General features: G+C 43.0%; 5 protein-coding genes across 12 annotated transcripts in view; 2 read left to right on the top strand and 3 right to left on the bottom strand.

Moving 5' to 3' along the window:
• ZNF174 (zinc finger protein 174) overlaps nt 1-5,001 on the bottom strand; it is a 10,852-nt gene extending 5,851 nt beyond the window's left edge. Inside the window, exons 1-2 of one of the 2 annotated variants that reach the window (XM_006204311.4) lie at nt 3,770-5,001; nt 2,571-2,793 (exon numbers count right to left, since the gene is read on the bottom strand). In XM_006204311.4, the coding sequence (XP_006204373.1) occupies nt 2,571-2,793; nt 3,770-4,177 (631 nt within the window). In that variant the 5' untranslated portion in view covers nt 4,178-5,001. The remainder of the gene's footprint in view (nt 1-2,570; nt 2,794-3,769) is intronic. The other variant, XM_015239297.3, reaches the window with a different exon arrangement.
• Nucleotides 5,002-7,178: 2,177 nt separating this feature from the next.
• Nucleotides 7,179-14,257, top strand: LOC140685395 (zinc finger and SCAN domain-containing protein 32-like). Its single transcript, XM_072942549.1, is given in 7 exon segments — nt 7,179-7,593; nt 8,248-8,413; nt 10,147-10,241; nt 10,712-10,841; nt 12,690-13,094; nt 13,097-13,168; nt 13,894-14,257. Coding segments are annotated over 7 exon segments (1,026 nt in total). The 5' UTR covers nt 7,179-7,572; the 3' UTR covers nt 14,031-14,257.
• Nucleotides 14,250-14,752, top strand: LOC102542066 (uncharacterized; the record flags this gene model as incomplete). The annotated part of the gene is given in 2 exon segments (XM_006220481.2): nt 14,250-14,589; nt 14,592-14,752. Coding segments are annotated over 2 exon segments (501 nt in total), but the record flags the coding sequence as incomplete, so codon positions are not given.
• Nucleotides 14,753-23,983: 9,231 nt separating this feature from the next.
• On the bottom strand, nt 23,984-25,003 carry OR2C1 (olfactory receptor family 2 subfamily C member 1). The gene has a single exon (XM_072942552.1). The coding sequence runs from the start codon at nt 24,983-24,985 to the stop codon at nt 24,104-24,106; it is 882 nt and encodes a 293-aa protein (XP_072798653.1). The 5' UTR covers nt 24,986-25,003; the 3' UTR covers nt 23,984-24,103.
• An 8,674-nt stretch (nt 25,004-33,677) lies between these two features.
• Nucleotides 33,678-67,862, bottom strand: LOC102541811 (zinc finger protein 75D-like). 7 transcript variants are annotated; one of them, XR_012061105.1, is made up of 10 exons: nt 67,243-67,801; nt 62,903-63,324; nt 62,257-62,402; nt 57,230-57,358; nt 55,501-55,696; nt 54,727-54,818; nt 54,324-54,450; nt 52,579-52,689; nt 51,372-52,387; nt 33,678-35,146 (listed from the first exon to the last, which is right to left on the bottom strand). XR_012061105.1 is itself a non-coding variant. In XM_072942545.1 (9 exons), the coding sequence occupies exons 4-9, from the start codon at nt 57,248-57,250 to the stop codon at nt 51,789-51,791; spliced, it is 1,146 nt and encodes a 381-aa protein (XP_072798646.1). In that variant the 5' UTR covers nt 57,251-57,358; nt 62,257-62,402; nt 62,903-63,209; nt 67,808-67,862; the 3' UTR covers nt 46,142-51,788. The 7 variants fall into 7 exon arrangements, 6 of the variants coding, with proteins under 6 accessions (XP_072798646.1, XP_072798645.1, XP_072798643.1 ...); XM_072942545.1 differs by lacking the exons at nt 33,678-35,146; nt 67,243-67,801 and adding an exon at nt 67,808-67,862 and having other exon boundaries at nt 46,142-52,387; nt 62,903-63,209; XM_072942544.1 differs by lacking the exons at nt 33,678-35,146; nt 67,243-67,801 and adding an exon at nt 67,808-67,842 and having other exon boundaries at nt 46,142-52,387.
• Between the last annotated feature and the right edge of the window lie 2,967 nt (nt 67,863-70,829).

Raw genomic sequence — 70,829 nt, 5'->3', positions numbered from 1 at the left:
ATATGAGCAAGACCAAGAAGCAGAGGAACCACTCCCAATTAAAAGAGCAAGAGAAATCCCCTGAAAGAACAATCAATGAAATAGACATTGATGGCCTACTAGATCAAGATTTCAAAAAAGGAGTGATCAAAGTACTGAAGGAACTAAAAGAGATAGTGTTTAGAGACATAAAATACGTCAAAAATGAAATTGAAGCTATAAAGAAGAGCCAAGTAGAATTGGTAAACTGATTGGCTGAGATGAGAGCTGACCTAAAGGTTGTACAAAGCAGACTAGATAATGCAGAGAAACAAATAAGTGACCTAGAAGACAGGACAACAGAAAGCACCCAATCAGAACAGCTGAGGGAAAAACAAATAAAATCTAATGAAAACAACATAAAGGATCTATGGGATAATATAAAGTGTGCCAATCTACGCATAGTAGGGGTTCTAGAAGGGGAAGATCAAAGGGGATTGAAAAGGTATTGGAAGAAATCATGACTGAAAGCTTCCCAAACCTAAAGAAGGAATCAGATATCCAAGTACAGGAAGCTCAGAGGGTCCCAAACAGGAAGAACCCAAATAGACCCACACCAAGACATATCCTAATCAAGATGGCCAGAGTCAGGGATAAAGAAATGATCCTAAAGGAAGCAAGAGAGAAAACAAAGAGTGAGTTACAAGGGAACCCCCATAAGGCTCTCAGCTGATTTCTCTACACAAACACTACAGCCCAGAAGAGAGTGGCAAGATATATTCAAAGTACTGAATGAAACCCAATTTAAAAATGAGCAAAGGATCTGAATATTTATCCAAAGAAAATATACAACTGGCCAACAGGCACATGAAAAGATGCTCAGCATCACTAGTCATTAGGGAAATAACTGAAAACCTCCATGAGATACCACCTCATGCCTAACAGGATGGCTGTAATCAAAAAGACCGACAATAACAGGTGTCAACAGTGATGTAGAGAAACTGGAATCCTCCTAGACTGCTGGGTGTAATATGGCACAGACACTTTGGAAAAGTCTAATTTTAAAAGGTTAAATGTAGCATTACCATATGATCCAGCAATTCCACTCCTCAGTATATACCCAAGAGAAATGAAAACAAACGTCTACACAAAAATTTGTACAGAAATATTCATTGCAGTATATTCATCATAGCCCCAAAGTGTAAAACAACCCAAGTGTTCATCAACTGATACACAAACAAAATGGCCATATAATGGAATATCATTCAGCCATAAAAAGGAATGAAGTACTGACACACATTATGACATGGATGAACCTTAAAATATTATGCTAAATGAAAGAAACTGGTCACAAAAGAGCACATGTTGTATGATTCTGGACAACAAAATGTCCAGAACAGACAAATCCAGAAGCTGAAAGTAGACAGCGGTTGCCAGGAGCCGGAGAGTTGGGAATGGACAGTGACTGCTAATGGGTATAGGTTTCTTTTTGAGGTCATGAAAATATACCGGAATTAGAGAGTGGTGATGGCTGCACAAGTGTGTGAATCTATGACAAACCACGGAACTGTGCATACTTTAAAAGGGTGAATTTTATAGTATATGAACTATATCAATAAATAAAATGTCAATAGCCGTATGTGGTGAGTGGAACTGCATTTGATGATGCAGCTGTAAAGGGAGGCACTTTTGGGTCTTAGGGACGAGGGGCATGAGAATTCAGCCTCCTGTTATCAAATAACAGGAGCCAGAGACAGCACACACACCCAGCTGCCTCTGCTGAGGCAGGAGAAGGAAGGATGCGTGGTCCACTTTCTTCAGGACCATGAAGGCCATGGGCTATGCGGCAGGGTCTTGGCCAGGTTCACAAGGCCTTCCTGCTGGGTGCCCTAGGTAAGTCTTCTCTGTTCCTCAGTTTTGAGAATAATCAAATCAAAGCATTTGACTGAATGTAGCAACTCTTAAGGCATCAAGGCTCTAGCCTTCTTGCAACCCTCTTCTCTAACCTGTTGACTATACCCTTATTCACATCACAAGACCAGCTGAAGTGTCACTGTCATTCAGTCTTAGAAATCATAGGACTGTGTAGAGCAGGGCCAGCAATTATACTGGGATTGTACCAGGGACAGATAAGGAAAGGGACACAGGGGTTTAAAGTCCAGACAATGTCACAAGAGGAGAGAGAGAAAGAAAATAGCATGGAGAGGGGTTTTTCCTCTAATGAGCAGAAACTCGTCCAGGCCCCTTCTAAACAAGGGATCATTTTAAGTGATGAAACTCAGCTGCAGCTTGAATGGAAGTTCATCAGTGAACATATTTGGATTTGTCTTCACTACAAGAAGCTCTGAAAGGGACAGAAAAGTTGGCACCAGAATAATCCTGTTGTGCACTGTACTGTCAGATAGTCATCAACAGAAAATGATAAAAGCACACTTCTTATGCACAGTATCACCACCATTCTAATGAATGAAAATTGTTAGGTAATAAAAATCTACTATTACATACAAATTAAAAAAAAAACCAACACCTGGTCTATGGTTTTTCAGAACCATGAGATGCTTTGAGGGAGATAAAGGGCTAATGAGAGGCCAGAAGAGGCACAAAGTGCTTACCTGTCCCATCCAACATAGGGGTAGGTTCCTGGAGGAGTGGGGATTTTTCCCAATGAGGAGGGCTCTGCTGGTCCTGAGATCCTGCCCGGGAAGTCTCCTCCAGAGAGCTCTCCCGGGGATATCTGTTAGGAGTTTGCGGTTGGAAGTCTGGCAGTTCCTGTTCTCCAAGCTGGGATCCGGTTTTCTCCAAGAGCACCTTCTGGCCCTGCATACAAACAGCCACCTAGGAACAAGCCCCATGCATTAGAGCACAGACTAAGGACTGACGCAGGGCCGCGTGACCTCTCACTTGCCTGTAATGACTGCTTTACCCTGGGAATTTCTGATAATGGCCTGTTGGTCAACTTTGATGGAGATTGCTGAAACTCTCAAAGGAGAGGACATGCAGAATGGAGGCTACTTCAAATCAGCCGATACTTCCTGAGTGGCTGTCCCCAAAGCTTGGGCCTTTCTCAAGGGTTGGAGTCAAAGTCATCAGAGAGTGGGGCCAGCCATAACACTGACCCAGCAGATTCCTACCCTATGCCCACCTGCCTCCCTGCTTCTGCTGGAAACAGGCCCTGTAGGATCAGGAAGCAGTAGGGTGGGGGCCATTAAAAACTATCCTTATCTAATGAATTGTTCTGCCCAAGGCTCTCCTGGTAAGATCTCAGCAGTAGTGGGGCTGTAAGAAAATGGCCCTACCCTTGTTCCCTAACTGCTTCCATTTCACAAAGCACAAAGTATTTCATGATTGTTTGCTTCCTCCCGAGGCTCCTACTGGAGTGGGGGTTGGAAGGAATACCGGCCAGCTGAGCTGTAACTTCCTGATTCAAAGTCAATGTTCAAGATACTTCACTGGGACAAGGTCTAATAAAGTTCCCCCAAATCAGATCTGACCCAGCAGGATGACCCTGTCTGCTAAGAATCTTGATTGCGGGGAAAATTCAAGAGAAATGGGTGGGAGGAGATCTGTGGGCAAAGATTCGAGAACCCTAGTTGATCCTCTGCTTTCTCACTGGAATGCAAGTGGCTCGGTTTCCTGAAAACCTGTTACATTTCCCTGGGGAGTGGGAGGGTAGCGTGGTAGCGGGTAGGTTCCAAATAGAGGCCAGAAGCAACATTTTAAGTCTGGACTTGGTCTATCTAGGGAACCAGAGATCAAATACTCTCCAGATGAAAAAGAAATCCTCTGGGTATTAAGAGAGGACCCTCCTTACCCACTGCTTTGGTCCCTTGGCTGCTCTGTGAAAATCTTCCACCAGGGTCACAATCTCCTTGCTGCTCATTGGACATCGATGTCTGACCCGAGCCTGGATCTCTGGGGGCAAGATGTTTAGAAACTGCTCCAGAACCAGCAGCTCCAAAATCTGCTCTTTGGTGTGCACCTCGGGCTGTAGCCACTGACGGCAGAGCTGTCGGAGCCGAGAGAGTGCCTCTTGGGGTCCAGACACCTCTTGATAACAAAACTGTCTAAAATTCTGGCGGGAGAGCTCTGGATCGGGCCACTCTTTTTGCAAGGCGGGCTCCCTTTTATCTTCTAGCCTTGCTATTATATGTCTCTCTTGCTTCGAGGAAGCCTGAATGTGGGTCTGCGAGCTCAAAGTTATCTCCATTTTAGCTGCCATTTTGGGGCTCAGGAGGCAGCTTCTCTCTCCTTGTAAACAGCTCAAGCCTTCGGGATCATGGCTCTGAACGCTATAAAGATGGTAGAAACGAAGCTCCTCTGAGGATGCTGAGGAGGAAAGGATGCACACAGAGCCTCCTCATTCGTCAGCCTTGACCCCAAACTCCTGAAGACGACACAGTTCCTGGGAGTGGGAAGGGTCTGTTCTTCTGCCAATTTCCTGAACTGTTTTGCAAACGGGTAAAGTCATAATGTCCTAAAAGGAAACTAGGAAAAATACCGCTTTTATTTCAGCGACAAGCATACGAGGTCTCAGAGCAAATGCGCAACCAGATCTAACAGGCTGGTAGGAATCCCTGGGAAAAGTTGATGTTGTCTTCCAGGTAGTCTGCACAACTCCCCCGCATCCTCCTTAGGCCGACCGTCAGCACTTCGCCGGGCGCTACAGGGTGAGCCCAGGAAGGCCACGGCGCGCGCCGGGGGTTAGCAGCTGGCGGCAGCCTCCTGCTGGTGAGCAAGGTACACGGGGGCGCGGCAGCTGGTCGCCCCCAAGGCTCCGAGGCCCAGCCGGTCCGGCCTCTGAGGGCTCACCGATCCGACTCCGCGCCCCAGCTGGTCCCGGGGTTTGGCGAAGCTGCAGCACTCTGGAGCGCGGCTCAGCTACGTGGCCGGGTGAGAGCTCGGGAAGGCACCTGCGACGGCAGCGGCGCTGACAGAACTGCACCCCGCGCCCACCTGCAGCGGACTCACCTCTCTGGGGACCTGGGACCAGGAACCCGGAGCCAGGGCCGGGGGCGGGGCAGAAGCCGCTTGTCACGGACACTCCCACTGGCGGCTGAGGAACTACGTACGCTACGGGAGGGCCCGCCTCCTCCCAAGAGGGATTGGCTCTTCGAGGCGTTCTCTCTGGCCTATTGGCTGCTGGGTCTGTCGATGCTGGCGAGAACGGCGCAGTGCACTCCGGGAGTTGTAGTCGGCTGGTACGACTTGCGAGCAAGCGCAGTGGGTTCGCTGCAGCCAGGTTCCCGGCTCAGACTTCTAGCCCCGCTGCTGAGCCAGCTTGGGGAGTCGGGAATCCGCGCGTCCGGTGAGTGCTCCGCTTCCTGGCGGCCAGGGGCTCGCGGCTGGGCCTCACGCCGGCCGGGGAGCCGCTTGCAGCTGGCAGTCGTCTCAGAGGCAGCTGGGCCAAGGCCGGGCGCCCATCACACTCTCCGCGGTCACCTTCTTGGGCCCCGGCCTTTCGCCCCGGTGCGCGACCCATCCGAGCCAGCCGGAGCCGTCCTGATTTCTGTGCCCGAAGCCAGGCCCCCTTCGGCAAGTGACCCCCGGCTCGCTGCAGCAGAAGCCGGAGGACTTGTTCTCCTATTCCTCTTCAGCCACTGTATCTACCCCTCGCACCGAGTGCACCAAGAGTACTCAGTGCATCCTTGCCTAGTGAAAAGTGAATCAACCCGACTCCCCATCCTCATCCTGTTTTCCGCTGAGTGGATTGTCACCAGAAAGAAACACATTTTTGAGAGAGGAGTATTTTTAAATTAAGTATGAATGAAATGTTAGGGGTCAGGACGAAGGCAGGCTCCGCCTTCTGCATGAAACTAGGACAGTATTTCTTAAATTGTTCTTCATCCAGAGAAGGTGTGGGTTGTATGAAAATGTGTAAGGCTAGGAGTACAGGTTCTAGCCCTGGCCTTGCTGCTGAGGAACGATGCTCTGTGACGCTCGTTTTTCGTTAAAAAGGACCATTAACAACAATGCCTTTGCTTTCTCTAGCCCCTCCTGCTGCATTGAAATGTAAAGAGAATATAAGTGAAGGCCATTCAACCTGAACCCATGATTTTAAAAGTTTTTTTTTTTAAACTCCTGTAAACAAGCTCACCCCTTTGGTGGAGGAGGAATGGACTGGAGAGTGGGACAGAACCGCAGAAAGCTCCCATCTTACATCGTCCCAGTTTAGCAATTTCCGGGAAATTCGGAACTTTTCTCACCCTGTGTGGAAAATCGCAGAGAAGAATTTTGACAGGCCCAGCCTGTGTCAGTCACCCACTCCTGTGGTTGGAGGAAGGGTACTATAATGAGTAGCCTGACCGGACACGACTAATAGGGAGAGGCTCTTTCACAAAGGGAGATGCTGCTGTGAGCAAAGGGAATGCTGGAAAACAAGAGCAAACCAGAACAATCATTTATCATCCACATCGTGTGTGTGTGTGTGTGTGTGTGTGTGTGTGTGTGGTGGTGGTGGTGGTGTGTGTGTGTGTGGTGGGAGGAGGGCCTGATAGTGAAGAAAAGGGTAATACTTTTCCCTCTTTAAGAAGAGGTGGCCTTTGGGAGGGTGGGTCCAGGCTTCTGAGGGTAAGGAGAGCAGGGACAAGACCCAGGCATGTGGGGATCGTGAGAAAGAACAGCTGGACTACAATGAGCAGCAGTTTAAGGAATTCATCCACAGAATATTGGCTAGGGAGAAAACTTTTTTTGTTGTTGTTGATATTTTTAGTGCTTTGGTTCCTTAGCTTGGATTGAAGAGGGAGTAAAGGGAAAGGATAGGAAGGAACCGTAAGAACCAGAGTGAAGGCCTGTGGGACGGTTTTATGCTGTCTTTTTCCACTCTCTTCAGCCTCACTTTAGAGGTGAGCCTTTTTCAACTGAATCTGCACACCTAGGATGTGCTCATGTCTCTGAATCCAGAAAGACGCACTTTTCACTGGTACCCAGGAGAACCACTTCCCAGTGATAAGAAAAGGGATAGAATCTGATCTGCAGGGGGCAAGTGGCAACCAGTGAGCCAGTCAGTTGAAGCAAAGCATGGCTGCAGTCAGGAGTCCTCAGGCACACCTGTCCCCAAGCAAGGAGTCCCCACAGGGATAGAAGTCATCCCTGCACTGCAGCAGCCCTGACTCCGAGGCTTCCCGCCAGTGCTTCAGGCAGTTCTGCTACCAGGAGGTCGCTGGCCCCATGAAGCTTTCAGCAACGTCTGGGAACTCTGCTTCTCAGTATCTCTCCTCTGTCACTTTAAGGATGAGTTACGAGGTTGGGAATTAAAGGATGAAGATGGCAGTGAAAGAAAAAAGTTGATTTTAAGTACCTACAATATGCCAGGCTTTGGGGATTTTACAGTGAACAAGACAGGTGTGACCCCGGGTTGCTGGAGCCTACACTCCACAGGGGAAACAGTAAGAAAATGAATAAAGGTACCTTCAGGTGAGTGCTCTGAAGGAATGAGCGGGGTGATCTGATACAGAATGACCGTAGGGAGGTGCTAGGGGGCCAGGCCTGTCTGAGAGGCCATCTGAGCTGAAATGTGAGGGAGAAGGAGGAGCTGGTGTGCTAGGAGCTGGGAGGAGGCTCTCCAGGCACAGAGCACAGTGCACTCCAAGAGCCTGAGGCTGCCGGGGACTTGTCATGTTTGAGAAAGAAGGCAAGGTTTGTGGCTAGAGCTTCAGGATCAGGAGAGTGGTGTGGGATGTGAGAGGGGAAGGCTGTGCTTTTTAGGCTGTAGAGAGGAGTTTGGCTTTTATCGTGCATGCCGTGGGAAGCCACAGACAAGTGCTAACAGGAACGGACGAAATCATACGTGCTACCTACTCTATTCCATGTAGAGAATGGATTAGAGGGTTCAGCAGCAGAGAGGATGCAGGGCAGCCAGTTAACAGGCGATGCCAGCAGTCCAGACAGAGGACAGTGTCCTGAACCAGGCTTCGGGGTGCAGGGATGGAAAGGGGATCTTCTGAAGGTAGAACTTGGTGATGACTGGATTTGGGGGAGAGGAAAGGGCAGCAGTGCGGGGACCACAGGGGCTTTCTAAAGTGAAGGCTGACGTTCCCACTTAGCAAAGGCACACCGCTCTTAGAGCTTGTGTGTGTCAGGCTCCATGCTGGGCACTTCCATGTAAATGATCTAAATCACTTGACACCACGTGATTGTGGCCAAATTCCATTCATTTTTGTTTTATTAACAGTGGCCCTGAGAATATTCCTCTTTGACTGTCTCACTTTGTTCCTTAATCCCACTCTCAGGGGCTGTCAAGTCCAACTTAGGTAGGAATTTGTAGTGACAGATGATGGGTTCTGTTCTCAGGGCCCAGATTCTGGGAAGGACTTGAAAGTGCCTAATAAGGAGACAGCCCCTTTGGGAGCAGCCAGAGAATCACCGAGATCCCACCTGGAAAAGGGGCTTCATCCGGAGGTATGGACCGCAGCGGGGTCCCGGAGCTCACACCAGAGACCATGGGAACAGGCAGAAGGTGAGCAGGGGCCTCTGCCCTCACCCAAGGTGGGGAGGAACAGTCACCTACTGGAGATGCAGGTCTGAGCTCCAGTCGCCCCTGGGTACCAGATTAAATGTCTTTGAAATACACCCAAAAATCAAGATTTCAGATTTTAGTTGATGATACTAGCACTTACAATAAGGGGCGGAGATCCTTTGTGTGTTCACTTCTCTTTAATTACTGTTTAACTCAATTGCTCCTGGGTCAGCTGTTATTCAAGGTGAGCATGTTCACCTTGCCTGGGCAGAGGAGTTCTTCATAATCTTGAAGACATAACCCCCTTCCCCATCCAGCTTAATCTCTTCCAAAATACATTTTCCCTATTAGTTTTGCCTTTCTTCCCTAGCTCTTTTTTTGCCCTGTCTTAAGTTTTTAGAAAATTTTTTTTTAATTAAAATTAATTGAGGTGTAAAATTAGCCATTTCAAGTGAGCAATTCAGTTGGATTTAGTACATTCACAATGCTGGACTATCACCACCTCTATCTTTTTCCAAAACAGTTTCATGCCCCCAAAAGGAAACCCCATATCATTAAGTAGTTGCTCCTCATTCTCTCTTTTTTGATCTGCCTGTTCTGGACATTTCATAGAAACGGAATCCTACAGTATATTACCTTTTGTTTCTAGCCTCTCTCATTTATCACATTTCCAGCCTATATCATGACTTTGTTTTTATGGCTGAGTATATTCCCCTCCACAGACAGAGCAAGGCTCTATCTTTCTAAGTTATTTTCAGGGAAGCACTTTGGCTGCATACATTTCTAGATCGTCCTGAAGGCCACTGCTACCTTTTCTGCTTAATTCAAAGCTGCCATTACAAGTTGCTAAGTAGTTTTTGTAGCCAGCTCATCTTTATGTAACTCAAATTCCTAGAGGAAAACATTGTGTCTTCATGCTGTTTTAAAAGGCAAGCTTCTGCTGTTGAAATGAAAACCTAAGAGCTTATTTGCTTTTGTATCTTTTTAAGCAAAGTAAATACACTAGCTTGGCCATTTAGCATTTTTGTTAACACTTGGGAACATCTGTTCTCTTTGGTGTGTGATTTATGAGGCTTTGCGGTCTGAGTAGACGGGGGGCAGGACTCACTCTGTTCCATGTTGTGCTCCCTCAGCTCACCGTGCCTGCAGGCTGCTTGGATCCCAAAGGGTCACAGACCTCTGAGTGTCCTCTGAAGTTCTGTTAAGAAGTCATCAAAATGCACCATTTGCTTTGTACTATTCCTGAGGGTGGGAATCTGGGACAGAATATGTTATCTTGCTCTGAAGAAAAATAAAAGGATTGAGTTCGTGCAGTATTTTTAAGAGCACTGTGGTTACCCCTGGGTGGCTGGGCAATGGGACATTTCCTCCCTGCTTCCCAGTATTCTATTAAAATTTTTAAAAATACAACATATACATATTTCTTTAGAATGAAAAAAAATTTAAAGCCATTATGTCAGGAGGAATCTGGAAAAAGGAACTTCTTAACACAGAGACAGGTCATTGGCTAGGGCAGTGGTCCCAAAACTTGACTGCATCAGACCCCTCTGAGGATGCCCAGGCCTCACCCCTAGAGTTGCTGATGCATCAGGTCTGAGGTGGGGTCCAGGAATGTGCGCCTCTGATGAGTCCCAGGTGCTGCTGCTGCTGCTGGCCTGGGACCCCACTTGCAACCCCTGCTCTGTGGCTGCGATGTGGAGGCGCCCTCTAGCCTTGGCTGTTTTCTCGCCTAGCCTGGTTCACCCCGCAGGTTCCCAGGAACCTTCCTCAGAAGAGGGGCCTTGGACGCCAGGAGACAGGTGCTGTACTCTGCCCAGCCGGGGCTCAGGTGAGCTGTGGTTGACACCTTTTGTTTCTTTGGGTTCCCATCTCACCTTGCACTCACTCTCACCCTAAGTTCCTTCTTTCCCGGAGATGCTGGAAAGATTTTTCTGTGGTCCATTAAGTTTCTCTCGGGTTGTTTTCTTGTCCTGTCACTGACATCATCACATGAGTCTTTATCCACGCTGATCTTTCTCCTGGGGGCCTCACCTCCCCCTTTCTTGTTTCTTTTTCTGGGGGTGGGGGTGGGGGCGGTAATTAGGTTTGTTTATGTATCTTAATGGAGGTAATGGGAATTGAAGCTAGGACCTTGTGCATGCTAAACACACGCTCTACCACTGAGCTATATCCTGCCCCCTCCCCCTGCCCTGTTTTGCCCCACTGTGATAACTGTGGTCCTGCCTCTGCCCCTACTCCCCACCGCAAGCTAGAGTGGTGCTATTTTATTGGCAGCAGCAGACCCCGGTGTCATTACAGGGACCAGTCGCGTGTGAGGACAGAGCCGTATCCGTCCATCAGGAAGGACAGGTGCACCTTGGCCCTACGCAGAGGGCCCTGTGCAGGGATGCTACACAGAAGAATGACAGAAATGCCTCACTGGGTAAGGGTCCACATTCCCTCTGGGTCCACAGTGGATGTGTTCAGTTGTTCGGAGAGAAAGAGAGAGACCGAAAGAACCCAAGAGGAAAGGAGACAGAGGGGCAGTGGGGAGCCTGTGAGGTAAAGAAAGAAGGAAATAAACAGGAAAACACAGAGTAGGCAAAGACACAGAGAAAAGAAGACAAGGAAAGAAAGACAGAGACTGAAGGAGGGAAAGCACCACCTTGGGACAGGGATGGACTGCATGCGTGACAGTGAGCAAGATCGGGAGAAGGGACAGTGGGGATACAGAGTGTGGGGAGGTGGAGATAAGCAGGGGATGGAGACAGAGAGGCAGCAAGAGCAACACAGAGCTGGAGACAGACAGTAGCCAGTGAGGCCCAGACTCTGAGGGCAACAGGGGAGAGAGGAGTGAACCTGTGCGCACACCCAGCTGTGATGTGGCCTGGGTAGCAGAGAAGATTGAAAAACAAAACAATCCAACTGTGGCAGTTGGCTTCTATGCCCAGGCCCTTCAGGAGGCAACAAGAGCCCTTTCTCAGAGTCTCAGGACTGATCTCTTGCCTTTTTTCAAATCAGTTCTGCCCCATCTGGGCTGTGCCTCCTCTGAGCAGCCTCCCTGACCATCAGATGCAGAGACAGGCTCTCCATGGGCTGCGGCCTTGACGTCTCCTTCCTGCATCTTCACATGCAGAAGGAACCTGGATCATGGTCTGAAGGTCATCCTGGGTGGATCAGAGTATGAACAGGGACCCCAGATATTCAGGGCTTCAGCATGAGGAAAAGGTGCCAGACTCCCAGCAGTGAGAGGAGTGGAAGCGTATGAACCATCAAATGGAGAAGAAAAAATTCGAGGGGGAAGCACAACAGCCAGACTCAGCCGATGGGACACACAGCCTCCCCCACCCCGGGGCTGAGGAGGAAACCAGGACTCTCTGGCCTGTTCTCAGTGGCCTTGGCTGCATGAGAAACTCCAGGTGCACCCGCAAAGCAGCCAGCCCTGCCGGGAAGTCGCGAGCTTCTGTGTGAACGAAGCTTCCACCAGACTCTGGAGCAGCGTGGAACCAGTTTGGGAGCTCTGGGCCAGTTACTGTCGAAGGACGGGAGGCCGCAGCCAGGAGCCCTGTGCCTTTGCGGAGGAGAAGGAAGCTCTGCCGGCCTCACAGGGCTCCTCCAGTTCTCCCAGTGTCTTGGCAGACAGGGTTGTGGAGGCCAAAGGGCTAAGCCAATGCCCAAAGGGAAGTACAAAGAGGTGGGCAAGAGGACACAGTGAAGGGCTCAGACACCTCAAATCCGACAGAAAGCAGCCAGGCCAGGAAACTCCAGAGCCACTCGGTGAGGGCCTTTCTGCACACGTCCTGGAGCTGATCACCTAGAAGCAAACTGCTCCCCGACATTGTGCTGTGTCTTCCAGCTATAAGTTGAGGACAGTTCCTGTTCCCTCACTGATGGTGATATGTGGGTTGAAGGCTAGAGTGGACACTCAACAGACAGCCATTCACTTGGCCACATGCAGGTTACACAAAGGGAAAAGTAGTACCTAAACATGTGTTGTTGTGAAATTGGAAAGCCAAAGTCAGGTGCTTTCCAGTGATAAAAATGGTGAATTGTGTGAGCAGATGTTATACATGGATTTTGTTAACAGAACATAAAAGAATGGAGATGATGTTAGCCAGGGGATCGAGCACTGTATTCTCCCTGGAAAGTGGGTGATGTCCTAGCAGGAGCTGCTGTGTGACTTCGAAGGGCTGTCATCTTGTGGCATAGTTTGAGAGACTAGGATGTGACATTGTGGGCTGCTAAAACCCTGCACTGCTGTATCTGTCTGCTCTGGTCTGATCACTCCTGGCAGGAGGCGTACACTGGGTCTATGGAGAGAACAAGACACTCCTGGCCATTCCAAGTTACTCTCAGTTTTATGAAAAACCCCAGACCAATCAGCAGAACAGCCAGATCTACAGGGTCATGGTGGAACGACTCCAGGAGTAGGGGTTTCTGTGGACCCCAGGGCAGAGTTGCACCAAGTTTAAAAGCCTGCAGTTGAGTTACTGCAATATGAGGACAGGCTACGTGCCTGAACCTTGTATCCTTTACAAGGAAACGGGTGCCCTTTCAAGCTCCTGGGCCTCTGAACCTACTATGGCAAGTGACGCTGTTCCTGGCCAAGAGGGAAGTGATGTCGAGGCTGGAAAGCTAAGCCAGCAGAATGGGGAGCCCACAGAGGTTAGAGAAGGTACCACTATGGATGGTGCAGGCGGGGATGAAAAGACTTCAGGGATCCCGGCCAGGAAGTTAAGAGGGCTGGCCTGCCAGACCTGTTCCCAAACAGATGTGGTAAGAGTCTTGGCTCTGATCTTCAAAGGATGGTACAGTCCACTCAGCCATTATTTAGCATTCAGAGGGAGCCGTTCTGCTCCTGGCCTTGTCATCATCTCGATGTATGACTTTATATAGGCCGGGTTTTCATAGTGTTTGAGGATCATTCCCCTTGCACGTTAGAGCCCCAGTGTTGCTTTGCCAGCCTCTTTCATGGAGTCCATGTCATTTTTTTTTCCTCCCTGGAGTTCCACTTAACTTGCTTCCTTAGATTGCCAGTCAGGTCTCCAGCCCAGACTCTTCTGTCCTCCAGTGCTGACCTTCCTTGTAAAACTAAGCCCGGGTTACCCAATGCCCAGGAACTTGCTTTCTTCCTGTTTGAGCTGGCCAAACCCAGGGTGGTCTTTTGTAACTCCTCCCAGAAACTGGGTCACTCAAGAACTGAGACAGAGTCACTGATGACACAGAGCGTGACTCCTAGCCTCAGCATTGTCATTGGGTCACAACATCCAAAATGAGATGTGATAGGAGAAAAGTGGGTGGAACTTAGGGTATATTTACCTGTGATCACAGAATTTAGAGCTTAAAAATATTACAAGTAGAAGAAGTTAGGCTTTTAATTAGCAGAAGTCTGAATCACATGAGAACTCTAATTAGTATTTATTCTTAAAGGTAGTTGTTAACTCCTTCCTCATTCCATTGTTTTCCTTCTCCACAGTTCAATGTTATTTCTGTTCTTTCAGGTTTTGAGATCAAGAAAGAGAATCTGAAATGGGACGATACAGAAGAAGCAGAAATGAACAAGCCTCTTCAGAGAAAGTCTAGTGACATTTTCTGGCACTCTGAGCTAAGACGGGCTGGGTGGATGAGCCAATGCTAACAAGGCAACGTAGAGTTTCTCCAGCGGGGAGTGAGGAGAATCCCACCCCAGGAGCCAGTAAGTCACTGCAGAATTCGTACTGGGGAGAAGGCTGGAGCACACCTCCTGTGTGGGACAAGCTGCCCTCAGAGTTCTCCCTCTCACCAGCAGCCAGCCCCCAAACGGAAAAAGCTTCTAAACGTCACAAATGTGGGAAAAGCTTTAGCTGAGGTTCTTGTTTGACATCAAAGAATCCACACAGGAGAGAAGCCGCACAAGCGCACTGAGCGTGGGAAAGCCTTCAGGGATCATGCCAGCCTCACTGCCCGCCTGGTGACTCACACAGGGGAGAGATCCTGCCGCTGTGGGGCAGGTGGGAAAAGCTTCACCCAGAGCTCCGGCCTCACTGGCCACCAGAGGACCCGCACTGCGGAGAAGCCTCATCAGCGCACTGGCTGTGGGGAGAGATTCAACAACAGTTCCCAGTTTAGCACTCACTGGGGAGTCCACACTGGGGAGAGCCCGTACAGGTGTGGGCAGTGTGGGAAAAGCTCCAACAGCTGCTCCTACTTCAGTGCCCACGACCAGAAAACCCACACCAGTGCTCTCAGCGTAAGAAAAGCTTCAGTAAGAACTCTGCCCTCATTCGCCATCAGTGGGTACACATAAAAGTGGTACACACATCACGGGAAGGAAGAGACACACTAGGAGTGTGCAGGAAACCTGACAGATCGATTCCTTAGGTCAACATGTGTTCCTCAGTGCTTCCTTGTGCTTGTGGAGCATTTGACTAGGCAACCCCTGGCTTAGCAGTAGACTTGTTGACAAGTGGATCTTAACAGCCATGTCTAGGAATAGAATTCAGCATAAGAATGCTGAACTCTTTCTAGCTCTGCCTGGGATTCCTGAGTCCTGTCTCACTGGGGACTTCAGTTTTGCTCTGAAGGGGAGAAGGCTATAGGATCCCTAAGTCCTGCCAGAAAACCTGTGTATCCTTGCTCCCAACAGAGAATGCCCCTGCTAGTGGCCTGAGCAGTCTTTTTGGGCCACGTCAGGGAAGAAATTCTCCCCCTCATGGAAAGCACATCTAGAAGTTAACAGCCTGGATCCAGTCTAAACCAGTAACTGACCTCTAGGCACTTACTGTTAGGTACTACTGCTAACTTCAGAGCAGACCACTAATTGTAACTCAGCTACCACCAAAGAGGAGGGAAAAGGAAAGGAAGAAAAGGTAAATCCACTGGGCAACACTCAATCTGTTTCCCTAAGTAACTTAATCTCAGAGCAAGTGTAACATCTAGGTCAGCCTTTGTAAGATTTCTTATCTTACCATTGCCTCCACCCATTTCTGGTTTCTTATCTCTTAGAGTAAACAGTTTTGACATGTTTATAAGCCTTACTATTTCTGTTGACAATAAAGATGTCTCTCCTTCCACTTCCTTGGCCCTTGGTTATAACCTCCATTAGAAATTTTTTACTCATGAAAGCCTCCAGGGTCCTAAGAGGATCCAAGTATAGAACCTGCTTCAAGGCAGCAGGACATGCAGAAAGGAATAAGGGGCAGGAAATGGGGAAAGAAGGACCAGAATTGGGTTGGGGAGGTCTGAGCTATCACTGAGAAGGGAGGTGATCACAGGAGCAAGGGAAATACAGGGGCTGCAGGAGGCTCTGAGTGCAGGTGAAAAGAAGGGTGGGTATAAGGAGCACTAACAACTTATATTAAAACTTACTGAACCAGAAAAAGTCATAGATATTTAAAGCTTTCCTGGATTCTCCATGATGAAAAAGTGGTGAAAGAGGGGAAGGTTGTACTCGGTTCTCAGCCTATGCACACAAGGCGTCAGTACCTTGCCTAAGCTTTGGCAAAAAGGAAGTGTCATGTTCGCTGCCTTGAGCCTTCTTGAGGAATTAGATATGACCAAAAGAGAATGCATACTCTACTTCAAAGCCAACCCTCCCCCCCCATTTTAGGGAAGGAGAAACAAAGGCAGGACAGAAGAATATACTTTAGCGTTTCCTCAGGGTTAGCCTTGCCTGGACCACGCTACAGTTCTCTGCATATACAGTCCTTGCGCTTGGCCCTTAGGCTATGCGGGTCAGTTCCCACAGCCACATACTTACCTCTGCTCCACAAAGGGAAGAAACGGGACCTTAGAAAAGCCTGGGCAAAGGCAAAGAAGTGGGCTTGAATGTGACCTGTTGCGGACAGCCTGACTTCACTGGAGATTCACGGTGGGGAAGAGGGATACAGCCCAGGGGTGGGTCAACTACTGAAGGGCTGTGGGTACCAGCTCAAAGAAGCTGGCCTGGATAAGTGAGCAGAGCCAGTGAAAGTCAATGGGCGTGCGAAGGAAGTGGAGGTACCGACACCTCACCAGCAGGCTCCCCTGACTCTTGCCTGGGCCTACGTTGGCCAGGGAGACTGGGATGCAGCTGTTGAACCCCTTGCATACTTAGGTAGCCTCCACCCTCCAAATTGCTTTATCCTCTACAGTGCTGGGCAGAAAAGGAAGACAGAGTACAGAGCTCCCAAGCCTTGCCTGTCAGTCTCTCGGGATGGTCTGGAGTAGACAGGTAAGAAAATATGTTCAGTTATTCATTCATTCAGGAAATACGTGATTGCCTATAAAGTACCAGTCATTACACAGGAGCTGAGAACAAAACCATGAACGAAGTAGACACAGTATCTTCCAGAACCACTCTCACTGGACCCCTCAGAAATACCACTACCACCCAGCCCAGCCCCCAGAGCTCTGAGTCCCCGCTCTGTGGGACCACTCTTCCAAGCTTCCAGGTTCTGATAAACCCAGCCTTCCCCTATGATCCCCCCATTCCCTGTGTGGTCACTGCTTCCTACAGTTACCGTCTCTTGCACCTTAGTGTCTACATCCCATTGCCAGATGAGCCTGATCACTGCACTAACCACTTGAGAATAAACGTGAAGTAGGTTGTACAAAAGGCAGCACCCGAAGTCTGTAGATTTATTCTGATGTGTAAACTTACACTGCTGGTTTGGTTCAGCCCTTCAGACATCCATTAAAACTCCAGTTTTCCACTGTACCTTAAATGCTGGGGCTCTCCTTACAGCTGCTATACCTCCATTCCTCACTGAAACATTTTAACGAATGGATGCAATTCTTCAGTTGACTATTTCTTTTTCCCAAGGATTCCTAAGCACTTCCCATAGAAGTATTCTCACAACCCAGAGAAGTAGGGCAAAGCGTGCAGGATGTTAATAACCCTTTTCCACATCTATTGCGATTCCTCAGCCTGAGGTGGCAGATAGGTGGTCACAGCCAAAACCACAGCTGGGCCCCTCATGCCTCCTACTCCACTTCCTTTCCTCTTGCCACCTCCTGTCTGCCTCACCTGTGAGGGACTGCCTTACCAGTCAGTTTGGGAACAGCCTGGAACTTTTGGGACCCTGGGCTAGACTGTGCTTGTTCATCACTAACTGCATCACAGGCAAATCCTCACTTTCACCATTACCAGCTCCAGTCTCTTCTAAGTCCTGCTGCTCATCCTCAGTGTGGCTTCTGGGTAGAGACAAAGAGAAGGACTGAGTGGTTTCACATGTGCAGGTCAGAGGACTCTAGCAAATACTCTGGCCACTCCCTGGGGTATAGTAGTTAGCCTGAAGGATTTTGAACTTGGCGCCGTCCTGCTCTGGCATCTAGATGAAGCTGTGCTCCTGAGGTTGCTCTGACAGTCCCCATACACATGGTCATTCTCGTGGCACCTCTGGAGTTTTTGATGAATCTAGGATTCATTCAGAATTGCAAGTAAAGTATGGGTTTCCTGGTAGCCCCATTGCGTACCTGCTATCGGAGGTCAAATGATTTGCATGGTGACTGAAGTGAAGGAGCTGGATTTTGAATATGGGTCAAATCAATTTCAAGAATTTTTAATTTTTCACTCTCTCACTCTCAGCACTCTTCTGCTTAACAATTTCTGTGAGATCTCAAAACACAGACCTTATTCTATATGTTTACACCAACAAGGCAGCCTTACTGTGGCAGGGGCTGTAGGCGAAATGCTATTTGTAAGCATCTGGCCCAGTAATTGGCACACAAAAGGTGCAGAGTAAATGGTCTGGGGTGATATAAGAGAAACTCCATCTTACATGAACTTCAGGTGTATCTCACTACTTGACATATATTTATTCATTTAAAGTCTGTCATTCCTACAAGAATGTAAGCTTCTTGGGGAGCAAGAAACTTGTTTTGTTCATTGCTGAATCACAGCACCCTGAATAATGTCTCATGCAAGATAAGTATCTGCCAAATGAATGAATGGGTGAAAAAAACACAAGGAAGTCTGGGGCGTTCAAACCTGATTAACTGACTCCATGTCCAGTACTTAAGCACTAGAAAGAATATGAAAGGAGATGAAGACTGGTCTCTGAGATGTCTCTAGGATCTGTCTCTCCTTCATTTCCACTCCTATAGCTCCAGGAACTTCAGCACTACTGACATTTTGGGCTGGACAGGTCCTTGTTGTCTGTGGGTGGGCAGGTGTCCTGTGCGTTGTAGGATATTTAGCCTCACTCCCGGCCTCTACCCACTAGATGTCAGGAGCACCTGCCAGCCTTGACAACAAAATTGACTCCAGAAATTGTCAAATTATCTCTGAAGGGGTCAAAACCACCCCTGTTGAGAACCTCTGGTCTACGTACATATCATTAGGCCAGGATGGTACAAGAGTCTCCCATCTCTCCACCTGGTCTTCCTGTAGAGCAGATCTGGATTCTAATCCAACTGTATAAACTACCCTGCTCAAAAGCCTTCAAGACTTCCTACTGCCACTGAAATAAGCCAAGATTTCCTAACTTTAAAGGCTCTCCCTAGCATTCATGACCTAACCTACTCCTCCAGCCTCAATGCCCACTACCCAACACACATTCTACAATCCAGCACAGGTGAACTGGTCCCACGTCCTGGAACAGGCTTTGTGCTCGCCAGCCTTAATGCCTTTGCCACTAAACTTCTCCCAAGGCCTGATTCATTCTTTCCATAGAAACTGAACACGAGGGGCTGCCAAGCTCTATTCCTCCCAACCCTCAGGGAGCAAGGGCACCCGAGCCTAGAAATTAAAATAAGGTAAAATTTATGTTTCCAAGGTGTGGACTTCATCAAAAAAGACATGAGGCCCAGAGGGTAAGGACTGGTTACCACCACCATCACCATCACACTAACATTACTATCACTACCTTCTGGAAGCTTCCTAAAACTTTGAACTCCTCGGCCCTTTCTGTAACTCTCTCTCAGGACGCCTTCTCTTCCTCCACCTCCAACCAGAATTTACTTCCCCGGGTCTGTCTACTCCACTAGTTTGGGAGCTCTCTGGAAGTAAGGAGTTGTCTTCGGGTCCCCACCGTCCAGCACAAGGGCCCATAAGGACCCGGAAGGACCTCAAGGAACGAGTGTTTTATTAGCAAAAGCCACAAGGAAAAAAGGCTTGGAGCCCATAAAAGCCGTCTTCACTAGGAAAGTGAGCGGACTGGAGCCCTGAAGGGCAACGGGGCCGACACACCAGGCTACCTCGGCCCCACGCCTCCCAAGAGGGTGGAGGTCCCGGCTCAAGGCCACTGCGAGTCTTTCCGTTCCAGGACGCAAGACACAAGGCGAGAGTTTCAGGGTAGAGGCCAGAACCGCAGCGCCCAGACCCGCCCGCAGAGCAAAGGCGGTCTCAGACGCGCAACTCGCCCACCCAGCAGTCGCGCCCAGCAGTCGTTTCCAGCGCGCCAGGCCGGAAGCTGCCGCGGGGCAAGCCGGGACCGCCACGAGGCCTGACGCATGCGCAAGAGCCAAGCCGGAAAAGAGCGCCGCGGGCACGCAGGCGGTGCCCTGAAGAACAATGACCCCCCACCTGGTTCCGCCCTCCGCCAATGGACAGCAGTCTGCCCCAATGAAGAGACGGACTCTTATGGCGTCATAACCTGTTTCTCCATACCATTGACAACACTTGGTATTGTCAGACTTTTACATTTCTGCCAATCAGGGGGAATAAAAGAGTATTTCATTGTGGCTTTAATTTGAATTTCCCTGATTTCTAGTGAAATTTGCTTACATGATCAACTAATTAGGTTTTCTCCTTAGAAATTCAGGCCTCAAGTATTTCTGAGATTCCATGAGGAATATTTTCACTTTCCTGATTGTCACTCATCATCTTGTTCTTTGTACTGCACTCTGTTTCCCATTGTCACCTTTGTCCCTTTGTTAACTGTTTCTCCAACAGCTTCCACGCTTTCTTACCTACAAACAAAGCTTGGGCACAATACTTTTCCTTTATTCTTTCTTTTTTAAAAAAATTAAAAAATATTTTTTCTTAGGGGGGAAGTAATTAGGTTTATTTATTTAACGGAGGTACCAGGAATTGAACCCAGGACCTTGGGCATGCTAAGCAAGCAGTCTATCACTGAGCTATACCCCCCAACCTATTTTTTAAAAACAAGGTTCATATAAGTCTTCACTGGTGCCTAAGAATAATAGGACAATGTCACAGGAAAAAAAAAAAAAGTAAGAGCCAAATATCAGAGATTCTGTCCCGTCTGTCTATTGGCCATGACTTTTACAGGGGTGCCCCCAGTGATCCTCTCTCCTTTTGCTTTTGCCTAACATCATGCTTATGGGATCTGAGCATCTCCTTTTAACTTAATGTCTTCTGATTTCTTGTCTCATGTTTTCTTCTCAAGAAAAGAAGTCAGTGTTATAATATCTTAGGGATGCAGCTTAAGTGTGCTCAGCACAAGTATCAATTGAATATGTGTGTATATATATATTTATTTCTATGACTGTATATATATCTACAATTATGACAATTTATTTTCTAAGTAAAGTGTAATCATTTTATTTACATAGTTCCTGCATATTTCTGAAATTAATTTCCATATATGTACTTCTGTTATTTTTGCAAATAGTCTTCATTCTAACTGGTTGTTTCCAGATGGTAGCAAAACTGTTTCTAAAAAAATGTGTATTGATTGCATTCCTAATAGAATATAACTCATGGACAAAAATAACTGTTAAAACTGTTTTGTGTGTGTGTTGTGGAATGCCTGAAATACGTATTTTACGTGCACACACTCAAAATTGGTATTGTTAGACTTTTCCATTTCTAGATAGATATATAGATATAAATAAAGGAAGAGGGATATATGTGTCTGTGCCTGTGTCTCTCTCTCTCTCCCTACCTATCATCTATCTATCTCTATCCTGCATCTGTCCAGAGAGACAGAATCTGGGAGCAGTTCACCCCAGTAGTAATAAGGTCACTTTGTGCACAGAAATTAAATTCTAAATACCATTTTACATTGAAAGTAACCACAGCTTCCTGAAGAAATGGCTGGGCAGACTCAGGGTTAATAAGACATAAGCATGGGACATCTTGAGAAAGCAGAAAGCCAGGAAATGCTCGAAGAATATGGGGACAAGTCAAAAACAAACCAGTTTGAATGGACTCCCAGTGATTAAACAGAGAAGAGCAATATAATGATATTAACAAGTAATAAAACATAGAATAAAATAGAAAGCATTGATTCTGTAAGATGTGAATAAATAATTAATAACAGGATATTTAAGTAATTTCAAAGTATTTCCCTATAAAATATTTATTAATTACAAAGTAGGAAATAATAGAAAAGCCTGGCAGACACCACCTTCATTTAGTGACACAAGTAATACCACTAATAACAGGAGAAATGGACATTTACACCACCTGTCTTAGTCTGTTCAGGCTGCCATAACTAAATACCATTGACTGCATGATTTGCACAATAGGAATTAACTTTCTCACACTTATGGAGACTGGACCCAAGATTAAGATTTTGGCAGGATTCAGATTCTGGTGAGGGCCCATTCCTGGCCTGTAGAAGGCTGCTTTGTCCACAGATGGCCCTTCCTCAGAGCGTGTGTGGAGAGAGAAAGATCTCACTCTCTTCATCCTCTTGTAAGGTCAACAATCCCATCAGTGTCCGGGTGCACCCTTCTGATACCACTTAACCCTAACCACCTCCTAAAGGCCCTACATCCAAATACAATTACATTGGGGACTGGGGCTTCAGTGTACAAATCTGTGGGTGGGGGATACAGTTCTGTCCACAGCACCATCTGATAGCATACAATGAGAAGAATGCAACATCATATTTGTGGAATTCCTGCCAAAGATAACCTGAATCTAATTATGAGGAAACATGAAACCCAAAATGAGAGATGTTCCACAAAATCACTGCCTAATGATATTTTGAAGTGTCACGGTCAAGAAAAGACTGAGAAATCATTTCATACTGACAGAGATTAAAGAGACAACTACATGCATTGTGTGATTCTGAACAGAATCCTCTTGTTATGAAAGACTTTATTGGGACAATTGGCAAAAGCTAAATGGGGTCTAAGAATTAAATAAGATAATGTATTAACGTTCATTTAGCCATTTTGATGTCTATTTTGTGGTCCTATAGAGAATATTCTTTTTTTAAACATTTTTTATTGATTTATAATTATTTTACAATGTTGTATCAAATTTTGGTGTAGAGCACAATTTTTCAGGTATACATGAACATACATACAACTCATTGAGAATATTCTTATTTGTTAGAGATAGCCCTTAAGACATTTGGAGAAGATAGAATATCATGTCATCAAGTTACTCTGAAATAATTCGGGGGAAGCAGGATCATTTATATTGTGCTTCCAACTTTTCTGTAAGTTTGTGATTATTTCAAAAAGAAAAAATGTTTTGGAAAAGGCACAAACTTTTGAGTCAAGAATACTTGAGTTGGAGGAGGGGAACGATATAACTCAGTGGTAGAGTGCATATTTAGCATGCATGAGGTCCCGGGTTCAATCTCCCGTACCTCCATTAAAAAACAACCAACTACACAAACAAACAAACAAACAAACAACTCTAATTACCTCCCCCCAAATTAAAAAAAATTTAAAAAGAATATGTGAGTTTGATTCCAGACCTACCACTGTGCTATGAGCAAGTTCCTTCTTGTGCTCCAGTGTCCACATCTGAAAATGAGGATGGTATATGTTGCTATGAGGATTAAGTGAGTTGATTCATGTGAAGAGTTTAGATCATCATCTTGGCACTGTAAAGCTGATGTAGTGAAATCACCAATATAGTCAAATAACGTGGACCTTTTCACTCAGTAAGTAATGGAGCTTCCAAATTACTCTGTAACTTAGTGCCCACATGAACATGAACTCATTCACCCAAAGTCACTTTTCAATTCCTATTTTCTACCATCTCCTTTATTCCAACATATCCTAAACATACACATGGAATTGAGCCTGAAGGCTGTGAAAACAGAAAAAAGGATTGACACTCTTCACTGTCAGGTTCAAAATTCAGTCATTTGATTCAGATATTCATGCACACTTTGCTAGGTTATAGGGCAGGCAGGGGAGGATCTAGAGAGACTCCGTGAAGCGCTCTGTGAGACGAGCTCTTATACTTGCTTAAATCCACTAACCAGACTAGCATATTCAAATGCTGCCCAATTCTGTTTTACTAAGATTGGTGAACCTTCTACAATTCTTAGTACTTTTTTTTTCATTTTTTGAATTTCCAACTGAATAAGACATTAAACATATTTTTTTCTTCTGAAACCCTAGAAATAGAACCTCAAAGCTCTTAATAACAAGGAGTTTCCTTCACATATAATTGCTTTTTTCTCATTCTTTGACTCTGCATCATGCACAGCATTGAGAATGGAACACGAACACATGCGCATTTTCCCCATGATGCACTCATGTCTCATGCTTTTTCTCCTCTGTCTAATTCCTTATATCTTACCATTCCCCTAATAGCAAGTTAGATTCAAAGTGTCCCATACTTTCTATAGGGAGACTTTGCAGAACCCCAAAGTGTTTGAGAAATGCTTATTTTCTTCCTATTTTCCCCAAAGTAAATCAACTACACTTCAATTAAAAAAAGAGAAAGAATACTAACCATATACCAACAGCTTAGGATTGTCAAGAACATGCTTGGACTAGGGTTAGTATTCCGCGTGTTCACCTGTCCAGAGAGAGAATGGGAAACAGTGTGCAGAGGTGCAGACGTGGTAAATGACGGAGTTTCCCCTTCTTTCAGCTGATTTCCCTTCCCCTCCCCAGCAGCCTCCTCAGTGCCCCCTTCACCTCCTTGTTCCTCAGCGTGTAGATGAGAGGGTTCACCGTGGGTGTGACCACGGAGTAGAAGAGGGAAATGAATTTCCCCTGGTCCTGGTTGCTGGACTTAGCTGGAAGCAGATACCCATAGACGGCTGAGCCATAGAAGAGCAGCACCACCACCAGATGGGAGAGGCACGTGTTAAAGGCCTTTTTCCGTCCCTCGGCCGAGCGGATCTTCAGCACTGCCTGAGCTATGTAGCAGTAGGAGATCAGGATGATGCTTAGTGGGATGGCCATGAAGAAGGTGCAGACACCGTTGAGCACGGCTTCATTGAGACTTGTGTCTCCACAGGCCAGTTTGATCATAGCAGGCACCTCGCACAGGAAGTTGTCCACACGCCGGTGCCCACACAGAGGGAGCTGCAGGGTGAATGTTGACAGGATCACAGAGTTGCCCAAGCCCCCGAGCCAGGCAATGGCAGCCAGCAGCCAGCAGAGCCGAGGGTTCACAATGGTGGCATAGTGCAGGGGCCGGCACACTGCGACGTAGCGGTCAAACGCCATCACCACCAGCAGGATGCACTCAGTAGCCCCTAGCCAGAGGAAAACATAGAGTTGGGTCACACAGCCACCATAGCTGATGGTCTTGTCTGATCCCCATAAGTTGATTAGCATCTGGGGGACGGAGCTAGTAGTAAAGGCAAGGTCCAGGGAGGAGAGGTTGCTGAGGAAGAAGTACATCGGTGTGTGGAGCTGGACATCCAGGCTGGAAAGCAGGATGATGGTTGAGTTCCCAACTAGGGTCAGCAAGTAGGAGAAGAGGATGATGACAAAAAAGATCATCTCCAGCTGATCCATCTCTCAGACACACCCAGCAGAAAGAAGTCCCCTAGGGATCTGCTGTTGGCCCATTCCATCTCTGGTTTCCTTCAGTCACTAGAGGAAATCTGTCCAGGGAAAACCAGGAGTAAAGCAAGTGAAGATGCTACTGGATAAAGCTGATCTGCATCAGGGTGTGTCTGGTAGTCTCTGGGCTTCACAGTTAAGTACCAATTTAAATTTTATGATTGCAAGCTTTCATTGCAATCCTCAAACACTGGCAGTCCCAATATGAATGGAAACTTTATTCCCTCTGAATATGAAATCTGAGCTATCACAGAAATGAAGGAAGGACCTTATAAAGGACAAAGAGATTAGGGTTCTTCAGTTCAACACAGTGGTTCTAACAGGGTAGTGGGAATCAACTATTAGAATTAAACGTGGAAAGTCTCAAAATACACATTTCCCCAGCCAAGCTTGTGGTATACTCAGGGAAGGAGGAAGCTTCCCAGAAGCTGATAAATGTCTTCTCTTCTCTTCAGTATCCTCCCCACCCAAGTGAAAATTCCTGGTCTAGAAATATGAAGTTTGAGGGAGAACATGATGAGTCTATAAAATCATGAAGAGAATGGAAAGCATGAATATTGACTTATTCACCAAATATAGAAGACACAAAGATGCGAGTTAAAAAGAGGTGAATATAGAAAAAAACAAGACTTCACTTAAGCCCAAGTAAGTGTAGGCCAAACAGGCGAAAGACATAAACAGGGTTTACCTAAAAGAGTAAAATCACCTACCTCAAAGGAGTTAAATCAGCTATAGGATACCCATAATTAGTAAAGGAAAATAGAAAATTTCAGAGGAGATTCCCCCCAATTTTCATGGTACGTGACCACTATTCCCACTTCTAAACCAAGGAATAATTCTTAACATCGCATGAACAAAAGGTAGCTCTTGTTAATAATGGGCCAATTACCATCTCCTTTCACTGGGCAAGACCTAGGCTTTTCTGAAGACCATAAACCAAAGCCCTTCCACCTTCTTTGACTAATAAATGAAAGGATCTGAGAAGAATACAAAAATTGTCTTGGGTCAGCTGTCCTCATCTGGACACTGAAGACTGGGGATAAATGCTCTGCCTCTTTCTCTGGACCATGACCTGACCCATAGGAACCCTGGCCGCCACACACAAAGAGCAGGCTTGATGGGGACACTACTCAAGGGAAGCGTGCAGTTGTGCTTATCTGGTTCCGGTGCTCCAGACAGGGACAACCTGGTTACACCTCATGGTTAAAGACCCTGAGAACTGTCCCCTTCATCAGTAAGAAGCAAAAATACTGGAAAACCTGATGCTAGATTCCACCCAGAGGTCAGGCAGGAAATCTCTTTTAATGGTCCATCTCGTTAGGTCAGCAATGTGGCCCTATTGAATTTGGGATGATAAGGATTTCAGAGCATTTCCCCACCCTCCTTCATACCTCTGCCTAAAACTTAAGAAGTGACTACATATTCTTTCATTTAGGACTTAAGGGAGCTGAGGAACTAAGTTACCACTCTGATAGCTTTGGCTTTCCCCCTTCCAAAGTTCCTGATACCCATCTCACCACCTCCTCCTACCAGAAGTGTTTATCCTCTGGTATCCCTCTAAGGGAAAGAAACTCAGACAGACATGGCTCATCTTCTTCCATGAGTTGTCTGGTCTTGTGGCTGCTCAGTGATGCTAAAATTTCCTTCATTCTCCACTCTATGCATACCAAGTAGTTTTTAGCCCAGGAATAAGCCAGGCAACATGGAGAAAGGAAAGATATACCTACAGCAGGAAGCGGTTGACCCCAGCCACTCAGACAATTCAGGAGGAAATATCACACCAGCTAGATGCTTGGCTTGAGTCTGGCCAACAACCCAAGCAAACATGACTGTCACTTCAAGTTTGAATTCAGCAACTTGACTGCTACTCAGGCTATTTTTCTTCCTGAAAGGGGCCTCTCTACTTAGTTCCTAGTTCTCTTGTAACCTGGAATGTTAAATGTCTGCATTTTAAGAGGAGCCTAGACAGGAGACTACTGAACTCAGAGGATGAGCCATATATGATGCAATTTAGGAGCACCATGATGGAGTTTGCTTGGGTACAGAAAGATTTTTAGGAATCACTCATGTGATATACAGATGGTTCCCATCCCAGCCTGCCTGTAAATTTGGTTTGAACTTGCAGGATACTGAGAAAAGATGTCAAGACTTGCTGCTTCTTAAAGAGAATCCTGGATGTTGTAAGTGCCCATCTGTGCCCAGTTTACCGCCCATTCCTCCCTTAAATTTCACAGTTCTCCGTTGGCCACTGTGGCACAGCCACAGCAAATCTGGAATTCAGAGTTGGCTTTCTCCTATCACAGAAACTGCTCCTGAACTGTCAGCCCTCCCCATGTGTGGGTATAAGTTCTCAGAATTCAAGCCTTGCTTTAATATTAGTCTGGAGGGGGAGGGTGTAGCTCAGGTGGTAGAGTACATGCTTAGCATCCATGAGGTTCTGGGTTCAATCCCCATTATCTCCTCTAAGAATAAATAAATAAATAAACCTAATTACCTCTCCCCACCAAAATAAAACAAACAAAAACCTAAAATATTACCCTGAGCAATAAAGGGAAAGGGAATCATTAAAAAATAAAAATAAATACACAAACCTAATCCTGAATTCCTGATTATGGCAGAGAAGTTTTTATATGTTTTATTTATAAATATTTCTTTTTTGGGGGATATGGCTGATAGTGATTTTCCTGAAGCTAAGTTTGTGCCTTTCTTGGATTTATGTTCTAAGTTAATCTTTTCATGAGGACTTGGAAAGAACTGGAGATACGGTTTTTCCGGGTAGGATAACACTGGGGCAGTATAGCAGGCAAGAACTACACAATGAACAAACTTTGTCTTGAAGGATGAGGTCTAAGATGGAATACAACACAATCAAAACCTCTCCAATCAGAAAAATTTAAGGTATTTGATGAGTGAACAGGAATTCTATCCCAAATCTTAGAATTCAAGAATTAGAGGTAGGGGAGTTTGAATCTTAAAAGAAGTAAATATAGGACCAATATGGATGTGCCCACAAAATAAAAATCATAACATAGTTCATAGTCAGCCTTTGGAAATTATTACTAAGAGGCATCAGAGTTTAAAAAAGCAAATTGAAATGGAAGAAACAGAGTTAAAAAGGGAAATGAAGGGAATCTACACTGTCTTGGAGGGGACTCTACATTTCATGTCCGCATCAGGGAATGCAACCAAGCTTCCCTAAAATTGACTTCTGATGCTACTGTTGGGAAAAGAGTGGTGGCCGCATGGACTATAGTCTAGCTCAGGTGGCAGTTCTAATGAGCACAGGACCTTGCAAAATTAAAAGGCGGCTAAATGCATGGCAGTACATCAAATATGTATAAAAATTCACCACCACAAACTCAGACTGGAAAAGGCTGGATGAGCATAGTGTTCCAGGAGTAACTCTCCAGGGTCCATTTTTGTGCAAGCTGAAGGCATATGGCAATGAGTCTCCAAAGGGAAAAACGGACAGAGGACTGCTAAGGCGAGGGCCAGGAAGTAAGCTGTCTTGCTAGGCAGTTCCTTACTGGACGGTCTTACCTGATTGCCTGACATTTTAAGTAGAACATGGAGATTATGCAGACTTTTACAGAAGGGAGAATAGGAGGAAATAGGTTCTATGGAGAATGGCTAAGATGTTAGCTTGTTTAAGAAAAAGAAATTCAAGAGAGGATTTTTACTTCCAGTAATGTCTTTACTATATGATGAGCTTTTAAATATGCCTGGGTGCAGAGCAGGTGCCCTCTTATCTAGGGAAAGCAAAAACAGGCTTAAATTAAAAGCAAGAGAAATTGCAATTAGACATTTTGAGATTTCAGCATGATAAAATATGGGTAAATTCCTTGGCAAGAGAAAAAGGATTAGAGATTTTGTGTTTAGACCTTTGCCTGACGAAGGGCACTGGGCTGTACCTAAGTCTTCAATGACCCTTTTCTGCTGGAGGATTCTGTTCCTAGGACATGGATGTGTCCACCAAAGACACTTTTTTTTTGCAGGTGGGGCAGGTAAGACTTTTCCAGCTTCTCTCCTGGACCGTTCTAGAGATGACTTTTGTTCTTAATTTGTAGTTTTATAGTTCCTTTGTGCAGTTTAAATATTTTTTCCTTCCTATCTCTTCTCTTAGGTGGTAGAGAAGGTTACACATGTGCTTTGGGGCCCTAATACCAGGTCACCTCCAACCTTTTCCAGGCAGGAAGAATCCAAAATCAGAGCCTCTAAAAAATCAGGGCATTTCACAATCTCCCTCTTCGCTCTCTGATCCCCAAGACTGCTCTTTCCTTCTCAATTTTTTTCCCCTCTTTGCCTTTCTTTCCTATACCCTGGATTCTCCATTCATAAAGTCTACAGATTGTCTACGGAGATGTACCTTTGGCTTCAGGATTCCACCTGAATCTGTTATGCTGACACCGGCGCTGGCAGGTCAAGTAGGAGAGAGTGTGGAATTAGGACAGAGGCTGCGCTGCGAAGCTGCCCCCTTACCCACCAGCTGGCACTGCAGGCTTTTAACCTTGGTGTGGCCCTGCCATCTGGAAACCTGGCTCGCTCTGGCTAATTCTGCAGAGTCCAAGGAGGAGGAGTGGGGGTGTGCCCTGCAGGCAATTAGCACAAAGCACCTGCCTGGCCCGAATGCAGGAAAAAGGCTGTCCCTGAAGAACTGACTGGTTCTGTTACCTGAACTCAGTCCCCAAACACAGATTCCTAATTGAAATAGCAATAAGAATAACTGATTCGTTAAACAAGTACTTGTTATATAATTGTATTCTTTTCATGGTATTTCACATAATATAGCTTAGTTCTTAAAGTGCTTTCTGTGGCAGGTGGTCTTATCCCCACTCGGTAGACGAATAAACCAAGCATAAAGTGAGAATAAAATGACTTGCTTTGTGTTAAATTGTTTGTTTTTTCACTAGGCATAAACAGACCATTCTATGCAGAGGAAGTATTTTTTTTGAAGTACAGTTGATTTAAAATATTATGTTAGCTTCAGGTCTACAGCATAGTGATTCAATATTTTTATAGGTAATATTCCATTTCAAGTAATTATAAAATAATGGCTATATTTCTGTGGTGTACAATATATGCTTATTGCTTGTTTACTTTATACATAGTAGTTTATATCTCTGAACCTCCACCCCTCCCTTGCCCCTTCCCCTTCCTTCTCCCTACTGGGAACCACTACTGTTTTCTCTATACCTGTGAGTCTGCTTCTGTTTTGATATATTCATTCATTTGTTTTATTTTTTAGATTCCACATCTAAGTGATAACATAATTTGTCTTTCTCTGTCTGATTTATTTCACTCAGGATAATACTCTCTAGGTCTATCTACGTTGCTCAAATAGCAGAATTTCTTTCTATTTTATGGCTGAGTAGTATCCCATTGTGTGTGTGTGTGTGTGTGTGTGTGTGTGTGTGTGTGTGTGTGTGTATACCTCACATCTTCTTTATCCATTCATTTGTTGATGGGCACTTGGGTTGCTTCTATATCTTGGCTATTTTAAATAATGTTGTTATGAGCATTGGGGTGTATTTTTTTTAAATTAATGTTTTTGTCTCCTTAGGATATATATCTGGGAGTGGAATTTCTGGATCATATGGTAGTTCTACTTTTTAGTTTTCTGAGGATTCCCTATACTGTTTTCCATAGTGTTTGCACCAATTTACATTCCTACTAACAGTGTGCAAGTGTTCCCCTTTCTCCACACCCTCGCCAACATTTGGTTTTTTATACATTTTGATATTAGCCATTCTGCCAGGTGTGAGGTGATACTTCACTGTAGTCTGGATTTGCGTTTTTCTGACGAGCAACAGTGTTGAGCATCTTTTTATATGCCTGCTGGCTATGTGTATATCCACTTTGGGAAAATGTCTATTTAAGTCTTCTGCTCCTTTTTCAATAGGTGTTTTTTTTTTTGAATTGAGATACATGAACTGTATATATATTGTGTGACTTACCAGTCATATAATTTGTAAATATTTCCCCCATTCCTTAGTTTGTCTTTTCATTTTGTCAATGATTTCCTTTGATGTGCAATAGTTTTTTAAAACTAGGTCCCAAAAGCTTTTTTAAACTAGGTCCCATTTGTTTACTTTTGCCTTTGTTACCCTTGCCTTAGGAGATAAATCCAAAAAAAATATTGCTACAATTTATGTCATAGAGCGTTCTGCCTATGTTCTCTTCTGGGAGTTTCGTGGTTTCAGGCCTTACTTTTAAGTCTTTAATCCACTTTTTTGTATATGGTGTGAGAAAATGTTCTAATTCCATTTTTTATCATATAGCTGTCCAGTTTTCCTAGCACCAATTATTGAAGATACTTTTCTCCATTGTATATTCTTGCCTCCTTTGTCATAGATTAACTGATCATAAATGCTTGGGATTATTTTTGGCTGTTTTATTCCATTGATCTATGCATCTCTTTTTGTGCCAGTACCATGCTGTTTTGATTACTGTAGCTTTGTAGTACAGTTTGAACCCAGGGAGTGTGAGCCCTCCAGTCTTGTCCTTTTATCTCAAGGTTGCTTTGGCAATATGGGGTCTTTTTTGGTTCCATATAAATTCTAGGATTATTTGTTCTATTTCTATGAAAAATATCTTGGGTATTTTGATAGAGAGTACATTAAATCTGTAGATTGCTTTGGGCAGTATGGACATTTAAACAATATTATTTCTTTGAATTGACATTGTTAAAATGGCCATACCACCCAGGGCAATATACAGATTCAATGCAATCCCTATCAAACTACCAATGGCATTTTCCACAGAACTGGAACAAAAAATTTTTTAAATGTGTATAGAAACACAAAACAACCCAAATAGCCAAAATAATCTTAAGAAGAATGGAGCTGGAAGAATCACACTCTCTGACTTCAGACTATACTATGAAGCTACAGTAATCAAAACAGTGTGATACTGGTACAAAACCAGAAATATAGATCAATGGAACAGGATAGAAAGCCCAGAAATCAACATATGCACTTATGGTCAATTAATCTACAACAAAGGCGGTAAGAATATACAATGGAGGAAAGACAGTCCCTTCAATAAGTTACCCTGGGAGAACTGGACAGCTACATGTAAAAGACTGAAATTAGAACATCCTCTAACACCATATACAAAAATAAAATCAAAAGGGATTAAAGACCTAAATGTAGGACTGGATACTCCAAAGCTCCTAGAAGGAAAACATAGGAACACTGTTTGACAAAAATTGCAGCAATATTTTTTGATCCATATCCTAGAGTGATGGAAATAAAAGCAAAAATAAGCAAATGGGACCTAATTAAACTTAAAACTTAAACAAAATGAAAAGACAACCTATGGAGTGGGAGAAAGTATTTGCAAATGATGGGACCAACAAAGGATTAATTTCCAAAATATACAAGTATCTTATAAAGCTTAATATAAAAAAACTAATAAAAAATGGGCAAAAGATTTAAGTAGACATTCTTCCAAAGAAGACATCCATATGACCAACAGGCACATGAAAAGATATTCAATATCACTAATTATTAGAGAAATGCAAATGAAAGCTACAATGAGATATCAAATGGGCATCATTAAAAGTCCACAAACAATAAATGTTGGAAAGGGTGTGGAGAAAAGCAAGCCCTCCTAGACTGTTGGTGGGAATGTAATTTGGTGCAGCCATTATGGAAAACAATATGGAGATTCCTTTAAAAACTAAAAATAGACTTATCATATGATCCAGCAGTCCCACCCCTGGGCATGTACCTGAAGGGAACTCTAATTTGAAAAGATACATGCACCTCAATGTTCATAGCAGCACTATTTACAATAGCCAAGATATGGAAGCAACATAAATGTCTATCAAGAGATGATTGGATAAATTAGTTGTGATATACATACCACAACTCACAGACATAGAAAACAAAATTATGGTTACCAAGGGAGAAAAGGGGGAGGTGGAGGGATAAATTAGGAGTTTGGGATTTGCAGATAGTAACTACTATATATAAAACAGCGAGGTCCTATTGTATAGCACAGGGAAGATATTATAGGATTGTAATAGCCTATAATAAAAAAGATATGAAAATGAATATATATATATACATATATATGTATGTATAATTGAATCACTAGGCTGTACACTAGAAATTAACACATCATAAACTGACTACATCTCAATTTATAAAAACAAGTAAAAAAAAAAGTTTCCTGTAGACAATTTAAGTTAGATGCTGTTTTAAATCTATATCTGCCTTTTTACTGAAGACATAAATTCATTTACATTTTTGTAATTATTGTACTTACTTCCACCACTTTGCTATATGTTTTCTACATATAATATGTATTTTTTGTTCCCCCATTAGCATTATGTATTTATTTGATTTTCCTTGTGTATTGTTTGATTATCTTATCCTTACTTTGACTCCATATTTTTAGTTAGTAGATAGCGTGTGAATTACAACATACAACTCAATTTAATAAAATTTTGTTTGAATTAGTACCAACTTAGTTTCAACAGTATACAAAACTTTGTTCCTATATAGCTCTTTCATCCCTTTATGTTGTTATTATTACAAATTACAGCTTTATAATTGTGTGCCCATTGACATAGATGTAGAACCATTATTTCATGCATTTGGCTTTTAAATCATACACAGAAAAAAAGAATTACAAAAAATACAATAGGACTGGCTTTTATATTTACATGTATAATTATCTTTACTGTTTTTCTTCATACGGCTTTGAGTTACTGTTGGGTGTCCACTCTTTCAGCTTGAAGGATTGCCATTAGCATTTCTTGTAGCAAAGTCCCATTAGCTATAAATTCCCTCAGCTTTTGTTTATATGACAATGTCTTAATTTCTCCTTCATTTTGAAGGATAGTTTTGCTGGGTGTAGAATTCTTAGTTGACAGTGACTTATTTTCCTTTCAGAATTTAAAGTGTATCATCCACTTTCTTCTTGCCTTGATGGTTTCTGATGAAGAAAAGGCTGTTAATTTTCTGTTAATTTTATTGAAGTTTATTTGTACATGATGAGTCTGTTTCTTCTTTCAGTTTTCAAGATTCTCTACCTTTGGCTTTGGAAATTTTATTATAATGTAACCTGGTGTGGATTCATGCTCCTGGTAGTAGATTCATGTTCTCTGTATCTCTCCATCGTTTGCCTGTCTGTTGTTACACAAGAGCATTCTATTTTTACTACCCCAGCTTTGTAAATGTCTTAAAATAAGGTAGGGCAACTGTTCTTGCTTTTTGTGAATCTATTTCAAAATTGCTGTGGCTTTTTGTAGACATTTTTATTCCTCTGTTAAAAACTATGGAATGTTTATAGCATTCCTTGAAAAATATTGCTAACATTTTTACTAGTATTCACTGCATTTACAGATAATTTGCGGGGTGAGAATTGATACTTTTATGTGTGAAGTCATCCCATTTAAGGACATGTTATATCACTATAATTATTTATGCTTTCCTTTATATTATTTGCAGGGTTAAAATTTTCCCTTTAACTGCCTTGTGTCTTTTTTCTCAGGTAAATTCCTAGATGTTGTTTTAATTGTGGTTGAGCTGTTTATTGGCTATTGTTAATGGTACCTTATTTTCTTATATTTTCTAGTTGATAATGATGTAGTGGAACCTACTGATTTGTCAGTTGATCTTGTTCCTGAACACTTAATTGATTTTTTTTTCAGTCTGAATAATTCACATGTCAAATCTTTTGGATCTTTTTTCCCCACAAGCAGCACTTTTATTTGAACTGTCACATGTCACAGGCCAAACCAGCTGGGGATGCCCCCACGCCTGGGGTTGTGGCTGTGCCTCCAATGCTGGTCCTTCAGGAGCTAGTCCTGGATGTCATCATCCTTGGAACTGCATTCAGGGCTCTTTTTCTCAGGAAACAGATCTGTGAACGTGAAAGTCTGTCCATGTACCAGCTGCACACAGGCCATCTTGTCGTCTGATTTTTCATCCTGAAGCTTCTCTAATCGCTCTTCCTGCTGGAACCATCTTGTATACTCATCTGCATTGTGGCCAAGGGCATGTGGTAAATGCGCTGAAGCTAATTCCTGAGGTCCATTCTGGTCATCTCCATGGGGACCCAGAACTGCACAGTGTCTTCAGGCTGAGCCAGGCTGGGCTGCACCTGCCAAATGAAGAAGTTGATGTGAAAGACATGGAGCTGTGGGTTGACCAGCTGGTACAGAGAGCACAGCATGTTCTGTGCCATCGCCAGCTTCTGGGGCTGGGGAATCTTTTGGTTTTTTAAAATGTCAGTCATAATAATATCTGCAAAGAAATAAAAGTTTGTATCTTACTTTCCAATCTTTCAACTGTTGATTTTCTTACCTAGTTGCAATAGCCAGAATCTCTACTAATATGTAGAGAAGTAGAGGTTTTAGTATATTTTCTTAATTTTTCCTGACCTTAAAAGAAAGGAAATTTAAAAGAAAGTCTCTCATTAATTATGATCTTACTATAGTTTTTAGGCATTTAGCATTTATTGGGGAGGATGTTTACTTTAATTCCTTGTAGTCTGAAAAAAATTTTTAACTCATAACTAGTTCATGAAATTTGTCAAAAAGCTTTCTCTGTGTAAAGATATCATCATATGGTATTTCCCATTTAGTCCATTAATGGGGTAGGTTACATTGAAACATTTTCTGATTTTAAACCTCCATGAATTCCTGGGACAAGGTGCACTTAAACGCAATGGATTATGTTATAATACATGTTATATTTTGTTAGCTAATTCTTTAATATAGGATTTTTGCCTATATGCTCATGAATAAAGTGAAATTTGTTTTGCACTCTCCTTATATGGTACTTGGATCATGGTTATATTAGACTTATACAATGAATCTGCGATTTTTTCTTTCTTTGTTAGGATTTTGTTCTACAGCTGCATAAGAAATCATCCCCAAATCTCAGTGGCTTATGATCACACATATTTATTTTTCTCAACTCTGCAAGTCACCTGAGCTAGCTCTGCCTCAGACTGCAGGTTTTCAGGACTGTCCACGTGTCTCACATCCTGGACTAGAAGCAGAAGTGCAACAGGGTGAGAAGACATACATAATGTTTCTAAAGGCCCCAGCTCAGAACTGGAACAATGTCATCTCTGTATTTAGTGCACTGGCTAAAACAAGTCACTAGGTCAAGCCCACTGTGAATGTGCTGGGGAAGCTTCTGCCATCAAATGAACCATGACGAGGTGAGAGAGGAATGGAGAATTATCTACAAAATAAAACCTCCCAGGATAGTTTCTCTCCTGGTTACAAATATCCACTTACGTTCTATAGAAGATATACCCTTCCATTCCCCTAAGACATCCCCAAACTCTCATCTAATCCTGTAAGAGGCTCAGTCAGGATCCTGTAATTGTCTACATCAGGACTGAATGTGGTTCCTCTTGATCTAAAGACCTAAAAACTTTTTAGAAAATTTATTTGCCCTACACAACCCAAAATACGTCAGTAGAAGAAAAGCAGGATTACCTTAATAAACACTCCTATGCAAAAGGCTAATAAGGATACATGTAACAGTCACTGGCTTAGATTTTCAGGCTTATTGATACTTTTAAAGTTTGTGATTTTATTTATTTCTATTATATTATTATATAAAGTAGATATATTTCTATTGTATCTACTTTATTTTGCCTTGTCATTTGTATTTTGTACAGTAGTTAAAATGAAAGAACTAGAACTACAAGATGAAACATGGATAAGTCTCAAAAATCTAATATTGAAATGAACAAAATAATTCAAAAAGTCCAATGGTTTGAAAATATTTATATAAAAAACTAAACATGCAAAACAATGGCATATACCATTTATTGATACATGCATACACATACATACTGCTTCAATATAACCAAGGATCTTCTAGGTATTTATAGTTAACTAATTTTACCAAGAACCTCACAAGGTGGGCTTTGGTTTTTTTTTAACTTTCATTGTACAAAATAGAAAAGTGAAAAATGAAGAGATAAATAAATTGTTCCAGGCCACACTGCTATTAAGAAGTGGAGCTGGATTATGAATGCAAGCAGTCAATCTCCTGAGTCACTACTCTGAACTACAAAAGACACAATGAACACAAAACTCAAGGTAGTGGTTGTCACTGGGGATGGAGGAAGAGGAGTAAGCATGAGAAGTGGAACAAGTGATCTCCAGTCATACTTGTTATGTTTTACTTACTAAGTTGGGTAGAAGGCACACAGGTGTTCATTGTATTATTGTATTTCATTTTTTTGTGTACACTTTATTGTTTCATGATTTAAAATTATAAGAAAACAATCATGCATATACTTCAGGTATTATGATGAGATACAAAAAGAAAAAAAGATATAAAGGAAAAACCAGTAAAATATGGAACAACAACAAAACTGCAAGTTAGTTTGTTGGGAAGATTAATAATAAGAGAAACCCATCCCTGGCAAGGCTGATAGAGAAAAAATGGAATATAAAATCATAAAATACAAATTTCAAAAAGAAAGATGAAAGATACATAAGAAAAATCGTATCAGCAAGTATGCAAACTAACTACTTTTAATTAAGTCCAGAAAGAGGATCAAAGGAAGAATGGACACCAAGGAAACGGAGAGAAAATTCCTCATTAAGAGGAAGTATGGCACCAAATGGGGAAGAAAACAGGATAGGAATATCAAATTCCCACTTCATTTTTCATGTTCACAGTTACAAAAAATGTGATAGTTTAATGTTAACTGAAAAGAAATTTAATCAAGCAGGAATGCTTAGAAGAAAGTGAATTGTAACAAATTCTAATTTTTTTTTGTATTCATTTACACATTATTTTAAGGGTAATAAAAGATGAAAACCAAGGAAAGTACGTAAATGAGGGCACTTAGAGCTCCTGGGAAAATGTCCTATATAAATACATTTGAGAGTAATTATTATGATTATTTTGTTCTTTGGTGACTTCAAGGAAACCAACAAGTTAACTGTTGCCACTTAACTGTTAATGAGTGAATCACTCTGGGGCTTGTTAAAAGTTAGTAGTTGAAAATGTAGTTTCAACTTATTAATAAGTTACTCTGGTGATGATTACAGGCATCCAGTATCCCTTCTGGACCACTCTCATTATGAGGCATTTGGGTTGCCTGTTGTTCTCCTAAGTGGATACCCCAGGGAGAAGACCAAGAGGGTCCTCTTACAAAGCTATCTTCAGAAGCTGCCAGTTAAGCACTAGTTGCCCTCTGAAGGAGGAAAAGCAGCTCCCATGTCCTCAATCAGCCTTGCCTCTGGCAGAAGCGAAGGCTTCTGCTGACTGGGAATTCTTTCATAAAGATGGGTTAGGGCAAGAGTGTCAAGATTTATTTATCTCTTTTAAATGGAACTAATAATTCATGAAATGTTATAATGTCTGAGATTAGCTTTAAAACACCTCAAAACAAACAAGAACCCCCCCCAAAACAAACAAAATTAAAAAAAACTGGAGAGGATAAATGAAACAAGATATGCAAAATGTTGATAACTGTTGAAGCCTACACAGAGGTTCATTGTATTATTATTTTATAATTTATGTGTGTTTGATAATTTCTGTAATGAAAACTTTTAAATATTTTTAAAGAAAAAACATTTTATTGTATTTGAGCAATTTAGAATTCTTACAATTTTCAGATAGTCATGTAAGACTATATAAACTTCAATTAATTAAAATAAAATGATGTCAGCCTCTCTAAGTCCTGGGAAGTTTCCAGGGCCACGTGCTGAGGACTGGAAAAGCTGTCGGGGGCACAGAATCATGACTGAGCAGGAGAGCTGTGTCAAAGTTACAAAGGGGACTAGGGGCTTGGGGTGTGCTGAACATAGCCGGTCTTGTAGATTTTATTTGGTATATTATTATTGACTGTATTTTAGATTTTATGCAGACAGCCATGGGGAAAAAAACTGAAGGATTTTAAGAATGGAGCAACAAGTATAGTTTACATTAACTAAATTTACATTTCAGAGGCTGGAAAGCTTATTACGCATGATAATAAAAATGTTACCCACTTCGGTTTAATAACTACAGTTTAATAACTAGTAAAGGCCAGAATCAGTTCTAAACCTGTTTAACACATCAATAACATTTCACTTCAATGCACATGTCTCTAAAATCCATCCAACTAGTAGTCATGGTCCCACAAAGATCACTTCAATAAACACACTTCTAAGACTGACACCAAACTCCTGCCACCTCTGAACGCAACACAACTCCATGATTAAACTCATTAATATTGCGCTATGATAAAAAGGAGAATGTTTGGAGAGACATGAATAATCCATCAAGTAGCTATGATTTTTCAAATAGCTAATATTTAGAACACTCTTACTGCACCATGGAGTATTTTAACTAAAAACAATAAATCTCTTGTTAAATAGGTATGTAAAAAATGATTGTTAGTCTCCTAATGTATGGTCATAAATCAGTTATTGCTTTATGTATTAAAACTCAGTTACAATGAACAGAAACCCCAATTCACACTGGCTCAAACAATAAAGAGAAATGTACAGATTCATGCAGCTGAAAAGTCCAGGACAATTCTAGGTATCAGGGGATGGTTTGATCCTACAGCTTAACAGTGTCACCAAAACCTGCATATTTATCACTCTGTTCTGTCTGCTATGGTGTTGCCTTCATCCTAAAGCTTGCATCTCTCCTGTTTCAAGAAGACTGTCAACACCTACTAGGTTCCATATAATATCCAGCAAGAGCTGGATTTGTGCTATCATTTCCAACAAGTCATGATGGGACCGGCTTAAGGTCATATGCCTAACCCTGAGCCATCTTCTAGCCAAGCAGGTAGAATCTCCTCTTTTTAACTTGGTTTAGGTCACATTCTCCCTCACAGAAACCAGGATTGGGAACCTCAGAGGTCTCCCAATTGAATCAGAGTTGTTAGGAAGGAGGAGTCAAAAAATGGAGGCTAAGATGCAATCAACAAATATCTACTACACTCCCCACCTGTCAAACTTCCAGTACACTAGAATAGAGGACACTGAATATCTTCTAAAACTGCAACATAGATATTGTTTTTAGTTGAAATAATCCATGGTGCAACGGACAGAGATTAGGGATATTAACAAATCAAATCCAACAACATATAATAAGAATTATACACTGGGATTTAGTCCAGAGATGCAAGGCTGGTTCAATATAAGAAATAAATTAATGCAATCCATCATGTCAACAGGCTAAAGAATAAAAATCACATGATCACATCAATAGATGCAAAAAAGCATTTGAGAAAATCCAACATGCATTTACGATAAAAACTCTCTGCAAACTAGGAATAGAGGATAATTTCCTTAACTTGATTTAAAAGAATCTACACAAAGTCTGCAACTAATATCACACTTAATTGTGATAAGCCAGATTTCCCATTAAGATAAGGAATAAGGCAATAATATCCTCACTCACCACCTATCTTCAACATCATACAAATTGATTTTAAAATATATACAGAGAGGCCAAAACCCAGAATAGCCAACACAATACTGAAGAAGAAAAAAGTCAGAGGGGTGATATTCCCTGACACTGACTTACTCTAAAGCTACAATAATCAAGACAGCGTGGCACTAGTGAAAGAACAGACAAACAGATCAATAAAACAGAACAGAGAGCCAAGAAATAGACCCATTTAATATGGGCGACTGACTGCTGACCAAGGAGCAAAGGCAATAAAATAGAGGAAAGATAGTCTTTTTAACAAATGATGATATAATCACTGGCTACCCCTCTACACACAAAGCAATTTACATACAGATTTTACACTCATTACAAAAATAACTCAAAATGGATTCCAGACCTACATGTAAAACAAAATGATGAAACTCCTAGAAGATAAAACTTAGGAGAAAACCTAGATGACCTTGGGTTTGGTGGTAACTTTATAGATACAACACTAAAGGCATGCTTCAGGAATGAAGTTGGGCTTCATTAAAATTTAAAACTTTGGCTCTGCAGGAGACACTATCAAAAGAATGGGAAGGCAAGCCACAACTAAAAGAAAACATTTGCCAAATACGTATCTGATAAAGAACTTTTATGTAACTTACACAAATAATCCTTAAGATTCAACAATAAGAAAATAAACAATTAAGAAAGAGCCAAAAGGCATGAAAAGATACTTTACCAAACAAGGTATGAAGATGGGGGAGGGGGGAATCAAAAGATGCTCCACATGTCATCAGGGGATTGTAAATTAGAGCAACAAGATACCACTATATAACTATCAAAATAGTGAAAATCCAAAAACACTGACAACAAATGCTGACAAGGATGTGCAGCAAGAGGAACTCTCAGTCATTGCTGATGGGAATGCAAAATGACACAGCTTTTCCTATTACTCTTCTGCAGGTCTCAGACTGCTTTGTGCCTGAGAACAGTTAGAGGACAGACATTTCCAGGTCCCAAACTGTGTACAGGACAAGAAATGATTTTGGAGGGCACAGTGCCCTCGTTAACTCTAAGGCATTGGCCAGAGAGAAAATGGGGTTCCTTCTGGTAACAGACTATCCTTAAGAAGGGATTCCTGGCACTTGGGGAGACAGGTAAGAGATCATGATTTATTTGAGAGTGATGACACTTCCTGCAATGTCAGTGGCCTGGTCTCTCCTTTTCCTCCTTCAGAGACAGTGAGGGCTGATGAGTGGTCAGGATGGTGGTGGAACGGAGCCTGGGCTGACTGTCTCAGAGAGCAGAAGGCGAAGAATGGGTAATAAGGAGTCAGCCAGGAACTCTGAGTCCTAAATCTTGCTCCATGCACGTTGGGGACACTGGAATGTCCCCAACGTGCATGGACAAGAATTCCTGGTGCTCTTGTAGCTGAACTAAGAACCAGGAAACTTCAGTTCTGTCCCTGCATCTTGTCCAACAAATCTTAAGACGACCACTTCCTGTCATTTATCTTACATACCTGACCTCTCAAGTGGGACTGATGGTCCCTGTAGTTCACCCCTTCTGAGTAGGCGAGCTTTGACATTTGAAAGAAGTTGTACTGGGTTGTCAGCTTTGTAAAAGTGAAGTGTCAATTTTCAAACTCTTGTGTGTAGAATAATACACTTTGCAATGGCAAATGTTGGAAGCAACTGAGACTGTTTTAATGAAAATGCTTGGATCTTCAATTGGACATAGAAGATACCAACACAATTACTTGCACTGACCTTGGAGAAACAAATTCTCTAGCTGGGCCCTTCCTAGAGAGAAGTCACCATGTCCTCGCTTAGAAAAAGGGTGAATGGGTACTGGGTAGTAGTTCTACAGTGCCCGCAATATCTAGCCATGGGATCAGAAGCTTCAACTTCCTAATGTTTAATGGCGATGCTGACCCACTACCACACAGGCTGTGCGGTGTGGAGGAAAGGGCATTTAATTGTGAGTCAAGTGATGTGGGAGCTAGTTTTGTTCCACTAATTCAGACATTCTCAGTTCCTACAATGGTGAAAAGATTAACTAGGTCAGTGCTTCCCAAACTGGTGTTCCACAAAGCTGTCTGAGAGATGTTAGGTGTAAATGTCACATACACCACCCCCACCACAACGATCACATAAGGCTGACAATCACCACATGCTTATACACCTCTCCCTTGACCCAGAGATTATACTGTACACTTACCATATATACTGAGAAGTCCTCCTATAACAAAACATTGACTTTAACCTATTGTCTCTGATTTACTTGGGAGCAGAATACGTTTTTCATGGAATAGCTCTGCGTATCTCACTGTGCTCCTGTCTACAAGTTTGGGACCCACTGACAGACCAGACTGCCTCAGTGCTGAGAGAGCCCATGGGAAGAGAGGTGCCAAGTGCCTGCAAGACCCCTAGGTCTGTGTGGGTATTCAGGCCTTTGCTACTGGCAAGTGCTAGAGAGCAGACGTGGTGGGGGTGGGTGCTGGGAGGAGAGGTAACATGAGTGGAGATGCCTTTCCTGGGGCGCCCACGGAATCCAGACTTCCTTTTCCAGGGTGAAACTCCCTAAGCTCCACGCTGGAACATCCCTGCGGACAGAATGATAGCCTTCAACATTCCAGTGTCCCAACATATGAATCCTCTTTGCGTCCCTTCAGAGGACCTGCTTGCTCTTCTCTTCCCTCTCTCCTGGTAAAGAAGAAGACCAGGACTGTAGCCATTACACATCTGCCAAGCACTTAATACCTGAAGAAGGAAGACTGCTGGGCCAGGGGGTGCTGTGAGTAACCAATGCTGATGCTCAGGAGACCATGGCAGGTTTTCCTTCTTGATGTAAGTTGACCCTTGAAGAGCATGGGTTTGAAGTGTGCGGGTCCACTTACACACGGACTTTTCAATAAATAGGTACTATAGTACTACATGGTGCATGGTTAGTCGAGGCTGTAGGTGCAGCACCACACATCCAGAGGGCTAACTGTAAAGTTATACATGGATTTCCGACTGTGGGGGAGTCAGTATCCCTAACCCACTGTATGTTTTTTTCATTTTTGTTTTTATTACATATTTTGATATGTCTTGTGTTTGACAGTGAAGATTCAAGGCTACACAGTTCAGACACAGCCGCTGCCCTCCTGATACTTCCATTCTAATGGGCTCAGACCAAAACAAGTAAACAAACCAAAGAACTCTACCTTGTGACACGTGCTATGAAGGGAATTAACTCAGTGCTCAGAGTGGCAAGGGCAGACCTGACTGCTATAGGAGTAAAGGTCAAGGGAAGAGAAAGCCCTTCTGCAAGCTTGGATTTCAAAATGTGGGAGCTCTGGAGAGATCCAGAGGATACTATAGAAGTGCCTCTGAACTCAAAGAGTAACATTGGAAATATGAGCTTCTCCTTTAAGGAGGTTAAACAGCTTTGATGCTGGGTAATGCTTACTCACCATAGTTATAGGATGAAGGAAATATAGGGAAAACATTTCCCTAACTCCTCTGTGTAAGTAATTATTATTCCTTATGCTACTAACATTTTTAAAAAGATTGTTCTAAAGTTAAAAATACCTGACTTGTCTCTTCATAAACATTAATGATCCTTTAGTTTTTGGGTTTTTCAAAAGCTTTCAAACATTAAGTGTTTGTACCAGTCATGGACAAATGCTTAGTGTAAAAATTATGACGCTGAAAGTATTATATTCATGGTTGAAAAAAATCCAACAGAAAGATTTCTTACTAAGTTTTTCCCTAAAAGTGCAGCATATTCAAATACTATTACCCTTACACTTTTGTGTTAGTGCTTAGGCCTGTGCAATGCGAGATTCACCATCCTACTGTGGGGGAAATGGGAAGTCATTCTGATAGCTCTCCTAAGTCTGAGACTGAGTGAAAGACAAGAGCTTGCTTGTATAATTCCTCTCACAAGAGCTGCTTTAAGTGCAGTGCAGGAGTGATCAGACAGGAGTGAGTCACACAGCAGGAAAGCCTTACAGACGCTTGCCTGCAGAAGGCACTTCAGTACAGCCGGGGATCACTGGGCAGTGGAGATTCACACACAAAGGAAACCCTACACATAGACATCAAGGTCGGCAGATGCTTCCAAAAGTGCTCCAGCCTTGCTCCCCACTGAACCCAAAGGAAGAAACTAGAAAAGTGACAAGTGTGGAACAGATTCAGCAACAGCAATATATTTTTGTACTTCTCTGGGAAGAATCTTAAAAACACAGTGTGGGTAAGGCTTGATTTCCTACTGAGGGCACTTCAGAGACTCTGTATAAGCAAGAACCCACAGAAAGAACAAGAGACCTTTAGCAAGTAATCCACTGTGAGGAGTAGAGGAAAAGCTCCTAAGAGAGAAGTAATGGGCAACCTTGATCCATTACACCTGAGTGGGAACGAGCCCGGAAATGAGAAAGTGCTCAGTAAACGCCTGTCAGCAGAGAGACTTAGCGAGTGTTTGGAAAATTCTTTATGGCATTCAAACCTTTCACGTTATCCCAACTGTACAGGTGAACAGGCTGCTTAGATTCTTCCTCTAGCTCTCTAGGAAAATTAAACACTGTCCTCATAGTTGCAAAAGCTGATCAAAACCCTAGCTGTTTCAGTTTTATCCCAGTTCCCCTCTGGTTAAAAGACAGCTGAGGGTCTCAAGATCAGTATGAGGTTATAGTCAGCTTAGTGGGGAGAACTCTGCGTATGGGATGGTCCCAGGACTGGGGCCACCGAGACCAGTGCGGAGAAGGGATCGAGGACTTGGGGACTAGACTAGGTCAGTGATCCAATTCTCAGAACCAACTCTGGAGCCCCTGTAAGGCTGTTAAGTGACACACTAACAGCACCTTCTGGTTTGTCCTAGAAATCATCTGGTTATGGAGGTCACAGTAGTAACAACTTTAATTCTAATGTTTGAGGCTGAACGTAGGGTTGTGTCTCAAATTCCACTTAAACGAAGCCTCAACAGTTTTGATTTTAGGCTGTTGTTTTAGTAATCTGCTCTCACCCCTGTGACGACGTACAGAAATGCCTTCTTCCCACTTCCACACATCCATCCCATGACCCAAACACACGGAGTAGTAAGATGTTGTGCTGCTGAGTAGCTAGGATTTCCCACTGGAGGTCTCTCATTCCCGAATGGGAGGGTCCTGCTCCTCCTTTCCTTCCTAAGTTTCTTCCAACTGTCACCTTTTGGTCCAGGAAGAGAAGCCACCTTCCTCTCTACATGAATCTGGGGAAATTTGGTGACTTGCATCCTGTTTATTGAGGCACAACTCACAGATGTACAACTGAGGTATTTAATAAACCATTCCTTGAAGTCTCCTGTACCAAAAAGAGAAATGGAAAGCAACCCATACACTCTCAACCCACTGATCAACAGAAACTCGTTTTCTGCATGTGGAGCTGTGGGACAGAGTGAGACAACGATGAGGAAGTGGCGAAAGGCCAGAGAGGGAGGAAGAGATCATTGTCTTGGCCATTTCAACAACTGACCTCTTCAGGATTTGTCCCAGGTAAGCAATCAGTCTTTCCTATCACCCACAGTCTTGGAAGCTTCTAAGTGTTCCCGTCAGTGCTACATCAGCTCAGTGGAGCACATAGAGGAAAACAAATCTCTTCTGAGGGCCAAAAGCCAGGTGAAATGAAAAAGAGAAGGTTCCTGAGCTCTAAGCAGAAGAGTCGGACCTATTAAGACAGGCCCGGTCATGCTGCAGAAACACACAGCACCAACATCTGAGTGATTTAACCCAACAAAAGTTTATTTCTCTTTCCCACAAAGTCCAGTACAGGTCAGGGGACTCTCCAGAACAGAGCATTGTGGGGGCTCAGCATTCCGACCACTTTGATCTCTGTTTACGTGACTGAGACAGGAAGAGACAGCAGTACAGAGTCCTCCACCAAGAAATAAATGTTTCAGCCCAGAAGTGAGACTTCTGTTCACAACCCATTGCTCAAAACTATCTCAGGACCCTGTCTAACTCTTTGAAAGGAGCAAAAACCTACAACCACACCCTTTTTACTGTTCACTAGGATACAAGCTTCATGAGGATATACATTTTTGTCTGCTTATCCACTACTATAGCCTTAGTTTAGAAGAGTACCTGGGCACATAATGGTCCCTCATTAAACTGAATGAATGGATGTATTACCAGCAGGAAATCCACAAGTATGTCTTGGGAAAAGAGACAGAGTCCCAGGGGTGTAAGGCTGAGGGTGCTGGGTAAGAGATGTGCAGACCAGAGCTTCCGAGCTGGCTGTGCTTAAGAAATAATACTTGGTAGTTCATCTTAGGGAAGAAAATGAAATCCTGCTGAGATCCCAGACCAACAGCTCAGGTGACTTACACCATAAAGTACTGAGGCCAAGCACCAAATCAACTGAGCAAAACACCACCACCAGTGCTCAGCTCCTGGAAGAAGCTGCAATAGCCACAAATGCATCTGCTTCTCGAAAGTAGTCAGTCCGCCCAACTGGGGTATCACTGGGGTCCCAGGAAATGGGAAGGAAATGTACACTAAGATTCTACTATTGGCCCGACTGGTGCCTTTTCTGTATCAATCCCTCTAATCCCCAGAGAAACCCTGAGTTAAGTGTTATCTCTACTTTATAGGGAAAATGGAAATTTAAGAGTGTTTCAGTAAGGAATCAAGAAACAGGAATGTCTTGGAGTTCCAGTCAAGATGGTGGAGTGATAGGACCATGAGCTCACCTCTCCTCGTGACTACAATGAAGCCACAACTGAATGCAAAACAACCATCAAAAAAAAAAAAAAAAAAAGACTGGAACCTAGCAAAAGAGATCTTCCGCAACTGGAAACACAAAGATGGAACCACAGCAAGATGTGTAGGAGAGGTGTGCTCACAATATAATTGGTCCCCATACCCCTAGGGTGGGCAACCCACAAGCTGAAGATTTTTTAAGTCACAGAGGTCCTCCCACGGTAGTGAGAGCTCTAAGCTCCACTTAGAGCTCCTCACCTCAGGTCTCGGCACTTGGAAGAGGAGACCCCAGGAAACCTGGTTTTGAAGGCCAGTGGGCTTGGCTTCAGGAGCCTCATGGGACTGGGGGAAACTGAGACTGCATTTGCTTGAGAAGCATACACAGAAACTCATGTGTGCCAGGTCCAAGGACAGAGGCAGTGATTTCGTAGGAACTTGGGCCAGAGCAGCGTGCTGGATTTGGAGGGTCTCCTCGGGACATGGGGGACAGCTGTGGCTCACTCAGGGGACATAAAAGCTGGTGGCGGACATTCCAGGGGTGTTAATCTACATGAGCTTTTCTGGAGGCTGACATCTTGATTGGATCATTAGCACCAAGACCTAGCCCCACCCAACAGCCTGTAAAGAAGCCTCAGGCCAAACAACATACAGGGTGGGAACACAGCCACATCCACTGTCAGACTTCCTAAGCTACGAAAGCCTCTAGACACAGCCCTACCCCACCAGAGGTCCAGGACCAAGCTTCACACAGCAGTGAGCAGGCACTGGCTCCTCCTGTCAGGAAACCTGCATAAGCCTCTAGTCCAGCCCCATCCACTAGGGGCAGATACTAGAAATCAGAAAACAATAATCCCAAAGCCTGTGGAAGGAATCCACAAACACATAGAAAGATAGGCGATATGAGGCAGCAAAGGAATATCTCCCAGGCCAAGCACAAGATAAAATCCTAGAAGAAGAAATAAGTGATGAGGAAATAGGTAATTTATCTGACAGTTTAAAGTAATGATGATCAAGATGTTCAGAGAACTTAAGAGGAGTATAGATGCACAGAGTGAAGTTTTTAGCAAAGAGTTGGAAAATATAAAGAACACCCAGAGTTGAAGAATAAAATCACTGAAATGAACAATACACTAGAAGGAACCAAGAACAGACTAAACGAGGCAGAAGAACGGATCAGTGAGATAGAAGACAGATTAGTGGAAATCACTACTTCAGAACAGAAAAAAAAATAATAAAAAGGAATGAGGATAATTTAAGAGAACTCTGGGACAACATGACACGCTCTAATATTCGCATTATAGGGGTCCCAGAAAGAGGAGAGAAAGTACCCGGGAAAATTTTTGGAGAGATAATAACAAAAACTTCCCCAACGTGGGAAAGGAAACAGTCACCCGAGTCCTGGAAGCAGAGAGGACTACACAGAATCAACCCAAAGAGGAGCACACCAAGGCAAATAGTCATCAAATTAATAACAATTAAGGATAAGGAGAAAATATTAAAATTAGCAAGAGAAAAGCAACAAATAACATACAAGGGAACTCCCATAAGGTTATCAGCTAATTTTTCAGCAGAAACTTTACAAGCCAAAAGGGAGTGGCACAATGTAGTTAAAGTGATGCAAGGGGGAAACTTAACAACCAAGAATACTCTATCCAGTAAGGCTCTCGTTCAGACTTGATGGAGAAATCAAAAGCTTCACAGATAAACAAAAGCTGAAAAGATTTCAGCACCACCAAACCTGCTTTACAACAAATTTTAAAGGACCTTGGCAGTCATCACACCGCAAGAAAAGAGAACAAAAAGAAGAGAGAGAGAAAAAAAGAGACCTACAAAAGATTGCTTTGGCTGTTCGGGGTCTTTTGTAAGTTCCTTGTGAATTTTTGAATTTTTTGTTTTAGTTCTGTGAGGAATGTCATGAGTGTTTCCGTGGGGGTTGCGTTGGATCTGTGGATTGCTTTGGGTAGTGTGGGCATTTTGATAGTGTTGATTCTTCCAATCCAAGAGCACAAGAAATCTTTCCATTTCTTTGTGTCATTTCGGTTTTCAGAGTATAGGTAACCTCCTTAGTTAAGTTTATTTATAGGTGTTTTGTTGTTTTTGATGTAATGGAAATGTCTCTACCAGTTATAAAATTCTGGTTTTTGAAGTGGAAAAAAAAAACAGTGAATGAAGGGCTGCAAATGGCAAAATTTCCTTCTTTTTTATGGGTGAGGTATATTCCATGACATATAAATATCTATATGCTGCTGCATCTCCATTAGCTATTCAACTAATGATGTGCACTTAGGATGCTTCCATATCTTGGCAATCATAAACAATATTGCTGTTAATAGCAGGGTACATGTATGTTTTTGGGTTAATTGTTATTTCGTGGTTGGCTTTATTCCTTTGATAACTATGTAAGCTTAAAAAGCTAAAGCTCTATATGTTCTTAGAAACAATGAACAGTACATATATGTAAATTAAAGAATATGTGTGCAGTGAAAAGAAAAAAAAAGATCAAGCCATGAAAGACATAGAAGAAACTTAAAAGACGTATTACTAAATGAAAGAAGCCAGTCTGAAAAGGCTACAGACTGTATGATTCCAACCAAATGACATTCTAGAAAAGACACAGCCACAGAAACAATAAAAAGATTGTGGTTTCCAGGGTTCTGGGGAAAGGGAGGGAGGGAGGAATGAACAGATGGAGCACAAGGGATTTCTAGGGCAATGAAATTATTCTGTATGATACTATAGTGGTGGCTATATGTCATTATGCATTTGTCAAAGCCCATAAAATGTACAACCGTAATGTGAACTATGGATTTTGGTTGATAATAATGTACCCATGTTGGTTCATTCATTGTACCAAATATGCCACACGAATGAGGGATATTGGAGGTAAGGGAGTATCTATATGTTGGCTATGTGCAAACTCTGTATTTTCTGCTCAATCCTATTGTGAACCTGAAACTGCTCTAAAAGAATAAAGTCTATTAAAAAGAAAAAAAGAAAACAGGAATGTCTTATAAGCCAGAAATAGATACAATACAATGTCGCCCAGCATGGCTGTGCAGGGATAGCACACAAATCAGTCCTGCTATTCCTGCCTCCCATCCTGACTGATGAAGCTAAGTGACAGCCAACAGACCCATGAGCTACGGGGTCTCAACACACCTCTGTATCTCTTTGAGCCTTAACTTCCCTGTTTATTAAGTATGAGATTTGGAAGAGACAATTTAACTCCTTTCCTGATTATACAGAAACGCTCTAGCAGGAACACACTGAGATCACTAGTGCAGATAAAAGAGTGAGTTACAAGAAAATCCACAGCCCAGAGATTTTCAGCAGTCTCTCAAATTTGTAACCTGAGGCTGCTGTTAAATGCCACGATGGAGGAAACAGACAGGATGACCTGCTGCCTAACAGCTGCAGTGCAAGTCAACCCCCACAGACGTGCATTTGCCCATCCCTGTCTGCCATTCAGCATCGGTCCCCAAAGCTTCCCTTTTGGAAACCTGGTCTCCAGCTCACTGGATTCCCAGATTACCCAGTGAACCACATGATCCTGGTGCAGCACACACTCTAGATCCTCTCTTGTAGTTAATAACAAACAAAAACCAAATTAAAATGCAAACAGACAAAAACCTGAGAAGTTGATCCCAAACTCCTATTAGTTTCCATTTAGACCTTGGAAAAGTCATCTTTATGGCTGTTTTATCCAATTGGCATTGTAAGATAAGCAGTCTAGTTTCTTTTATTGCAGAAAATTCTTTACATCTAATGCATATTCCATGCCTAATAACTCCAAACCATGCCCACACGATACCATTAAAGATATTCCCTTTTCAAACACCACCAATGAGAGACATACTGCATTAGTTATACACATAGCAAACACAGTGCATTATTAGTTCACCTGGCAGATGCTCCACCAGTGAAGTAAATATGATTTTATCACAGGAAAAATTACGTCAACAGGATTCAAGAGAGGTAATTGCTAAAATGCTCAAGAAGGAACTCAAGTGATCATCAACTTTGTGAACACAATCCAAAGACAAAAGAGAGTAAGAAACTCTAATTTGGTTCATTGAAAACCATATTAGAATTCATTTCTGCCCCATGAAAATGGTAATCCTGCTACCTGGAAGATGATGGTATGTAAGATGTATATAACTGCTTTTTGCTTTGGAAGGCCACACTACAACTGTCTCTATCACATGTTTAAGAGTGGCTGGGGAGATCAGTGCAAATCGACAGTATTTACCTCTGTGAGTGCAGAAGACTGATTCATGACACGTCTGGTATTTGAAGCTGTTCTGCTATTTTGCCAGGCACAATCCCCACAAAGCTTTTCCCCTTACTCAGAATGTTCTTGGAACATCTTTTTTGCAGCGGAATTCCCTCAGTTTTTGGTAAAAACAGTACTTAGTACAACTACTACTGTTTCCCCTCCACAGTCAACCCTGATTCCTTTCTGTGAAACATGATGTTCATATCCCCCAATTTTCCCCTGGTGAAAAATTCTTCATGCTTTTTAATTTTCTATTTTTTCATAAAGGGTAAAGTTCTGCGTGGTCTATTTCTTCAGACTAAGGAAACTGGACAAGTTTTTCTGCACTGGTTTCAAAGTTTCTGTTGTCAAAGACGTCTTGAGCACACATTTAATTTTCTCCTGCATGTGCTACAGATGAGTTCTCCGGTGTTTAATAAGGTGGGAATTCTGGCTGAATTTTTTTCCACATTCATGACATGTAAAGGGCTTCTCTCCAGTGTGCGTTCTTTGGTGTGTGTGTAGATGTGAATTTTGACTGAAGCTTTTCCCACACCATGAGCATTTATACGGTTTTATTCCTTGGTGTGTTGTTAAGTGCTTATTAAGATCTGACTTCCATCTAAACCTCTTATTACACTGTTGACATTTATATGGTTTCTCTTCAGTGTGAATTCTTTGGTGCTTAATAAGGTCAGCGCTAACTCTGAAGCTTTTCCCACATTCCTGGCATTTAAAAGGTTTCTCCCCTGCACGTTCTTTCTGGTGAAGCTCCATAAGTTTCAGCAGCTCTTCTTCCCACCAGTTTGAAAGTTTCTTTCTTTCCTTCATTGGAAAATCTTGGTACCAATTCCCAACCCTGTTCACATCACCATGATTCTCTTTGCCTGTTGTTTTTTGCGGAACATTCACTCTCGCTTTTTTTGATACTACGTCTCCTGGTGCTTGTATTTCTAATTCAGAAAGACATATAGGCTGATGTTTTTCAGTGTCATTTTTCAGCTTTCTCTCTGTTGGGATAAACATAAGAATCATATAACAGTACGGCATAACAAGAAAATCCCAGGAATAGGAAAAAAAAAAAAAGAGGCAATGTTCACTGATTTAAAAAAAAAAAAAAAGGAAGTAGAATCTTAAAATGTTAAGCTGTTGGAAAGGTTCCTATCAAGGCACATTTCTCCTCCTCCCACAGTACGTTTACCTGTAAGGAGTTCTCCAGGACTGTCCTTGAACTCTGGGGATCTTTGAATCCATGGCTCTTCCCCATGCTCTAGACAGGAGATCACTTTAGGTTTGGGGACCACAAATAATGCTGAAATAAAAAGACTGAGGTCAAGGATTTGAACTAACGATGCTTCACTGGACTACTTTAGGAAGAGCAAAGGACATTTTAACAGTCTGTAACCGAGAATGGTTAAATGAATACTCTCATATCCACTATTAAGTTTACAGTATACTGCATTTGAGTGGATTTGCAAAAAAGCTACAAAACAGACCTAAATTGTATCGATGGAAAGGGTATGGGAATCCAGTGCATGTTACCCCTCTTCTGCCACTAATACTCCATATAAGACTAAAACTCACCAAACTCTAGATGCTGCAGGAAATACAGCCTGGTCCTATGAACTCTTTAGGAGAACTCATATGGAATAAGACCAGGTATAGGGGAGTCAGTGGGTTGGGTATCCTATGCACAAGTGATTCATGTCATCATCACACTAACTTTTTATTTAGCTCTCAAGCAGCAGACACTGGACCAGGAAAGATTTCTACCACTTCCATAGCTCACTGGTTCACCTTCAGGTGGAACAAACAGACCAGAATCACTCAGCAATTTTCTCTAAACCGTATTACCAAGTATGGAACATATTCATCACCTTTTCAATCAATAAATTCATACTGAGTGGTGATGAGGTGCCAGGCTCTCTCTACGTGCTACAGATATTGTGGTGAATATAGCTCATGGGGCTATATTCTAGTGCAGAGTAAGAAAATAAACATCAGTGAATATGTAAATGCCAGCAAGTGACTAAGGTTTTGAAAAAAACTAAAGCTAGGTGAGACTATTTAAGATTCTGCTCCTGTGAAGCTATTTTAGATAAGGTTATATAAACAGCGTCTTTGAGAAAGTGGTATCTGAGCAGAACCCTTAAGTCCAGTTTTGCCATGTGGCAGAAGAGTGCCAGGAGGAAGGGGGAAAAAATAATTAAGGCAAGTCCCTGAAACAGCAAAATGACCAGTGTGAATTAAAAGAGAACTAAGCAAGGGCATGAGTGGCCAGAGACAATGGCAGGGAGTTGAAGGGTCAGATCTTGGAGGCTCCTGGGAGTCTTGGGAGGAAATGTGAATCCTATATTGAATGGGATGAAAAGTCATCATAAGGTTTTGAAGCAGAAAACATCACGATCTGATCAGGTTTTTTAGAAGAATCTGGCTGTTGTGCGGAAAAGACTGTGGGAGGGCAGAAGTGGTGCAGGGGGTGCCAGTTAGAAAGCACTAAGGTGGACCTCTATAGAAACACCACTGGCTGAGACCAGGATGCTAAGTGCCCTTGAGAGGCTGAGACATGGTCAGACTCAGGCTGCACTGTGAAGGTGGAGTCAACATGATTAGTGGCGTACTAGTAGTGTAGTACGACGGCAAGATCATGGTAAAGAATGACCCACGGGTTTTCTTGCCTGCAATACTGGGTAAATGGTGGTGCCCTTTAGGGAGACAAGAAAGAAAAGAGCAAAGCAGATTTGGAGGGAAGGGAATAAAAATTTTAGATGAGGAATGAGCATATGCACTTGGGAAAAGCTCCCAGGTGATGTGGGTATATATTTTTTCCATACAAAAACAACTATTTGAGAACCAGTGAGCTACTGGAACAGAGACTCTCTCACAGGAGTAAGAATAAGCCAAAAACACAACAGACTCCTATGCAGAGACGGGGAGAATCTTTACCTAGAGAGATGACAGTCTCATAGGTTTCTTGCATTACATCACCGTAGAGGGCCTTCTGAGTGGGATCCAGTAATTCCCATTCTTCCTGGGAAAAATATATGGCCACTTCTTCAAATGTCAACAAGCTCTAAAGAAAATAATGGGCTTTAGCTCAATACTTGACACTTCTAAAGGAGCCCAACCATCTGGCCCATAAACTGTATGTTAGAGATCAGGTACTGAAGGAACAGCATACGATTTTTTTTAAAGTGAGAAGGCAGAAAAGAAGGAGGCAAAGGATCAGCAAACAGGTGCCCAAAGTCCTAAGAAACATCTGGACTAATGTCTTTGAGCACCTGATGGGCAGTGTGGGTCACGGGCAGCAGGGAAAGGCAGCCCTGAAGAGCTGCCAAGCACAGCTCACCTGGGACTCAGACAAGAAGAACTCAGGTGCCACAGTCCAGTCCTTGGTGTCTGTCTGCTCAGGAGAGGCTAGGATCTGGTGAGCAGGCACAGCTGTGGGTGGAAGAGTCAGAGGAAATTTCTCTACCTTCTGCCTTTGATTATTCTAGGCTCATTTCTAAACTTGTAGAAGATTCTGATTCTTTCAGTAGAGACAAGACACCTTACAAGCGTGTGTGGTGCCCAGCAGTGGCCGCCTCATTATAAATAAAACCAAGTATCTACCAGTCTCTAAAATAGGTTCCCCAGTTTTCATGAGCAAAATAAATGAAAGGAAAAACTCTGTTATTTCCCTCTTATGACATAAATTGAAAATGAAATACTCAGGGAATTCAGGGTACAGTAGGAGACGCTGTGTTTTTTTTTCCCATTTATTACTCTTTTCCTGGTATATATATATAGTGTTCACATTCTGTCACTAACAGCCCATTTGTGTTCCCAATTCCTTCTGTATAAATTCAGGATAAGGTGGGTCCAACTCTTTCCACTTCCCCAAAAAACAGAGTTCTTGTTGTTATTACCAGGATTCTGTGCTTTGGATATTTCTGTACCTTAGGCCAACCTGAACCTTCATCCACACCTGGTATATTCTACCACCACCTGATAGGCACTATAACTGCTAATGTGGTAGCATAAGTAGACCCAAAGGGCAGGCCAGAAAATGCTAACAATATTCTGGCTTAACAAATCACTATCACAGCTCCCAGGAGAAGGAAAATTACATGAAGCTCCTTACCCCTCTCACATATGGGCTCAGTTTCTTTGTGAGTATTTCTGCTCAGTGGTTCCTGTAGACCCTGGTGTGTATTCCAAAATTCTTTATCCTGGGACATGCCCAGTGGCTGCGACTCTGCTGGCTTCAGCTTGAAGCCTGGGGCCTCTGCTGTTTCTCCCAAGAACACTGCTTCCTCTCCCAGCTCATGGACTGCAACCTAGAAATAATCCCCATCCTTGTTACTAGAGCATTCATGTTTGTTTGGGGGTTGGTGGTAGAGGGAGGAAAAAGCAGAGTATAGACTGTAGGAGGTGGGAGACAATAAAGGAAATTACAAAAAGACTTAAAGAGATACTGGGCCACCAATTTTCTACAAAGAGCTAGCCACAAAATCTGGGAAAACTGGAATAGAAGGAAAAAAGCTGTGGCTACTGCCAGCACCCCAAGACAGCAGCCCACAACCCTCTGCATACAGCCCAGCTCAGACCACTAGCAGGGTTACACCAGCCACCTGTTCTCATGCTGCCTTGACAGGCTTTCTCTCCCAACTTAGACCCCTGCCTCGGTGGTTTCCTGTCTTCCAGTTTTCTCAAAAGATTAAAGAATTGAATTAAAAAGTTGTCCTGTCAACCAGATTTTCCATATGGATGAAATGGAGAAAAAAGGAAGAGGAAAGAATCATGGCTCCAACCTCTCTCCAAATGATTTTGACACAAAACATGTGCCCCCCCCGGCTGGTATGCACAGCAGGTCTGAAGCCAGCTGGTATGCTGCCACCTGCCCAGGGGCATACCCCAGATCCCCGCTCAGCAGCAGAGCCAGGGAACCACCATGAAGGGAGGGCAGTGGAGGCTCCGGTCCATGGTACAGAGGACACTACTCCTCAGCTGCTGTTGGGATTTCCAAATCTCTTTCCCTGTTTTCTTTCTATGTTTTCTCTTCCTTGGCAATCTTCCCCTAGTCATGTAGCTTCTCCTTTTCTTTACTATCTTCACTCTCTTTGGTCTCCAGGAATTTCTCCTTTTTTGGCTTGTCCCTTCCTCTCCAACTCCTTATTCCCTTTTGTTTGTTTCTAAGAACTCAATACCTATCTCCCTGGCAAGGCCAGACTAGGATCATGACCCTCAATACATCTCGGCTCCAGAGGACAAAAAACAACTCTTTCCCTAAGGCCAGAGAAGTCTGCCAAGATCTCTGAAACCAGTGTACTGACTATTGCTGCAGGTCTGTGCTTTCAGGATCTGCCTTAGATGTCCTAAAGGAACAATACAACAGTGACCTAATCCATCTTATTTCTCAAATTAACCACCCCAACCCCACTATCTCCACCTTCACCCCATTTTACCCAGGAATCTTTCTTCTCACCCCATTCATTTGACCAGATTCCCTCTGCAAGTATTCTACCAGGACCACAGCCTCCTCGACGCTCTGTAGATGGTGCTTCTTTATCTGGGTCTGGGTGTCCCTGGGCAGAATGGTCAGGAACTGCTCTAACACCAGCAGGTCCAAGATCTGCTCTTTTGAATGACTCTCAGGACTCAGCCACTGATGGTATAATTCCTGCAGATGGTCAACAGCCTCAAGGGGTACAGCTGCTTCATGATACAGGAAGCTTTGGAAGTGTTGGTGAGACCTCTCAGGACTGAGGCGGTCTGTTTGTGGGACACATTTCTTGTGCTGACTGGAGCTCTCTGTCACAGGTTTCTTGGTCTCCCAGATCCCTGATCTAAGGATTCAAGTACTCACCCACCTTCAGATCTACTGTCATCATTCTGCTCTAGGAACAATTTGGTTCCAATGATGGACACTCCACCAGCACCACCTTTGACAACTGAGGCCCAGTCTCCTCTGCAAGAAAATCAGTGGAAGGGTCTTCTTCCTAAAGCATTAAAGCGAGAAAAAAAGTGCATGTCAATAAGAAAGTCACATGAACCTTACTACGTGCTACTTATTGTGAGAGAAAAATGAACTTTACAAATCAACTGCCAGGCCCTTGTTTCTCTCTTTCTTCATTTTATTTTTGTTTCTCTCTTTTTCTTTCTACTACTCAACAGAATACATATAGCACAGCTCATTGAATAAAAATGCCAATAAATGACTTTGTCTTTAAAAAAAATCACAAAAGTTTGGTGGGTGAGAAAATTAGTAAATATTAGTACCTACTGGCTGTAAAGTATTTGGGATTTATTCAAAGAGTTAATCCTATTCCATCCTCTCCATGTCAAGGTAAGATTAGGAGAATATTCTGACCTCTTGACTTTGAACATAGCATCCTACTCTTCTATCTTTAGTAAGGGGTACAAGTTCCATGACTCTCCATCCTCTTCGGAAGATAGAAACGTTCGCTTCTTGGAACACAGCAGGTCCTCCTTTCCAATGCATGAATAGGTGCAGGGGAGCGGAAAACAGTGAGACCAGAGTAGAAGGAAAGTAATTAGGGAAAATGGAGCCTTATTCTCAAAATGCATGCCCCAATTGAGTAATTAGCTACTCAGCATTCATCTGGCATTTCTCTGCAAGACGTATAAAGAACACTAGGCAGAAGATTTATATTTGTGTTTTAAATTTCTCTTTACTTGACTTAGGAAAAATTACAGCTGCCCTTTGTTCACAAAATGTTTGTCCAAATGTCAAGTCGCAAAAAAAGGAGAGAATGGAAATTGGTGGCGATTAAACTCTGCTGACTACGTTTCTTCAAGGGTCACTTAGTCCCCTAAGCGAGCCTCAGGAGAACCTCGTGAGCTTTACTTTCCCTGAGGTGATCCAACAGAAATGGCATCGAATTCTGTCCAGGATGCCACGGTACTCCCAGATGGCCGGCTCCTCTTTGCCCACCCGGCTTTGGAGGTACGGGCACACTTCCTGGGCTTTTTCATTAGCAGACGCTGACCTGAGGATGGGCTGCCCAGCTCTCCTGTGGTAGCAACAACCAGCAAAGCAAACGCCGGCGGAGGCGGGAAAGTGGACACTATTGCCCACCCCTGCCTCTGGGCCAACGACGCGCGCGCCCGCGAGCACAGTACCGGGCGGGGTCTAAGGGCGCGCGGCCCGGGCGCTGTCTGCGCAAAGCTGGGAAAGAGCGGCCTCAGGAGGCTGACGCCGGTCTCGCCCGGAATAGTGTGGCTCAGCACCCGCCCGCCCTACAGCGACCCTGGGTTGCGGCCAGAGTTTCTCGGAGGCTCCGGAGCCGAAGGGGAAACCGCTTCTCCGTTACCTCAGATGGCTTGGCTTTGTGGAGACCGCTTCCACTTCCTTGGGTTCAAGCGCAAGTCTCCGCCCCTCCAGCCGCCGCTGTAAGGAGGACACTGCCCGCGCCAGTCAGGCGGGCCCAGCGAGGGTCTGGGGTCGGGGGCGCAGGGCCGGAACCTCACAGGTCGGCCTGGCCCGGCTAAGACTGGCCAAAAATCTTCCACCGCCGCGGTCCGCTCCCTCTGCACGGGTGACGGGATCTCCAACCGGAAGGAGAGGTGACGTACTTCCGGGGAGGGCCTCGCTCAGCCCCTCGCTTGCAGACTGCCACAGTCCGGGTTCAACCGGCGGAGGAAGTATTCGTGTCCCTCTATCTCCAGGCCAGCGGAGCGCTTTCCGGCCGTTAGGTCCTGCGTGGCCGCGGGTGGCCGTGCCTTGTAACCGGGAGTCCAGCTCCTGCCAGGGTTGGAGCCGTACCCCCAGACAATTCTCCCACCCTCGGGCAGTAAAACAGCCAGTTATTTTATCAGCAAAATGAGTTTATTAGCGAATAGAGAGTTGCAATTTAGAACATGAAAACTCTGGCAATCATAAGCAGTCTGGAGAACAAAGGCAAAGAATGGTACTTTTACAGAGAGGACCAGGAGTTGCAAGGGGATGTTATAAGAGTCCCCTGGGGGAAAACTGGCAGTTTTAAATGGAGTGGTTTTTCATTGGCTGAATCGTTCCAGTCTTTGATTGGCTCGGCTGTTGTTGGGCAAGGAGAAATTCTTCCTCCTTCTGGATAGTAAAGTAGTAACTTTCCTTTGGATAGTAAAGTAGTAACCTTCCTCTTGGCAAAGTACTTCTCTTTCTCTTTCTAACACAATTGGTGTCTACTGGTAGGGCCTGAGATCTTCCCCTCTGAACTCCTAATTCCATTTTATATGAAGTTATTCTTTATAATTTTCACAAAGGCAGTTTTGTTCTGGTCACGGTTAACACCCCCTGAGGGGTTTGTACCCATATCTGGGCCTGGCATGCTCACAATGATTCTGGTTTTTTCTTTTCCTTGTTAGATAGTTTATAACCTGTGAAATAAGTTCCATTTATAGTTCTCATCAGAGAATTGAGAGCTTGCTTCCTTGCCAGGAAGAGAGTTGCTCAGGGTCACATAATTTACCAGCAGCAGGTCCTTCAGTGGAATTCAGGTCCCCTTTGTGCTATCTTCTGATTTTCCTACCACTGCGTGCTCCCTGGAAGATGGGATCCTTCTTTTCATTTGTATGTCCTGCAGCGTTTGGCAGAGTTGCCTGGCTAAGACTGGCATTCCATAAATATTTACTGAATCATATTTAGGAGAACCTGAGTATTTGCCGTTGTCAGTGTTCTTCCAGTGGTCAGTGTTTTCACAGTGTCAGCTGGTACTAGTCAAGGGATTATTCATTAAGTCTACTACGTGTAGTCAGTGTTCCAGAGTCAACAGGACAACATCTTTGATTCAAGGAATCTGGCAAAAAGACTGAGGCAGTTTCACAAATATCAGTAACACAACGTAGCAAAGGGTAACACATAAGCTGTGGGAATTCTAAGGAAATGAAAGTTGATTTGGAGTTGGGAAAAACTTATACAAGATCTTGAGGGATTTTCCCACAGCAGAGAGTGGGGCCACATTCCAGGCAGAAGAAAAGGTAAGAGCAGAGCCTTGAAAGAGATAAGCATTTGAGAAAATCTGTAGTACTTTTTAAATTAAATGTTATTGAGCTACATTTAGAGAAAGAGTTAAAGTTAGAAAATAAGTTCTTGTGAATCTATTATGGAGTACTTTGGGAATTAAGAGACTGCCTTTAAGAAAATAAATAAAATAATAAAGAACATCATTTGAGGGTTTTTGAAGGAGCTTCTTTCCACAGCAATTCATCTGGAGCTAAGTTTAAGGTAGGAATGAAAATGGAACCACTAACAAGTCATTATGCTATTTTTTAAGTAGACTGGTGTTACACTCCTTTGAGACATATATTTTGATCCTTTTTGAGTGAGAGAAAAGGGTTAAACAGATGTGACAATAATAATCATCTGCCTATGTCACTTGAATGTATTTCAAAGAAGGTTCATTTCCTCAGAATCCCAGGTTGGGACTTAGTTTTTTCAAAAGCAACTACTATTTCCAGTCTCTCAGAACTAGTGGACAGTAATGATTTTAGGTTTGAGATCCTCATCTGCAATAATCCCAGCAGGACATGATGGTGGCTCAGAGTGGACTAGGGGGGTGATGGCAAGAGGTGGCGTGCCCTTCAGAGCATCACCCTCAGAACCTGCACCAGTCAGGCACCACCACGCAGACCTCATCCCCCAAGGCTCTCAGTCTCAGCTCTGCAGGACCACTCTTTCAGGCTTCCAGGTTCAAATAAATCTAACTTTCCCCTATGATCTCCCTACTCCTTATGTGGTCGCTTCAGTTACCTTCTCTGGGACCTCAGTGTCTACATCCCATTGATAAATCAACCCTGCACTAACCACTTGAGAATAAATTTGTAGATTTATTGTAGGTTGTATAAACAGCAACACTCTCAAGTATATCAATTTCTTCTAATATGTAACTTAGACTCCTGGTTTGATACAGACCAAACATTAAAAAGCCAGTTTGGGGGGAGGGTAAAGCTCAAGTGGTAGAGCACATGCTTAGTATACAGTAGGTCCTGGGTTCAATTCCCAGTACCTCCTTTAAAAATAAATAAGTAAACCTAATTATCCCCCACCAAATAAAAAAAAATTTTTTAAGCCCGTTTTTCCCTGTAGGTTAAATACTAGGGCTCTCTATATAGTTTCTCTACCTCCATTCCTTACTGAAACATTTTATCTAACTGATACAATTTTTCAGTTAACACTAATCCTTTTTCCCAAGGATTCCTAAGCACTTCCAATAGATTGCAATAAATATTCTCACAACCCTGGGGGAGGAGAGAGAGAGAAATGAGGAGTTTGGGATTAACAGATATACACTGCTATATACAAAACAAATAACAAAGACCTACTGAATAGCACAGGGATCTATATTCAATATCTTGTAATAATCTATAATGGAAAGGAATCTGAAAAAGAATATATATATATAAAAAACATATATAGAAGAAGTGTGTGTGTGTGTGTATGTGTATATATATATATATATATATATATATATATAGAACTGAATCACTCTGCTGTACACCTGAAATTAGCACAACATTGTAATTAACTATACTTCAATTAAAACAATGGTTAAAAAATAGAATGGGGAAAAAAGAAAATAAGTATGTATAAACTGTTAACAATGGATACTGTGAAGTGAATTGCTCCTGTGATGATATAAGCAAATCTAAAATTTCTTCATGCTAATATAATCATTATCATGACAGATTAAAAAAATACATTCCCACAATCAAAAGAAGTAGGGCAAAGCCTGCAGAATGTTAATAACCCTTTTTACACTTCTATTTTGGTTTCTCAGCCTAAGGTGGCAGATAAGTGGTCACATCCAAAACTACAGCTGGGCCCCTCACGCTTCCTACCCCACTTCCTTTCCTCTTGCCACCTCTTGTCTGCTCCTCCTGTGAGGGACTGCCTTACCAGTCAGTTTGGGAACAGCCCTGGACTTCCGGGATGCTGGGCTAGTCTGTGCCATTTCATCACTGACTTCACCAGGGCCAAATCCTTGCTTTCACCGTTATGAGCTCCAGCCTCCTCAAAGTCCTGCTGCTCATCCTCAGTGGCTTCTGGGTAGAGACAAAGAGAAGGACTGAGCAGTTTCACATGTGCAGGTCACAGGATTCTAGCAAATAACTGCCTGTAGTATGGTAGTTTTGGGTGGTAGCATTGCAGTCCTGTCTTACAGCAGGCATTTCAACATCCAGAAGATTCTCATTTACAGAACTGGCTCAGGTCATTATAACATGCAGAGGAGAAAGCTTAAATTCTACGGGGACAATATCTTCCTTCCTTTACTCATAGCAGCCGAGACCTACTGAAAGCTCAGTGAGTGATGAGTGACCCACCTCTCTCTCTTCCTACCCTTCCTTCAAAGGTGAAACAAAATCTATTCTCTAATAAAAGTTGGCATGGACACCAATCAGAAAAACAAAGAAGTACTTAAGAAGCAGCAGCTACATCAAGTTTCTCCATCTTGTTGCAGCTGCCTGTCCCTTCACCCAGACCCTCTCCAACCTGATCTCCATTTTCTCTTTCCATACTCCTCTTCTCACCATTGCCTTCTTACCATTGCCTTCATTCTCAGTCCAAATGCTGCACCAGTCATTGCATTCTCAAAGCTTCCTAGATGACACACCCTCATCCAGGCTTGGATCTCCCTGTGAAGGATGGTTAGGAATTGCTTCAGCTCCAGGATCTTCTTGAATGTAGTTTGGGCTGCAACCATCACAAGCAGAGCTCCAAGAGTTGGCTGAGGGCCTTGTGAGTGAGGCCCAGCAGTTGCTGATAACAGGTGAGTCTGAAGATCTGGTGGGAGATCTCCAACTGGCCAATCCCTCTGAGAGGTCAGGATCTGCCATCAGCCACCTGAGAGACTGTGAGCAATAAAGAGGAATTCAATTCCAACTGAGGCTGATGTGTAGCTTCAAATTCAGTTCCTACAATGTGGAGAATCACCTCCAGGTACGCCCCTCTGATAAAAACTTCACTCTGGAAAGAGAAAGAGGTCAGTGTGACAGTTCATTTCTACGTCATTTTCCTAAGTGTGGGAAAGAAGGTATAGATTTCTTCTCCCATTCAAATCAGTCTGGCATGTGAGACAGTGTTACCTAATGGAAACAGCACAGACTTTGACCATCAGGTATATCCAGTTTCCAGTCCCAGTTCAACTCCACACTTACTGATCTGGTGCAAAATATTCAGCTTCTCTAAGCCTCTTTATCTCATGTGAGCGTAACAATACCTACCTTGCAGCAGAGAGAAAAAGATTAGAAATGCTATTTGTAAAGCATCTGACCGTGTGCTTGGCAGTTAGAAGGTGCAGAGTGAATGCTCTGAGGTGGTAGTGAGAGAAGCTCCACCTTACAGGAACTTCCTCATAGCATATCTCACTACTTGACATGTATTTATTGGTTTAATGTCTGTCACCCCACAAAAAGGTAAGGTTCTTGGAGAGCGGGTAATTTGTTTTGTTCATTGCTGAATCACAGCACCTCGAGTAGTGTCTGGTGCTAAATTTATATTTGGCAAGTGAATGAATAGGTGAAAAAACAGGAGGAAGACTGGGGTCTTCAGACCTAATTAACCAGATGTCCAGTACTTAAGCATTATAAAGAATACAAAAGGAGATGAAGACTTGTCTCTGGCTGAGATGTGTCTGAGCTCTGTCTCCCCTTTGTTTCCACTCTTAAAGCTCCAGGGCAGGATTTCTGAACTCCAGCAATATTGACATTTTGGGCTGGACAGGTCCTTGTTGTCTGTGTGGGTGGGTGTCCTGTGCATTGCAATATGTTTAGCTGCACTCCTGGCCTCCACCCACTAGATGTCAGGAGCACCCGCTAGTTGTGACAGATTGACTCCAGACACTGCCAAATGTACCTGGGCAGCAGCTGCCCCCGGTTGAGAACTCTTATAGTTCTCAGGGTCAAGGCATATATCATTAGGCCAGGCTGGTACAAGAGTCTCCCATCTGTCCCCTCTGGACTTCTTGACTTTCTAATAATGTAATCTAATTGCTCAAAAGCGTCAAGACTTCCAAATGCCACTAAAATAAGCCAAGATCTCCTAACTTGCAAGGCTCTCCCTGGCATTCAAGCCTCCTCTAGCCTCATTGTGCACTACCCTACACACATTCTACAATCCTGCACAGGTGAACTGGTCCTGGAACAGGCTCTGTGCTCTCCAGCCTTAATACCTTTACAACTAATCTTTTCCGAAGGCCTGATTCATTCTTTCCATAGAAACCGAACACGAGGTGCTGCCAGTCTGCATTACTCCCAATCAAAGTAGAAAGGGCATCTGAGCCAGGGAATTAGAAATGGGGAAATGGGAAAAATTTTCCAGGAGTGCACCATCATAGACAAGAAATCCATAGGATGAGGACTGGTAACACCACCATCACTGCCTTCTTGAAACCTCCTGATAGTTTTGAATTCCTCAGCCCTGCCTGTAACTTTCTCTCAGGGCATCTTCTCTTAGTGAAACTGAGTCCCCCTACAACTGAGTTTCCTTAATGAGTTTATGATTAATCTCTCTATCCAAAACATTATTCTCTTTCTTGTCCCATCTGACTTCAGTCCTCTGCTAACTGACCACTTATCAGCCAGCGTCAGATGACTAAGATTGCTGTTCTCCATAACATTGTCAATGTAATACATTTGCTATTATACACATCATCATTAATGTACAAACTCAGGATGAGTTAACAGACCCCCAGGTCATGGACTACCTGGCCTGATCATTGTGAACCATAGCCTCATAACTGAGAACCAGTGACTGCCAAAACTATGATCAAGAAATGTCACATAATAGAATGGCCAGCATCAAAAAGTCTACAAATAATAAATGCTAGAGAGGGTATGGAGAAAAGGGAACTCTCCTACATTTTTGGTGGGATTGTAAATTAGTGCAGCCACTGTGGAGAACAGTATGGAGGTTCCTCAACAAATTAAAAGCAGAGAGTTATCATACCATCCAGCAACCCCACTCCTGGGCATATATCCAGAGAAAACTCTAATTTGAAAAGATATATGCACCCCAGTGTTCACAGCAGCATTATTTACAATAGCTAAGACATGGAAGCAACCTGAATGTCCAGCGATAGATGACTGGACAAAGAAGATGTGAGACACACACACACACACACACACACACACACACACACACACACACACACGAATATTACTCAGCCATAAAAAAGAATGAAACAATGCCATCTGCAGCAACATGGATGGCCCTGGAGATTGTCATATTAAGTGAAGTCAGGCAGAGAAAGACAAATACCATATCACTTATATGTAGAATCTAAAAAAAAAAGATACAAATGAACTTATTTACAAAACAGAAACAGACTCACAGAAATAGAAAACAAACTCATGAATTAAAAAAAAAAACAAACTTATGGATACCAGAGGCAGGAGACAGGGTGAATAAATTAGGAGTTTGAGATTAACAGATACAGACTAGTATATGTAAAATAGATAAACAAGGACATACTGTACAGCACAGAGAATTATATTCAATATCTTGTAATAATCTATAATGGAAAATAATCTGAAAAATCACTTTGCTATACACCTGAAACTAACACAACATTGTAAATCAATTATACATCAATTTAAAAAAAAAAGATCACAAATCAATAACCTAACTTAGCACCTTAAGGAAGTAGAAAGAGTAAATTAAACTCAAAGCTAGCAGAAGGAAAAAAAAAAAACAAGTAACAATTAGACCAGAGATCAATGAAATAGCAGAAAAACAACAGAATCAATGAAATGAAAAGCTGGTTCTTTGAAAAGATCAGCAAAATCGACAAACATTTACAAAGACTGAAAGAAAAAACAGAGAAGACACAAATAACTAAAATCAGAAATGCAAGTGGGGACATTATTTCCAATCTTAGGGGAATTAATAAGAGAATACCATGAATAATTATAAACCAACAACAAATTAGATAACTTAGATGAGAAGACAAAGTCCTAGAAAAACACAGATTACCAAAAGTGATTCAAGAAGAAATAAGAAATTCAAATACACCTAGGTTATGGACTGAATTGTGTCCCCCTAAAATTAATGTGTTGAAGCCTTAGCAGACTAATGCAACCTGTAACAAGTAAATATAATTGAATAAGTAATACAATCTCCCAACGTGTTACCAAAGATGCGGAAAAACTGGAACCTTCGTATTTTGCCAGTGGGAATGTAAAATGGTTCAGCCACTGTGGAAAATCATTTGGCTTTGCCTGAAAACTTTAAACATTGAATACCATATCATCCCACAAGTCTATTCCTAGTTATATACCACCCCTCCCACCAAAGAACTGAAAACAGATGCTGTTACATATATAAGCATGCTCACAGCACCACTAGTCACATAGCTTAAAAATGGAAACATCTCAGATGTCTATCAACAGATGAACTGGTAGACAAATTGTGGTCTATACATACAATGGAATATTATTTGTTTATAAAAATGAGTGGACTATTGATAAATGCTACAACATTGATTAATCTTTAAAACATAATGGGAAGTGAAAGAAGCCAGACACAAAAGGTCACACATTGTGTGATTTCATTTATGTAAATATCCAGCCTAAATAAATCCATAGAGACAAAAAGCACACTGATTTTTGCCAGGCTCTGGGGATACGGTATCACAAGAAACTGCTTAATGGACAAATTTTACTTTGGAGTGATGAAATTGGAATTATACAGAGGTTGTAGTTGTACAACACTGTAAATGTATTAAATGACTCTGAATTATCCACTTTAAATAAGTGTTACTTTATGTAAAATTTCACCTCAATAAACTACTTTCTAAAGGGCAAAAAGAAAAGTCACATAAATGTCAAAAGATCATGATTAATTCAAGCCTCCTTGTTCTTAGAAAAAATAAATAAATAACCCTACCTTAAAGACCAAGATGGAATGAATCTGAGGCTTGTCTTTTACTCCTTCGTTTGGCGCCCAGCAAATAAACCCCTTTCTTTGCAGCAAACACTCGCTATCTGACCGGCTTTTTGCGACCCGGGCACACGGCCTTTGCTCAGTTACACTACTCCATCTAATACCAGAATTTACTTCCCCGGGTCTATCTACTCCACTAGTTTCGGAGCTCTCTGAGAGTAAGGAGTTGTCTTCGAGTCCCCACTGCCCAACACAAGGGCCCACAAGGACGCGGAAGGGCCATAGTGAAAGAGTGTTTTGTTAGCAAAAACCGTAAGGGCAAGAGGTTTGGAGCCCGTAAAAGCCGTCTTCACTAGGAAAGTGAGCGGACTGGAGCCCTGAAGGGCAACGGGGCCGACACACCAGGCTACCTCGGCCCCACGCCTTCCAAGAGGGTGGAGGTCCCGGCTCAAGGCCGCTGCGAGTCTTTCCGTCCCAGGACTTAGAACACAAGGCGAGAGCTTCAGGAGAAAGGCCAAAGCCGCTGCGCTCGAACCGGGGCAAAGGCTATCTTAGACACTCGACTCACCCGCCCAACCGTCATTTCCAGCGCGCCAGGCCGGAAGCTGCCGCGGGGCAAGCCGGGACCTTGGCCTGACGCATGCGCAAGGACCACGCCAGTAAAGAGCGCCGCGGGACACGCAGGAGTGCCCTGAAGAACAATGATCCCCACCTGGTTCCGCCCTCCGCCAATGGACAGTAGTCTGCCCCAATGAAGAGCTAAGATCCTCCTTGCGTCATAATCTGGGACCAGGAATGCTGTTCGACAATTGGGGCCCCTGGATCGGGGCGTTTGTTAATCTCTCCGATTGATTACAGCTATTATGTTTGACACGCGCTTCCGCTTCTGTTACTTGGTTGCGGGGAGGGGTTGGTTCATATACCCACCCTGCCAGGGCTCTTACTCTTTTTACAGATGTGACAACAGTAATGACGAGAGCGTAATACTTGCTCGTGCCTGATATAGTTTAATCACGGACGTACTAACTTATCCTCACACCAATCTTATGAAGTAATATTACTACTATTTTTGTTCTCCAGACGAGGAAACTAAGACAGGGTTTAAGCGACTGGCAAATCACAGAAGTGGGGCTAGAACTTGATTCTAATTCCATGCTTTCCCCCCACCTGTTTTAGTTTTTCATATTCCATAAGTACAGCAAAACATTCTTAGCTTAAAAACAAATCCTTTCATCTCTTATCTCCCAAATTTACATTCCCTCTCCAGAGGAAATAACTTTTATTAGTGTGTATATCTTTCTGGACCTTAATCTGTAATTTTGCCTATTTACTATATCTTCAAGTGTTTCTGCTTCAATATATCGACTTCATCTTTATATTTTTCAGCTCTTGCATTTGGCATTTACTATTATATATTCAATCTTCAATCATTTCTCTTCTGATGAACATTCAGATACTTCCCTAATTTTCACGTGTGTGCACGTGTGTGTGTTTGCACGTGATTCCAGATTGGAGTATTTGAGATATATTCTGAAGAGGGAACTGCTGGATTGGGACGTAGAGTGTGAGGGAAAGAATAGTGAAGGCTTCTCTCTGCCTTTATTCTGGCCCTGCTTTATCCATCCATCAATTATGTACAATCTGGTTGCACAATGAAGAAGTAGTACTCCTTCAGGATATAAATGGAGGGAGTTGGGATATGAAATAGATTGATAAACCTCCTTATGGAAAGTGTTCCATCTTGGATTAAGTATAAACTAAGTAGTTTTCTCTAAGCAATGGCACATGTTTTATCTATTTTAATCTCTACAGTGCTCCTGCCAGCTATTATATTCATTTTACAGATGATGAAACAAAGTACTAGATATATCTGCTGGCTGCCATGGCTAGTTATTTGTGGAGTACACCAAGGGGCTCAAGTCTCCTGGCTCCTAGTGTCATGAACTTTCTAAGGTACCTTGCTGCATTTGTATTCAGAGCGTAGGGTAACTAGATGGCTCTATTGACAGGAGAGAGAGAGAGAGAGAGGGAGAGAGAGAGAGGTGAAGCAGAGTCTGACTGTGGGAAGAAGCAAGGGAAGAACCCTGCTTGTCAGTAGTCCTAGTCACATGTCTCTCAACCACCAAGAAATTTCTCTAGTGCATCCTTAAGGTCCTGGTTCCTCAGGCTGTAGGTAAGAGTGTGAAGCATGGTGTTAAACTATGATAAGAACAGAAGGATAAGGAACTTGGTCTGATCAAGGAAGTAACTATTATTACACTAGATTTAGTCATAGATGACTGCCTGAAAGAGAAGTCTACTGCCACCACATGGGACCTGCAGGTTCCAAAGTGTATGTTCCTCTCTGTCCTTGGCTGAGCAGATCCTTGGACGGCTTTGAAAAAGTAGCCATAGGTGACAAAAATCAAGCCCACGGAAACCAGTAGGAAGATGATTGTAGTTAAAAAAGACACTGAACTTTTTGAAACATTTATCTCTACATGTAAGCTTTATCAAGGTGGGCATCTCAAAGAGGAGAGGTCCAACTTATGTGCTGCTCACAGAGGGGCAGCAGCAGGGTGGCAGGCATTTGCACTAGGGACTTGTCAAAAAATTCTGTAAAGCTAGGGATGCCAACTGCAGGCACAGGCACTACTGCTTGACCACTGCATAGTGGAGGGCTGACAAATGGCCAAGTGGGTCAAGGTGATCACTGCTAAGAGAATGCTCTCAGTGGATTTGAGGGCCAGAACAAAAAAAGAAAGAAAATAAAAATTAACTGTAATCCTATCACATATTTGTGTATGTCTCCAAGTTTCCTTGTTTTCTGAGATCACATTTGCTTTTATTATGCAAATAGGGACATGAGACTTCTTGTATGGCTGCAGGAAGCTTTTTGTGTTTTGCACTTTTCTGCACTGTTCTTTTTTGACTGCACTTTACATTTGTGACATACATCAAGGTTGATTCATATTGCTGTCATTTTATTCATTTTATTGCTGTATAGTATTTCATTGTATGACTACCATCAATTCATTCATCTGTTCTCCTGTTGCTGGCCATTTGGGTTGTTTCTGTTTGCTTATTATAAACAATGTTTCTGTGAAGATTTTTCTACCTATTAACAGTATAGTTGTGAGAGTTTCTCTAGGGTATGTCATAGAACAAATCAGTCATAGGTATGCACATCTTCAGTTTTACTAATTAATTCCAAAGTGGCTGTACCAGTTCTCACCTACCCTCCAGCAGAATATGAGCTCCTGTTGCTCCATATTATTGTCAAAACTTGGTATTGTCAGACTTTAAATTTTCTGCCAATCAGGGGAAGAAAAAGAGATTTAATTGTGGCTTTAATTTGAATTTCCCTGATTCCTACTGAAATTGGAATCAGTGTTAATACACAGGTATATATTAACACATTATTATTAAACATTTAAATTTCTACATAAATATATATAAATAAAAGAAGAAGGTAATTTGCAGAACAGAAATTAATTTTCTCAAAGTTATGGAGCCTGGAAAGTCCAAGGTCAACATTCTGGCAGGATTCAGTCTCTAGTGAGGACTTGTTCCTGGACAGCAAAAGGCTGCCTTGTCTACACATGGCATTT

This window comes from Vicugna pacos, chromosome 18 (assembly GCF_048564905.1).
Source record: "Vicugna pacos chromosome 18, VicPac4, whole genome shotgun sequence".
Lineage (NCBI taxonomy): Eukaryota > Metazoa > Chordata > Mammalia > Artiodactyla > Camelidae > Vicugna > Vicugna pacos.
The sequence above is the reverse complement of the archived record's forward strand: the minus strand, read 5'-3'. Positions and strand labels throughout refer to the sequence as shown.

What these genes read in the sequence shown, in the direction of transcription:
- LOC102541811 (XM_072942545.1), bottom strand. Translation starts at nt 57,250, where the DNA reads ATGATGACAGTAGATCTGAAG. An exon ending in TGATGACAGTAGATCTGAAG is followed by an intron (nt 55,697 to 57,229) that starts GTGGGTGAGTAC and finishes GATTATTTCTAG; the next exon opens with GTTGCAGTCCATGAGCTGGG. An exon ending in TGAGACTGTCATCTCTCTAG is followed by an intron (nt 52,690 to 54,323) that starts GTAAAGATTCTC and finishes TTTTTATTTCAG; the next exon opens with CATTATTTGTGGTCCCCAAA.
- OR2C1 (XM_072942552.1), bottom strand. Translation starts at nt 24,985, where the DNA reads ATGGATCAGCTGGAGATGATCTTTTTTGTCATCATCCTCTTCTCCTAC.